Genomic DNA, 72,089 nt, shown 5'->3' with positions numbered 1-72,089 from the left:
TCGTACCCTGTACCAGCTCGGTTGTCTAGGTAATTTTCCTTGTTGCGTGGGGGGGGGTGGGTTCTTCTTTCCTGTTATCCCACTCTCGTCGCCATTGTAAAGTTTTCAATTCCCCCAATAACCACTGGACACTGTCGTTGTAGTAATAGGTGTTTATTTTAACTTAGTACACCCAGAGAGCGCCGAGCCTCCCGTCTCGCGCTCCGGCGTTCGCGCCAATGAATGGAGTATGCGCGCGCATCCTCTAAGATGGCCGCCGCCGCACGTTGCGTGCTCACGCAACGTGCATAAACTAGACTGCAACAATACACTCACATGAGAGACAAGCTGTGGTAATGGGGTCTGGATTATAACTGAAAGTGCCTCTTAAGTCACAGGTGAGATTAGGCACTCAATTACTAATCATACATGTACACTCAGTCATTATTCTTCGCACCCAAGCATCTTTTCATCCACCCCCTCATTTATTCTTACATTCGCACAGTCATCCAATCACAATAACATAGATACACAAACTCAGCAAGCACATGCAAGATAAATAAAAGTAGAACCATCGAAAAATAAATAACTGACTAAATGTGGCAGACACATGATTACAATACAATAAGTAAAAATCACACTGCATAGTCAAGTTCAAGTTCAACGACTTTATTCGGTTACTTGACCATAAAAGCATAATAAAATCACAGTGAAACAAATGAAAACCATCTTATTACTGTACATCCATTATAAATTCACAGTAAAAGAAACTAAAAGCATCTTAAGATGTTGTTATGCATGGTGCATTGTTTTAAACTTCAACCATGGCTGCCACATTTAGAAGCGATGTGCCGATCATCTTGGAATGGTAAGTCAATAGTATTCCAAGATGGCTGCCAGGTTTAGAAGCTGTGGCCATGTGCGATATGGCGCACTGCAAATTTAATTAATTGCAAGAGACGCCTGGTAGCACTCTTTTGAACTGCAGGGGGCTCTAAAAATACAATTTAAAAAAATTTGTAAGAAATGAAAAGGGACCTATAAAAAGAGAACGCGAAAAGCTACTTGCGCCAGCCCAGGTTTTGACGCGCATTTTCTTTCGGCAGATGAGCACATGTGATCTGCTGGAATACCATTGTTCACGGTAGTAGAGCTATTTGGTAAAGTGGGTTGGCCCATGCTACATGATGTCAGAGGTGAAAACAAGTGAATGACACTCAATCGGTTCATTGGTTGAAGAGGCCTGACCCAAATGGTGATTATCTACGTATACATATGTATGCATTTTTAAGATTTGTTTTTAAAAAGTGATTTGAAAACCATCCAAAACTTCAGTCCCAGGCCATACCATGATGAGCTTTTGTAGTGCTGCTCGGAATCTAGCGCCTGATGTATGAACCGACAGGGCTGGAAGTGTAGGCAGGTAAAAAGATACGTTTATTAGGGCATATCTAGGTAATCCACATTTTGCGATTCTCAAATAGTGATTTATAAGGAATCGCTATTTGAGAATTGCAAAATGGAATGTATGTAATAATTCACAATATTTTTGCGAATGTCTAAAATTCCTTAATTGCGATTAGCAAATTGTGAATCGCAATTAAGGAATGAGTGTCCCATTCATTCCTATGGGCCAAGAGGCCCATAGGAATGAATGGGGATACATTCTCAAATTGCGATTTGCTATGATAAAATCGCAATTTGAGAATCGCAATTCCAAGGGTGCCTTGGTGTCCAAAGGACACCTGTTGCACCCCTGGAATGTGCATGTAAGTACATGTGACGCACATACATGCCCTAAGGGCATGTCTGTGCGCCACAAGGCACTTTGATTATTTCAGATAAATGCATTTTAACAGGAAATCGCAAAATATCTTCTACTTGGAGTAGGTGGTATTTTGCGATTCCTTAGTCCAAAATCGCTATTTGTAAGGCACCCCTACATAGCATTTAAGGAATCACAAAATTGTGATTCCTTAAATGCTTGAGCAAAATAAGGAATCACAATTTTAGCGATTCTTTATTTTGCTATGTGGCCCATACATACCAAAACGCCTTTTGTGATACGCAAACAGCTTCCTACATATGCCCCTTAGTTAACAAAAACCATAACCATAAAACAAAGAAAGCAAGCCATATATCAAAGCCTTTGGAAAAGCCTTCATTCAAAATTTAAAAACATCACCCCTGTTCCTTAAGAAGCCATAATTATAGTCCTTGACAGTGCAAGGTGCTAAACAACAGAGTCCTCTTTGAGGGCTTCCCCCCAGCCCACATAATATAACAACAACAATTTGGGAAACCCCCTAATGTATGAGTTAACCATAGGATTTCTAGAACGTAAGCTCCTAATCATACTTTCTACAAAGTGTAATGTTCAAAATAAGGTGTGTAGTGGATAATAAAGTGACAGGCTTAGACAAGCAAAAGAAAAAAAAGGATAGCCATGATCATGTGATACAATATTACTGAAGGGATCAGCCTATTGACACCATCTGGCAGCCAATATACTTAAGGCTATAAACTGCATGGTGCATAACGGACATTACTAGAAAGACCAGTCTATTGACATAAGGCTATAAAGTGCATAATACATGATGTGCATAAAACCACAGACAGTAAACTTAAAAAAAAAGCATGCTACCGGGTGGGGCTGGAAGGCACAGAGCCATTGTGTGGTGCGCCACCTCAACTTGGTGGGATAGGGGATAAAAGCAGTAATGTTCTTGCTACACATCTACTGTGGCCTCTAGCAGTCCACCTATATCTAAGTACTGCCACAGCCTACCATCGGCTCCTTCATAGAGCCCTGTTGAGGGTCAATGGGGAGTGCACATATAATGCCCCCTAGCAACCCACCTTCAAGGCACCATCTGAGCACCCCCTCAACCCACTATATACACTTTCCTAAAATTGGGGGCCAAATCTCTACCTAACGGAGTCTTTAACCTTAACCAGTCTTTTCAAAATGTCAATAAACTGCAACAGCTGTATGTTCACCTTAATGTTTTGCGGATTTAGGGACTCCATGGCAGCTAATCTAGAAGTACTTTTTCCTATGGCTTCAAATTTATTCTGCAAAAGGGCCCTCCGCTGCATGATTAAGGAGTGGCAAAGACAGAGGGTATGCAACAATGTTACCTTCCCCTGTTAGCATAAGCGACGCCTTGTACCCTCATGTTGACTTTCCTCCTGCCACTTTGGCTTGAAATCTAGGGTGGGGAGCACCCCCAGTCTCATAAACAGTAGCTTCATCTTATAGTTCACAGAGTAGGGTGCCTCGAAAGCGGACTGATCCTGTGGCTCCTCATACACGTTCAGCTCCAGCCATCCATGTGCTCGCTTGGTTCAGGTTATTTTTTCTTCCCACCGACTTTTCAGCCTGACGCATTTGTTCACAATTCTCTTAAAGACTTGCTCACTTGTGTCTAGCTGCCATATTTCACTGAGGCCCAGAGTCATAATGCTGTCCCTTAAGTATACTTTTTGAAGCCACATTTCCCTTTTTGTAGGTTGATTTTGATACAAGCATAATGCGCTGGCAAGTCCTTAGCAGCATTTCTCATTTTATGACAGCATTTTACAAAGACCCCTTTCCTGGCTGGAGATTGCCTCACCAGTGAAAACTCTAGTCTGACTTGCAGAAGTTAGGCCAACGTCGGCAGCTAGAAAATTCGCTAATAGGTCTCAATTATGACCTTATCCAGTAAACACTCTGTATGATGGAGTCTAGATCAGTTTCGACTTAATTATTGTGACTATGGGTTTAAGATTGTGACCCCAAAGTGATTTTGCTAAGTTCAAAAAAGCAACGTGTAGGGCCAATACTTTCCCTCTGATAGCATCCTTTTGTGGGGCAAAAGTGCCCCTCAAATCAAGCTTAACCCCCAAATAGACAAAGGTGGTTGTTTCTTATATTGTTGACCCATTGAGAAGCCATTTGCTCTGCCTTGAAATGCTCCAATTTAGTGGCATGACCTTAGTTTTTTTTTAGGTTAATCTCTAACTGGTTTACATCTGAATAGACTGTTAAGCGGTTGAATAATCTTTGTAACCCTACTTAAGTGTTACCGAGAAGGAGCAGGTCGGCAGACCACCGAGGCTCGGGGAATGGGACACCAACCCGTCAAGGCGTGTGGTGGAGTCTGAAATATACAGATTGAATAGAAGTTGGGCAAGCACGCACCCCTGTTTCAGGCCAATTGCTGTACCCACTTCTCTTGACAGATGGGTTACATTGTTAACTTGATATTTCTCTGAGTTAGTGTTTTAATTTTAGACATCAGAGCTCAGAAACAGAAAGAAATAACTGTACTATGAAACAAAAAGTGCTAATTTGGACAAATAGTGCTAAATGAATTCACTTTACACCCTGCAGGTGCAAAAATTAGGAGGACTGTGTAGTGCCAGAGAGCTCATCAGGATGTAGCTCCTGATCATACAAACAGAGCCTAGATACTATGAATGAAACTACAAATATGTACAACACTATACTTGTTGAAACGATATGCAACCCTTTCTAAGAAGGGTCTAGCAAGGTTTCTCAAAGTGTAAATCTTCTACTTCCAGGGTTTGTCTGAAGGGGTACCCAAAATCAAAAGTGTTCTACTACAGTAACCTGTGAAATTCCAAGTCTATCTAAAACCTATCTTTAACATCTGCCATTCACAATAAATAAGTCATCTCTACTGTCCTTGTCAAAACTTTTTATAAGAAACAGATAAGACTTTTAGCCTGTGACATAAAATTTTCCTGTGAACCAATCTGGCCCATAGACGTTATCATTGGCCTGTGCACCTTATTAACATGCTAGAGTTTGGGTTAGCACTAAGGCACTGCGTGTAAGCACTATACTGATTTGAGGCACTTTAATAAGTCTGTATTAAAAGTGATGGCATTGAGGAATGTTATCCATTTATTTTAATACTGTTCATAGCACAGTGAAATGCACTTGGCCACTTTATAGATGTGGAGTTAAGGAAAACGTTTAAGACAATGAGCATGTGCAAGCATGGAGATATCTTATTAGTAAGGCAATGACCATGGAAACTGTGATAATTATAGACAACAGACAAGCCACTTTAAGATGCTTATGTGGTATCAATGTTCTAGTGCGGCGTGTTATCCCTAATATCTATTGAAAATTATGACATGTAAGTGGTGTTTCCTTATTTGATCTATTTATACATTTGAATATAGTTGATCCTTTGTACTACTGTGATTACAGCTGTTAATGCTCCAAATATTGTAACAGTTTTTATTAACCAATCAATAAAGATTTTACTCACTTACTTACATTGGCATGTGACAGTAACCAATGTAGGCCTGTTGTTTGGATCATATGCATTCCCAGAAGGTTAACCATTGGGCATTAAGTCAACAAATTGCAAATATGCAAAAAATTACATTTGGATAATCAATGTATAACCCCTCTTAATACAGCCTCAAAGGATTATCACAATGCATATGATCTACCCAGGGTATGTCAGAGGAGGTAGAGAAACCTCAAAATCCTTGTCTACTACTGTAATTTGTGAGATTCCATGTAAAAAAATACCAATTGAAAGGCTTATCAACAGCGAAATAACAATATTCCCTTAATGGCTCATCAGCTTTAACACAAGCTTTTTAGAATAAACAGGTCAAGCATACTGCCTTCGTCATAAATCTTGAAAATAAACAAGTCAGATTTATGACATCCAAAAAAAAGTTTCTCAATGAACCGATGAGGTCTATAGTCTTTAGCTTGTTATTATAACTAACTCAGGCCTACTCTATGGAGCATAACATGCATTGTTGTTCAGCAAAAGTCCCTTACAACCTCACAGGAAAAAAAAAAACATATATAGGAGTAGCCAAAGAGCCTCTCTTATTAGTGATTTCTAAAGCACCTTTTTTCTGTTGATCACAAATGGTCTAGATGCACTGTCAATCTGCATCTAAAAAAAGAAAGAGACAACAGAGAGGTCATAGATTGTCATTGTTGATTTAAGTTGATTATATAGTTTGCAGTGTGCTTTTGCATTGGTGTGGGGTCTGAAAACCCCCTTTTCTGTGATTGCACTAAAGCTTCCCCAACAAATACTGTCCCAGCAGTGCTTCCAGTGCAACTGCTGTCACAATAGTAGACGCCATGGCTGTTGCAATGGCATTGACAACAATTTCCATCATGACTTAGACAGCAACAGTAACAATGGCTTACAGCACAATACAGCAAACACTGGTGTAACCGCAGCATGCCAGAGCAGCAACAGTGGTTCCACTCTGAAAGGGACAACTGCAGTAACAAGAGCTGCCAGCAAGGCAGGGACAACAACATAGCTGCAACCAAAGCAGATACCACAACTACAGCCAGGGCAGGGACAGCCGTAGCCAAAATAGCAGGGATAACAGAATCAACTACTTCTGCATCCACAGGGGGGACTACAGCAGCAACAATAGCCATCATGACAGCAACCTCAGCGGCCACTAAGGGAATGGACAACAGCAGCTACCCACAAAGTATGGAGAATAGAAGTTACCACTCCTAACAGTTCTAACCACAGCCAAGGACACAGCAGAGACCACAGCTTCCACCAAGGTATGCACAACAGCAATGGCAACAGCTGCCAGCAAGGTCGATACAACTACAGTGACCATAGTTATAACCATAACAGGGACAACAGCAACAGTTGACACAGCAGTAGAGATGAAAGCAGCAATATCTGATAACTGAATAGACACAACATCTGCTATAACAGCAACAATTACTGCAGGCAAAGCGGTGACCATTACTGCCCCCAAAGTAATGGCAACAGAAACAATGTCTGCAGCATATTAGCGACGGCACACAGTAGCAAACTCTGCTGTAACTGTATCAGGGACCAGAGTAGGATCTGCAGATGCCACTCGAAAGGGCCAGCATCTGTAACAAGCTGTCAGCAAAGTAGGGGCAACAGTAATGACCACAGTTGTACCCATGATGGGGACAACAGTTATCACACCAGCAGAAATTACCGCAGTAATAAAAGTTGCCACTGCAGCCGGGACCACAGGTGCAACAACAACTGCCACCACAGTAGCAACATCTGCCACATCAGCAAAAGCAGCTGCAAGCGTAGCAGGGACCATTGCATCAACAAGGGGCATTACAACACTAGCCACACCATTTATGTCTACAGTAGCAGTTGCAGCTAAATTTGCTAATTCAGAAGAAAGCACAGCAGTGGCAACAACACCTACCATAATTGTAATTCCAACTGTAATCACAGTAGTAATCACAGCTGCAACTGGGACAAGGATAGATAACACTGACCGAAGATACAATCAAAGCAAATACCACCCTGCCACCATGAAAGGAACAGCAGCTACAATAGCAGTGGCAACAGCAACAACTACTACTATATAGATATTGTGGACTATAGCAGCAACAATATCTGTCATGACAACTGAAGCCACATCTGCCACCAGGGATATGGAAAACAACAGCTGTAAACATAGCAGGGACAACAGAAGTCACTATTGCTAACTGCCGTGCCCACAGTTAGTTACCATAGTTGCCAACTTGACAGAGGCAACAACAGTAACTACAGCTGTAACCAGAACACGGGCAACAGTAAAAGTTGCCACAAAAGTAGAAATTGCAGGAGCATAAGCTATCATAAGAGCAATCACAACAGCTGCCATAAAAATAGCAACATCTGCAAACACAGTAATGACCACATCTTCAAACAAACAAGAGAAACAAAGCACTCTGTTTGAAGCACTTGCAAAATGAACAATATATATTGATCAAGGCACTTTATTTCATGATCACATTGGTTATTCTTGCTTCATTCAGTCCATGGCAAAAACACTTAAAGTTTTTACACTGCAATATCCATTAGTAACATTATTCAAAGCAAAGCATATATTTGAATAATCTTGGAAAGCGCAAACAAACAACATACTCAATTGTGCTATCCCAACAACACAGTGTGTAAAAAATGTTTAGTTGGAAAAAACTATTCTTAATAACACAAAAGCCCACTGAGTCCAGTTTTGTTAATTTCAGAAACACACCTCTGCAAAATATCCATAGTCTCTATGTTGTGAATTCCTTACTATATCCTTTTTCATCATACCAGAAGCTAAGACAAATTCTTTGTCTGGGAGTACCACTTCTTTAAAGAATTTGCTCCTCTGAAAATCTCTTGATTAGTAACCTAGTACCATTTGTCAACATGTTTCGACCCACTTGGATTTTGAGTCTCCGCAGGACATAGAACTAGATAAACAGTTGGGTAACAACATTAACATTATATTGAAAGAGTTGTGAAAAAGGTGTAAGAGTTGTAAGAACGTTTGCAAAACATGTATGAAAGAAGTTGCCATCCCAGGGAATCAAGCAAAAATTATGATTACCTTCAGTCCACTGCAGTAAAAACACTTTTATCTAAAATTATAAATTATAAATACAGTATTACAAATTCTTGATTGTTGCTGAGCTCATTTTGTAAGTTATGTTCCACATTGTTGAAGATCATAATACCTTAATTTTAATCGAATTGGCTCAAGTTATGGTTTATTTGGCAATAGTTTTGCCCTCGAGGTACAGTCCAAGTTTGTTTTCAAAGGCTGTTCTCCATGTTACAGTTATGGTCAATTATCAGCGGTGTCTGTGGCATCACTTCAGTTGGCTGGAAATAAACATTGCTAGTTAGCATAGTGACATCACAGAAGGGAAAGATGGGAGTTGTGAAACAGGCCACAAATCCAGTTTTTTATTTAAGAAAAATTGATTTGACCAGAAACATGGATTTGGGATTGTCAAAAATGTTTAGGAATTTTCATAAAAGAAAAATATAAAAAACCTGTTCAAAAATCATTGTTCAAAACAATAGGTGGGGGGGGGGGATACTCAGAAATTACGAAGTTCTGACATCCTATTTAATCCAACAACAGTTGCATTCAAACATAGTATTAGGTTTGCCTCTCTTCTGATCAAGCTTTTCTCTAATCATCTCTTCTCAGATGACAATGGATAACTGACACGACTATCTATTTGAAATCATTTTCAGTGTGGCCATGCAAAACAAAATGATTGACGAGTGGGGCTGGTGTAAGTTTTCGTTAATTATATGACATATGTTGAATTCTTTTCTATTGCACTTCTTGGTTTGTCTTTCCACATACAATTTGCCACACAGACATACAATAACATATGCAACATTTTGTGTTCTACAGTTAGAGAACTGGATAAGGTTGCACTTAATGGAATCTAAAAGGAATCCAGTGTCTTCAATGGTTTGCTCACAAGTGGCATATCTGTCAAATATATGGTGTCCATGCAAATTAGGAAGGTTCCAGTGTGCCCATAATGTTGTTTTTAGTTTGGCCAGAGCAGACATGCTCATGCTAACTGTTTTTAAATACTGCAGTTTTTCTACAAAGGACATAAGGGGTGTTCTATGTTGTACTCCATGCGGGATAAAATATAACAGTTTTTATGTATAATTTGCTTAAGCTTGTTAGTCTTTGGACAAAAAAGTAGACACTGTCACCAGCAGAGCCACCAATAACCTGTGTCCCGCCCGATTCCACAGGAACGACAAGGAGTCCTCAAGCTCCCAGAGAACAGTGTCTCGACGAGTTAGAATTAGCACTCGATCAGAAATCACTTTCCTACGGGAGGCATGAGGGAAAATCCAGGAAATGGCCACACCACTCTTCCCCAGGAAGAAGAGACAGGTCACATCAGGAAGAAGGACATAAAGCGTTGGGAACTGCAAAAAGATCCTAACAACATATTAGTATTTTCCCACTACACCTGTTCACATAATATAGTAAGATTGTTTTAGTGCATGCCCTGCATAGGTAAGGGTCCACTTACCAAATTATCAGAGTTGAAATCACGCCTATAAAACGTGTTGGAAAATTTGTGAAGTCGATAGCTGTGCACGTAGATTGGCGTACAAATGGAGTAGCTGTGCTCGTGAAAGCTGGTAGCCGATAATTGGAAAGGCTGCCCCGCCTGAGACCAAGAACACCATTGAGCTTACTGTGGTCCGAGTTCTCCACAGCACAAGTCAACAAAACAAGTGAAGACTGCCAAGATACAAAGTTTCTCCGAAGCAATGGTGACAAGTATCACCAAGGGTAGAGGAGGGGGCGTGGTCACAATTCAGGAAGAGTAAGCCAAGTGAGGGTTTGTTACTGTGATGCGGTTTTTGAACTTTCGTTTTAACCCCTTCGCTGCTCATGACGAGCTCAGCTCGTCATGCAGCACACTGGTCGTTTGCTTATGAGGAGCTGAGCTCGTCATGAACAGTGCAGATCTGGATCTTTCAGCACAGGAGGGGAAAAGCCATAGCAGCCAAGGTGTTAAGGGAGTGCGGATAATTGTTCAACCTTGTTGATTCTGGAAAATACCAGTACAAGGTAAGGGATTGTCTCAAAATAGAGCATACACCTACACAAGACATGCACCAAACGTCTAAGTCTTGTTCCGGGTTACAGAACAGGATGCCTGAGTCCTGACACACACAAATCAATCTCTCCTGAGTTTTCTTTTCTTTCTTCTATAAGAGTGTCTCACATGGAGTGAACCGAGCTCTCTTTATTGAACTTCTCACTGGCTTCAGTGGATAACCTTTTTCTTTCAGCTTTGTGGATAATATTGGTGCATAGTAGAGATAATCTTCTTTATTTGAGCAATTATGACTTATTTTAAGAAATTGGCCATACAGTAAGTTATCCTTTAAGCTACATGGGTGTTAGCTGTCAGAGTGCAGGGCACTGTTTAGTCAGTTGCTTTCATATAAAAGTTAGTGCTCAATCTTTTCTTGGTGGCTCTTACCTCCACATTTAGAAATCTAATTGAATTTGTGTTCTAATTAATATTAAACTTGATATTTGGTGTTTGTTTATTTAACCATTTGCAGAATTGATCCACTTCATTTTCACCTCCTGTCGATATGTAGAAGACGTCAACAATAAATCTCCGCCACATGGTGATTCTTTCACTGAAAGGATTGTTGTTATATACAATTTTTTCTTCAAATAGCACTATGAAGTATCACCATCTCCGGGGCGAAAGAACATCCTATAGCAGTCCCTTTTATCTGAAAGAAGAATTCTTTGTTGAATTTATAGTAATTCTTTTCCAGTGCTATGTGAGCTAGTTCTATGATGAAATCAGCCGGGACCCTGTTTGGACATTGTCTTTGTTCCAAGAATATTTCAATCACACCCAGCCTATCTTCCTGCAGTATTTTGGTATATAGCTAGATGACATCCAGTGTAACTAACCAGTGGTTATCAGAGTCAAATATAGACTTCTCCACCTTTGTTTTGAAGGCGGGTGTGTCACATAAGTATGATCGAACATGATACGTCGCTACTGTAGTCACCAGAATGCTCGCGCTCGCTGCTAATTGCGCTATTTTGCACAAATATTGCCAAAACTGTTTTTAGGAATTGTTTTTAACTTTGATAAAATTGCACTGATTCTCTGATGTTAAATTGTTAAATTTTCAGGCCAGAGACCCCCCGTGCCGTCTGTCAGAGCGAGCCCGCCATCTTGAGGGTCAGCGGTCTAGCTTTTCACCTCCCAAGACTATAAATATCATGCTGGGCCAATGATACGTGGCTACTGTAGTCACCTGAATGCTTGCGCTCGCTGCTAATTGCCCTATTTTGCACAAATATTGCCAAAACAGTTTTTTAGGAATTGTTTTTAACTTTGATAAAATTGCACTGATTCACTGATGTTAAATTGTTAAATTTACCGGCCGGATACCCGTGGTGCCGTCTGTCAGAGCGAGCCCTGGAAAAGGAAAAGAAAACTGTGAAACAAGTACCAGCTCTGTCATGCATACTAAGCAAACATAAATATCAACTAGAATGCCTCCTTCAATTAGATTATCCAGATATCGTTTTTTTAAGTGAGACCTGGAGCGATGCCAGTTCTGATCCGGACTGGAATGTGGCCCTTCCTCTAGGTTATGCGATGGTGCAACAAGATAGGACAGAAGGAAGAGGTGGGGGTATAGCCCTGATCTACAGAGAGAATCTAAAGTTGTGCCATGAGGTTACGATGTTGCTTTCAGCAGAGGCGCTTTTATTTTCACTTAAAATCAATGATTCTTTTACATTTCAAGGGTTACTTGTGTACAGGCCCCCGGGGACCAGAATGGCGTTCTCGCAGGCCTTTTTAAACTTTCTAGTATCAAGCTATCATCTTGAATTAGAGACTAACCCAGACACATTAAGACTTGTGGATGACTTAGCAGCATATGGGCTCTCCCAAATAATACTGGAACCCATACATTCAGCAGGTCACTCCCTGGATGGTATTTTCACAAACCAACCAGACATAATCGTAACAAAGACGGTACCACTACACTGGACTGAGTATAGAGCTATTTATTTTGACGTGACTAACAAAACACCTACCTTATCTCAACCCTTACCCGCCATAAAACAGAGGCAACACACTCCTCAAAGGAACTTTTTAAAACTGTGTACACACTTGCTAAACCCCAACATACAGCAAAGTTTAGACCAGACCAAGCTTTCTGCGATGTGATGCCCAAATTCTTCCAAAGCAAAGTACAAGTTATCTATGATGACCTTCTCAGGGCACTTACTATGGAGGAGGTCCATGACCTCCTGATATCCACAAAATCTGGCTCCCCAAACGATCCGTGCCCCCCAACAGTTATCCACCTGGTACCTAAGACTGTTAGTACCCATCTCACTCCTCTCTTGAACCAAGCTCTTGAAACAGGCAAATATCCCAATGTCTGGATAAAAGCCCTGTAATTCGACAGAAACAGTGTTAGTGTTAGCCACATAGAGGATTCGGAGGATAATGGACGGGGTAGCAGAGCGAACCTGGTTCTACTAGATCTCTCGGCAGCATTTGACACCGTAAGCCACACGGTGTTGGTGCAGCGGCTGAGAGATGTGGGGGTGGAGGATACTGCGTTAACCCTCCTCCTTTCTAGAAAACAGGGAACAAAACATACACTGGGAGAACATACAATCTGGAATCTTTCAACTCCCATGTGGTGTTCCAAAAGGATCTGCTCTGTCACCAACCCTTTTCAACATCTATGTGTCCTCACTGGCTAACTTAGTCAGGAAACATGGCTTTTCCTTGATTATGTATGCCGACGACTCGCAGCTCACCATCTCGGTTTCCAAAGCATTAGAGCCAGTAGCTATCAGCTTTCATGCATGTCTGAAAGATATCATGAGCTGGATGAGCTTAAACTATTTGAAAATAAATACGGACAAAACCGAGGTCTTAGAATTTGGCAAAGGTCCGTCATTATGGAACACTAACTGGTGGCCCATAGAGGCGCGAGTCTGTGCTACCCCGGTTACCAAAGTTAAAAACTTGGGGGTGATCTTTGACGAACAGCTCAATCTGTCGGCCCATGTCAATCAACTAACCTTCTCCTGCTTTTTCCTCTTAAAAACATTGAGGAAAATCTTCCCGTTCATCACATATGAACTCCAAAAGACAGTTGTAGTTGCACTCTTCTTATCTAAATTAGATTACTGCAATGCACCCTTTATGGGAATTGATAAGGCACAGGAGAGGAAGTAACAATCACTGCAAAATGCAGCTGCCAGATTGCTCATGAACATCCCTAAGGGCCGTCCCACATCAGAGTCCATTAGAGCACTACATTGGCTCCCTGTCCATCAAAGAGCCAATTTTAAGTCTCTTTGTTTAGTGCATAAGGCCCTCTATGGAGGAATCTCCGGGGAGGTATGGAAACTTTTCACCAGGTATTCTCCAGCAAGAACTCTTAGATCCTCTACAGAGGGCCTTGTTTGTGTTCCAAAAACACGCAAGGTAAGATGGAGGGGCCGTACACTGTCTTTCTGTGCAGCAAAACTCTGGAATCAGATGTTATCCACCTTGCGCCTTCAACCAAATTGGATGAGGTTTAGGAAAGAACTAAAAACTTGGCTGTTCGCTAGAACCTAAACATCTAGAGTCAGGTCGCTCCAGTCACCTAGGTATCACAGTTAGCGCCAAGACGCCTCGGCATTCCCTGCGCTTTATAAATAACAATTCAAATCAAATCAAACATTGAGAGGGATTGGATGGAAGAGAATTTCAACATATTAAGAAATGGGCTTCAACAGAGAATCACCCCTGAGACTATCAATGAAACCATTCAAAAATGACGTTACATGAACACTGGAACCTGCCTCCTTTACAAGGACATCATAAATACAGCAGATGTGCCACTGGCGACAATATTATTGAAGGCTCTGAATTTCTTTTGGATTCCATCAAATGAACCAATTACCAATTCTCTAACTGTACAACAAAAAATATTGTGATTGAGTTTGTGTGTACGTGTAGCAAATTGTATGTGGGACAGACAAACCAAGAAGTGCGACAGAATATAATTCAACATAAATCAGGTATTCGATGAAAAGGTACATTAGCCGCATTCATCAATCATTTTAATTTGCCTGGCCACACTGAAAATGATTTCAAATGGACAGTCTTCTCATTTATTTATGCTCATCCTGTAAGAGTTGACTTTGAGCGAAGCTTGATTAGAAGAGAGGCATACTTAATTCTAAGTTTCAATACACCTGTTGATGGACTGAATGAGATGTCAGAACTTCTCATTGATGAGTATTCTCCCCCATTTGTTTTGAAAAAGCTTTTTTTTTTAATTGAATTTTGTTTGAACATATTCTTGAATTCTTTCTCTTGTAAAACTAATTTTCACTTATGAAAATTCCTAAAATATTTTCGACAATTCCAACTTCTTTTTTCTGGTAAAATCTACTTTGCTTTGAACAAAAATACTTGCTGCACTACAACTCCCATCATTCCCTTCCAGTGAGTTCACTGTGCAAACCAGCAATGTTTATTTTCAGCCAACGGAAGAGATGTCACAGACGGGTGACCATAACTGTAATATGGAGAATGGTATTTGAGAACAAACTTTGAATGAACTTCTTGGACAAGAGTATTGCCGAATTTCCATACCCTTGTCAGCTTTCTCACTTGATGGCAACCTGACAAATCTATATGTGATTTCTTTTCATTTAGGATACTTCATACTGCAGTCCCCACCAGCCTCGTTCAAATTATAGTGTTCCTGCAATCCTTCTCGTGGAGTATTCTCACTGTAACTTGAGCTAATTGGATTAACATTAATGTATTATGAAATTGAGCAATGTGCAATATAACTTATTAAATGAGCTCAGCAAGATTCAAGAATGTGTAATATTTTATATATAATTTCAAAATTTTAGATGAAAGTGTTTTTTACTAAGATGAACCGAAGGTATTCATCATTTTTGCATGATTCACCAAGGTGACAACTATTTTCACACCTTTGTACAAATTTTCAAACAACTCCTATACCCTTTGCACATCTCTTACAATATAATTACAATTTTCTGTTACCCAACAGTTTTTCCAGTTCTATGTCCTGAGAACACCCCAAATCGAAGTAGGTCAAAACGAGTAGACAAATGTGACTAAGGTACTGAACAAGAGACAAAGTAATGATCGCAGGCACTGGTTTGATAAAAAGGATATAGTATGGACTTCAAATTATCAGGCTTTGGATATGTGGATATTTTACCGTATTTTGTCTGTGCAATGAACAGAACTGGACTCAGTGGCCTTTCATTTATTAAGAATCATTTTTATCTTACACCCTGTGGTTTTGGGATAGTACAATTGAGCATGTTGTTTGTGCTGACTAAGCTTATGCAGATATTTACTTTGCTTTGAATAATGTTACTAAAGCATAATGGGCCATATGTATCAAAAAGTAATTTTGCGATTATCAAATTGCCAATTTTTGCGAATCGCTATTTGAGAATCGCAAAATGCTATGTATGTAGGATTTGCAATAAATGTTGCGAATCCTACATATTCCTTAATTGCGATTTGCAATTAAGGAATACCTCCCCATTCATTCCTATGGGCCTAGAGGCCCATAGGAATGAATAGAAAGACATTCTCAATTTGCGATTAGCAATTAGCGAATCACAAATTGAGAATGCAATTTCAAGGGTGCAAGGGTGTCAAAAGGACACCCTGTTGCACTCCTGAAATGAGCATGGGTGCACATGTGGCGCACATACATGCCCTAAGGGCATGTATGTGCTTCACATTGCACTATGAAAAATGCAAAAAAGTGCATTTTTCACAGAAATCGCAAATTACCACCAACTTGAAGTTGGTGGTAATTTGCGATTTCTTAAGGCTAAATTGCACTTTTTTGGTGCTCTTACATTGCATTTAAGGAATCGCAAAATTAGCGATTCCTTAAATACAATTGCAAAATAAGGAATCTCAAATTTTGTGATTTCTTATTTTGCACGCAGATGTGCCTCATACATACCACAAAGCAAAATTGTGATCGCAAATGCTGCAATTCTGCGAATTTTGGCAATTGCGATCGCAATTTTGCTTGATACATATGGCCCAATGTTGCCTACAAACTTTAAGTTTCTTTCCTTTAAATATTTTGCAATGGACTGAATGAAACAATATTAACCAGTGTGAGGATGAAATTAATGGGTTTATTAACAAGCCCTTTGCACCACTTCACCTATATATAAAGTTACATTTGCAAAAGATTCAGTTGAGGGAGGTGCTTTGGTTTTTTTTTGCTCTTCGTAAGTATTCCAAACTCGCTTGTATATAAGGATCCAACCCCTCTTCTTCAACTTATATCAACAAGTACAGCTGTAAAACAGAAGTGAATTTAGCCTTTATTTTAGCAGGGACAAGAGGGTTGATGAGAGGCACCACCCCATCATCAACAATAGCAGCAAAAGCAACTTCTACCACAGCAAGAACAGCTGTGAGCACAGCCACAATTACAGAAGAAACAACAGCTCAACAATAGTTGTAAGAACAACTGGAACACCAGCAATGATGACAGCTTCACACCATAGTTGTCGCTAATGCAGAGATCATAGTGGCAACCACGGTTGCCTCCCGGATAACGACAAAAGCAAAAATCATAACTGTACCCAAGTCAAAACAGCTACCACCACAGCAGTGACAAAAACAATAAGAGTTCTCGCCACTGCAGGGACCACAGCACTGCAGTACAGAACTGGCCACAGCAGTGACAGTAGCTGTCTTATAAACACAAACCAGAGCAGTACATTCAACAGTAAACACAGCAAAAACCATACTGTTTATCACAGCAGTGACAACAGAAGGGATACCAGCTATCAGAACATTAGGAGACAAGGCTGATTTAAGAGATGGGACCGATCAATACCCATTACTGCTACTACAGCGAAACAAGCTGTAACTACTGAAAGAAAAACCTAAAAATATTGATGAGTGATTTTCTCAAATGATTTACAGCCACAGGGCTGCATTCCAGTCTGTAGATTTGTGCTCTCTGTGCCACAACAGATAGGAACCAACAATATGCAAAAACCTTGGGTCTGTTCCAGTAGGAACAGGTTAGCTTGAACTGATAAGCTGTCCCCCTATCTGGACGTGGACACAGGTAAACATATGCCAGTTTTTGGCTGATGGAATTTACTATTACAGGTTGAGTACTATTGCACAGCGAGCATAAAACCCATATTTAAGTATAGGTGTTGCACTCAGTGAATCTCAGTTAGAATAACAAGCAAGAATTTGTAAGGCAGTGGGTCTTTTGTGAACTTGCTTATGCCCAGCAATGCACAACTGGGAATAGACTATTTAAGCATCTTCTCCATGCAACCTATCACTTACTGTGCCATCCATGTTAATGTGTTCCTTTGTATTTCTTAAGGTTGTGGTACCAGGTAGTCTGTTATACAAAGACATGGCACAAATAGTATGTGCACATTCGTGTATGGCTGTTTTTTCATGGATTAATTTATCAAAGCCAAATTATTTGCCTTTGCAAATGCTTGCTTTTTAACTGGGTCCCATGAATTCATTTTATTGCAAAACAATCCAAATATATTGACTATTATGTTTTACAAGCAGTTATGAATACAGACTCAAGAGGTATTCTAACACCACTGGTGTAATGAAAGTTGAGAGGACCCCCTTGCAAGGTACGTGGAGGAGCCCCTATTCCGGATTGAATCCGGAGCTCTCAGGACTAACTACTGTGCTGAAGGCCCCCTGAAGCTCTGGACTCCCCGCACCATGGGGGATACGGAGGCCGGTGTTACACCATTTTCTAACACATAATGGTGTTGCATGGTACTCAGAAGATTTATTTCTCTGCAGGAAAAATGATGTATGCACCTTTGAAAAAAGTATGTCTCTCCTCCATGAATGCTGTCAGGTTTGAAGGGCTAGCACACTACCTGCGAATCTAGTCTTGAAAACAGAACATAGGGGGTCATCACAATGGCGGATGGCCATCCACCTCCAGCAGTACGGTGGCGGGCCATCCGCCATCGGACAGCAATATTCCTCCCGCCACATCACAATGGCGGGGAAAATGTCATTAAGACCGCATTGGACGCAAAGACCGCCCGCCACGTTTCCACTGCAGGCAATCAAACTAATTGCCTGGCGGAGCGGTCAGCATGCCTAAAATGGTGGCGGTGCCTAGCAGGCACCATCCACCAGATTACGATGCTGGCCGCAGCCAGCCTTTCAGATGCGGATAAACCGTCATTGAAAGGCTGGCGGAGAATGAATTTGGTGGCCCGTTGCAGGCACCCTTGTGTTGGGGGGAGGTGGTGGTGCACTGTAGGGGTACTACATTTCCATGGACTTAGTGGCAGGCACCACGTGGTGCCTGCCAGGTAGTGCAGGGAAACGCACTACATACATTTTTAATGTTGCGGCTGGTGCTTCAGCTGCAATGTTAAAGATGCAAAATGCGACCGCCACAGTGGCGGTCGTATCGTGATTCTACATGCAGGACCGCCGCCATACAGGCGGGTGTCCCAAGCACAACCACAATAGCGGGCCTACTCAAGTCCCCCAGCCATCATAATGTCCCCAAGCCATCAGTGTTTTTTCCAGATGTTCTGTATGATAGGCTCTTGCTTAATTTCTCCTAGAGTATTAATGCATGCTGGCATACAAGGTGTTGGAAATTGCATAGTTTATGCATAGTATTACAGCAAAATGTTTTTTTCAAAAACAAAGCCCAAGTTTTTTCCCCTAGAGCATGGGGGTTATTAATCGTATTTCCTGTTCAGGATCACCTCGCATTCCCTGACAGTCCAGTCCTAGAAAAATTATGTTAAAACATCAGTTTCTATCTTGGAGAACAGTTTTCATTCACCCACAACCCAATGACCCTGATAGAGTGAGGGGACCACACATTTGGCAGACATGATACTCCTCTATGTTTTGGATGTAGTACACTGTCTACCATACTCTAAATAAGGTTGAGCAAACTTTAAAAAAAGAAATACCTCTTTTGGACTTATGGTTTCAACTTAACTTTGATTTTATGTTTTCTCCTTATCTTGGGACTTCTAATTTGGGTGTGTCACTTTTTCTTCACTAGGTTTACCTCTGAAGAATATAAATTCACTTTGACCTCATTCCCTACACTTGTATTTGTTTATTCAACACTCTCCCCCATCATCTAAATGTAGTTTTCTTCCTTGGACTTAGGTATTTTCCTCCTTTATGAACTGTTTTTTTACCTTACCCTACCCGCTATCCTGTCCCATGTCCTTCCATATAATTTTTTTAACATTTATTAGATAGAATAACTTTTAGAGATATACACTGATTTTATTTTTATTGTGTGCACTCTGTTTGAGCATGCCTGTTGACGGATGTGATTGCTTCTCCAACATGGGCGTTCCTTCTGTGTTGGGGGTAGGAAGTGGTAGCTTTAGACTAGATTAAATCCTTTCTTGAGTACAAAGGCCAATCTGTCTGGCTGGTCCCCTTTTTAGTTCTGCTCAAAGTCCCTCGCTGTGGGTGTGTCTCAAGCCTCCTCCCTGTGTCCAACTCTTTTAATGTGTATCTGGCTCCACTTGCCACTTTGATGCACTCTTTTTGGTAATAAGTTAATCTCATATGCTGATAACACTCCACTTCTCTTCTCCTTTAGGGAGGGGTTGGACGTGAACTGTGTCTCTCTTAAGTCTTGTGTTTCTGCTGTCTTTGAACGACTGTGTCTGAATCATCTTATGTTACATGTACAAGACAAAGGTCCTTTCATTTGGGACTTTCCAACCATGACTGGTGGCTCAATTGTTGTCCTGATAGAGCTCTTTTGCTCTCTTCCACTTCGGCAGTAGTTAGAAACCTTGGGAAAACATTTGATACTCAGTTATCTTTTGTGTCCCAGGTGCCTGCAGTGGTTGGAACCTGCTTTGATTTGCTTCGTTCTCTAAACACATTTTTGCTGTCCCCTAGGAAAATGGTTACATCTAGACTACACTAGGCCTGTTTACTCTACCATGGCCTTACATATTATTTGATTAAGAGGCTTGAGATTGCTCAGATTGCTGTCACTCGGCTCATTCTCTAACTTACATATTGGACATATGTTTCCCCTTACCTGAGCTCATTGCACTGGCTACCCATAAAGGTCATTCTCTAAAAACCTCTGGTTCTGGCCCTTTAGGGTCTTTTTTATGACTGTCAGTGGCGTAACAAAGGCTCCCGCAAACTCTGCAGTGCAGGGGGCCCTGAGCTCCATGGGGCGCCCTCAGCAAAGCATGCTAGCCTGGGAGCTCCTGAGCGGGCTTTGCAGGGGGGTCCCCTTGAGTTTTGTTACGCCACTGATGGTCTGGGCCTCAATATTTGGAAGCCAGATTGCAACACTATGTTCCTGCTAGACCTTTGCGCTTTGCTCAGGCTTCCTTTGCTGTGTTTCCGAGGGTGAGGCAGACCAGGAGGGATGGCCGTTCCTTCTCTTTTCTAGATGCTCATGCCTCTCGTTTGAGCTTTGATCAATATATCCGGAGTTTTCTTTCAGAACAAAAGCTGAAGACCTGGCTCTTTGCTCAAGCATAATTCTGCTCTCTCTATCCTATTAGTCTTAAGCACCAGGACAATCCTCAGAGGATCTGCAAGCTTTGTATGACCTTATTCATTCACTCACTCACTCATTCATTCATTCATTCATTCATTTATCTGTGCAATGAACTAAGCGAACATGGCACACAAGCAAGATTGGTAAACACATTTTTACTATGCTTTGATCTTTGCATGCATGAGATAATACACTGCAAAAAAATAAGAAGCAAAGGGTGTTTCTTTTTCAATTGAGTGTAGGAAAGGTATCTGCACCATTTTACAGAGGTGGGATGGATTGACACATGTAAGGTGGCACATTGTGAGGATGGGAAAGTGAGTGATCTGTCCGCTGCCACCACTGCACAACTCCAGCCTGACAAAGAGCCATTGTGTAGAAACTCATGGCCTCCTAGCACACTGCACTTCAGTGACCATCTGAGACCAACGTGGCCAATACAGGTCTGTAGTATATCATCTTCCTCTCAATCTTCTTCAACTGGCATGCGATCATCACTGCTGCTGACACCAAATACTGGATCTTGACCTGATCCTGGAACATCATCACCACCAGTAAGCTGGATAAGGTAGGACCCAGTTGAATTGTGCCGACTGCTTAATTTCTAATGCTGCTTTCACCCCCTTTTTCATTTTATGCGTTCACCCTTTCATCTAACTATCAATCTATCCATGTGCCCATTCACAGTCCCATCCCACCCAGTGCCCCTTCTCCCACACTGACGCTCACTGTGCCAGTCTCACTACCCAATAATTTTTGCCTCCCCCAAACTGCCCTTGCCCCTTTATCCATTTGTGCATTCGCCCATATATCACACAGCCTCACTCTTTCATCTTTGCACTTGTTCTCTCTTTCCTCCACTTATCTATCCAAATATCCCCATCCACACATGCAAATAATCAATAATCTATAAAGAGGCACTTTCACTTATAAGCCAAATCTCAATGCCAGTGCTTGTCTATTTGTATGTCCTGTGTAACACTGGCTACAAGCACAGAAGCCTAAAATCCCTGCTGGGATGGCGCATCAGGAATGTCGTAAGGAGTGCGCAGTGAAAAGTGACGCACCGCTGTTTTCACGCAGCGATGCGTCACTTTTCATAAATGAGGCCAGTGGAATTTATTCTGCTATAAACTTGTAACACATTTTGCGTGTGATGGCTGTGCTGAACAAATGACCCTTCTTCTATCGAGTCACCAGAAAGTGTGTGCTGCAGCTTCTGGTGCTGAAAGATCCTCAGTGAGGCAATGAGCTATTGAACTTATTTTCTAAGCAGCCAACTATTTCAGTAAATCACAGAAAAGGGGGTGGAATAAGCAGATCAGTGCGCTGGATGTATCTGACCTACCATCAGAACACAATGACCTGTGAGCCACCACATCAGATATTTCACTCCATCCCTGTTAGATGCCCAGTCTGCCTAAACTGTGCATATAATAGGAGAGGCTGCTCCCCACGAGGCTGTCACCTTCACATCAAAAGCATTTTTGTAGCGTTTGTAGAGTACAATAAATTAAGCAAAAAAAATGTCAAGAGAACAACTTAGTAGATAAATTGCTTTGCACAATAGGCCGCAATGGAGAAGGAGGGCTAGGCCACCTCTGTAATTTGAAATCATTGTTGCAGGACAAACTACTGGAGCGTTGTTATTATTAATGGGAGGGCTCAAAGGTTTACAGCAGCATATTTTTTAAAGTGAAGATAATAGTGCAAGGGCAGCAAACGACACGCTGCCAAACAGCAATTAGCTTTTAAAACCACGGGAACGGAATATCTTATGTTTTACTCAATAAATATATTGGATAAGTGACAGTTAGCATAATTGATTGCATTCCAGTGTAGTGTTCAAAATCTCTGATCTTTCCCAAATTACAATCTTCTTTGAGTGTTTTATTTTTTGCTGTAAACTTTCACAACCCTTTCAAATAAGGTTATGTGTCCCCCCAGTTGGTCCCAAAAAGTTTTATAAAATTCAGCCGGGATCTGGTCTGGTCCTGTAGCTTTCCCCCCCCGGTAAGTTTCTCACGGCCTCCCTTACCTCCTGTAGTGTTAATGGAAGATCTAATTCCTCCTTCTCTTCGGTGTCTAATATATCATGCTGTATTCCCATCAGATATTCTGTGATTTTTTCATCCACATTTCCTACGTTTGATTCATATAGGTTGCCGTAGAAGCTTCTAAAAACCTCCTGTATCTCCTCTGGTGTACTAACTACATTACCTAGCCTGTCTTTAATTTCTTTTATATCCCCTGCTGATAGGTTTTGTCGAGTGCGTATTGCTAATAGGTGTCCAACCCTTTCGTTAAACTCGTAACACTTTTCCTTCTTTGCTAGGTAATTCCCTGCCGCCTTCTGTGCCAAGCTTGCCCCTGCCTCTGCTTTATTTACTTATATGTCTAACAGTATTTCCTCCAATGGGTCTCGCCTATGGATCGCTATAATTAGTCTTTCTTCTAAGGCCCCCAGTTCCCTCATCCTGTTCTCTATCTTGATCTTCTCTTGCTTAGTTCTTTGTAATGTATAGCTTAATGTTTCTCCCCTAATTCCGGCTTTAAATGCGTCCCAGGTCATATTAGTTGCGGCTGTATTCCTGTTATCTTCCCAGTATTGGGGTATCCATTCCTGCATATGTCTTCTATATCCTGGTTCCCTCAATAGTCCTCTCTCAAATGTCCATATACTGTTTTTACTCGCATTCCTATTGACCACTGGTATATTTAACACTAATGGATTATGATCCGAAACCACTCTAGGCAATTTTGTTAATTTAGAATCGTTTATAATTAATCTAGATATAAAAAAGTAGTCTAATCTGGCTACCATCTTATGTGGGGCTGAATAAAACGTACTCCCTGTCCCTATTGGATTCTTTTCTGCCCAAACGTCTACTAGTGCATTATGCCGCACCATGTATTGTATGGCCTTGCAAGTTTTTTTCTTTCTTCCAGTATATCCTCCTCTATTCAACAAGCTCATCCCATCTAGTCCATTAATGTTAAAATCTCCACAGCATAATATAGGTTCAGGCCATAATGCTAGTTCTCCGTCTAGCATTTCAAAGATTTCTGGTTCATCATCATTTGAGGCATAAACTGACACCATTGTATAACATCCACCTTGTGTTTCCACCTCCGCAATTACCCATCTTCCCTCCTGATCTTCTTTTTTCCTTCTAAGTTTTACAGCCCCTTTTTTAGCTAATATTGCCACCCCTCTTGTTCTCGTTTCTTGCCTTGTACAGGCAATAATGTCAAACCCCATTTGTTCCAGCAAGAATTTTTCTTTTCCTGCAATGTGTGTCTCCTGCAGACATATTAGCTCTAGTCTAAGCGATCTCAACATGGCAGCGACTTTTTGTCTTTTATCTCCATTGCTCAACCCGCATACATTCATGGAGATTATCCTTAAGGCCATTTACATTTTCCTAGGATTTCCCATCTCCAGTGGCATACTCTTTTCGCTCTAATCATCGAAGCGCTTACTGATACATCTTTCTCTCTATTGTGTTCTTTTTTCCCTTTTTCCACTATTTGTGTTCTTATTTTCCATCTTTCAACCTCCCCATTCCCAACCCTCCCTCCCCACATCCCTCCCCAGGACTCCCCCCTCCCCCCCTCCTTTCACAGGCAAATAGGTCACACATGACCTATATGTGACTGCTGTGTGATGTAAAGTCGCGTCCCTCTCCCTCCCCGTTTTTTCCCAATTTCATTGTCCTTCCTTTCTGGTCCTGACACCTTGTGTGCTCCTCTATCCTGGCTTTACCAGTTGATTCATTATCTTTTTCCTCTTCCCTTATTTTTCTGGGGGGAGACATGTTAGAGACTTTTAGACAGGCACAGGCAGGTAGTTCGATACCAAATTCTTGGGCAGGTGCAGACATAATAGTGATCCTGAAAAAAGACAAGCCACCACTAGAGCCAGGGTCCTATAGACCAATTACTCTTTTAAATGCAGATACAAAAATCTTTTCAAAATCATTAGCTCAAAGACTTAGCAAAATTATTGAAGGGTTAGTTAGTACTTCTCAGCATGGTTTCATCCCTGGGAAAGGTACGACCCAACATACTAGACAAATGATAACTATTCTGGATGCCGCGGAGGTGTTGCGAGACCCTGTCGCAGCTATATTTCTCGACGCTGAAAAGGACTTCGACAGGGTCTCGTGGGACTACTTATGGGGGGTTATGAAGTGGTTCAGGATAGGCGAGGGCTACATTAAGGCAATTCAGGCTCTCTATGAAGTACCAACAGCAAGGATAAGAATAAATAGAAGCTACACAAAGGAAGTCCGGATCAAACGAGGGACTAGACAGGGCTGCCCAGCTTCGCCCCTGCTATTTGCCTTATATTTAGATCCATTTCTAAGAAAATTAGATAGCAATAGTAACATCCACCCGGTGACACTGCATGGGAGGGATTACAAGCTATTCGCCTATGCAGATGATGTAGCCATTATAACACCAAAACCAGGGAGAGCGCTAGCCGAAATAGAGCAGGAGGCTTCGAATTTTGGAATGATTGCAGGATATTCAATTAATAAAGGTAAAACCCAGATTGTGCAGAATAAATACACAATACATCAAGATAATAGAATTGTTCCAGAAGCCACATACCTAGGGATAAAAATGACCACCGACTTAGATAAGTTAGTAGAACTCAATATGAATCCACTACTAGATAAAGTAAAAAGAAATACCGAAAGGATTCACAACTTACACCTGACGTTAATGGGGAGGATAAATGTCATTAAGATGATTACTTTCCCAAAATTCTTATATCTTTTTAGAACGATCCCATTGCTCTTTGAACAATCATGGTTCAGGAAACTGGAATTAATACTTAATAGACTAATCTGGGCCCAAGGGAAGACCAGAAGAGCGTATCGATTTATGGTACTTCCGAGGGAGAAGGGGGGATGGGGAGCCCCGGATTTTAGACTTTATTACTGGGCGGCAGTATTACAGTACACACAGGGGTTATTAGGTGGAGGGGGAAACGAGAATCAGGATACGAATGTATATAGAGCACTAGTTGGGGATGAAGCAGAGAATGGCCTGCTGAAAACGGTAGATTACAACTATTTTAAACACACTAAGTTTAAGACTTTTCAAGCAGCATATAAAGTTTGGAGAGTGGTGGCAAAAAAGCTGGGTATCGGCCGATATAATTACTATACACTACTATACAATAATCATTCACTGCCAGGGGATATATTCAGGGATACAATTATGAAGGATTGGGACAATAAGGGGATTAAAAAGATAGGGGACCTAATGGACACGGAGGGGACAATTAGACAATTCCAGGACTTACAAACGAAATATGGTATAAGGGGAAACTATTTTTTTAAATACTTACAGCTAAGAAGTTATCTAGCAGATAAAAGAGGTGGATTAATAGGGTTTGAACATAGTAGGATTATGGAATATTTAGAGAAGACGAATCGTTGTACAATTAGACAGCTTTATGCAGAATTGTATACACTAAAAATCGATGATAGAGATAAGTTTGCCACCAAATGGGTGGAAAAGGTGGGCGCCTCCATGGAGGATCTACAGACATCCTTGGATTTAGGGCACACAGTTCTATGCTCTGCGACACTACAATCGCAACACTACACAACAATATATTCCTTATATCATACGCCAGCTAGAATTGCACAGTGGGGTGGGGTCACTGGAATCACATGCCCACGATGCGAATCATTAGAGGCGGATATTGTTCATATGTTCGCTCAATGTCCCCAACTACATACATTAAAAGGGGCAATTGAGAATTTTTTGGTAAACTCATTGGGAATTAATAGAAAATTGACAGACGATATAATAATTCTAGGAGTCGCGGGAGAAACAGAGGATCACCACATAGAATTTTTGTTTATGGTAACGGCGGTGTATCGTATTGGAATTGCAAGAGCATGGCTCGATAGGGCCCCCCCTACATTTGAACTTTGGATAGCAAGGTTGATCTCTACCTATAATCTGGAGAAAGCTATCTATGAAAGAAAGGGCAGGAGGGCGAGAGCATTGGGTGAAAGAATTTTGCAACCTCTAGCTCATTGGAAGAATAGTAAGAATTAAGGAAGGGTATTCATGACGGGTGTGTAGAAAGTTAGAAAGTAATGTTATTGTTAAAGGTATGATTACATCAAATTTGATAATGGTATGTAGATATTACTAAAGTGTACATGAATATGATTCTTTTTATTTGTTTTTTCTCTCTTTTTTTTGTACTGAATGCTTTATGTGCTATTTTGGAAATTATTGTAAAAATCGGGATAAAAATTTTAATAAAAAAATGTATAAAAAAAGAAAAATCAAATAAGGTGATGTGATTAAACAATAAAGGTATTCCCATTTTAAATAGTGTGCATAATTACAAAATTAATTGAAATTTATGAAAATGCTAAGACTACAAAGAATTAAGGTCAGATTTACAAGCCCATTGCGCCACTTTTGCGTCATGTTTCCCATGTTAGAAATGATGCAAAAGTGGCGCAAGGGGCTTGTAAATCTGCCCCTTAGTCTCTTGGTATCATACCTTGCTTAAATGCACTATTATTGTATTCCGCTATATCCCTCACATTTTAGTAAATCATCCCTACAATTGCGCTTTTTGAAATACATTTCAGGTATATATCCAGAAACCGCGAACACTTTTGTAGGCATGATCCAGCAACTTATAAGTATGTATTTTGCATTTAGGAATTGGCCAGTCCTTGCATGTCACTGAAAGATCTTTTTAAACTTTAATTTCATTTCAAAACCTTTCGATCAATAGGAGCGTTACAAACTAAAAGAAACTGTGTATTACATCAATTATATACCTACACATATTGACCCCTCACAAGAGGCATAAAGATCAAGGATTTTCCTTTTTGGTCTAAAAATGAAACTGATTGGTTGACAAACTGGTGTGTTCCCACATTACCCATTATTTACGTGCCTTACTCACTCAGAGGTTTTTCATTTTGTTACATAAGGGTTGCCAAAAGTCTTTGGGTTTGTTTTCAAGTGCTTGCAGTTTTGCCTATAATTTGCATTTCTCATTACAATAGATCAAGGGCCTCCTTTAGAGTTCGGTTGAAGGTGTATGTACTGTCGGCATGGTGGAGTTCTTTACTACCGCTATGACGAGGGTACTCAACCCACTGGATTTAGAGATGCCAGTTGGCCCAGTGGACATCTCTTGCATTGGCATGAACCACAATCATGGCGTTTTCTGTCAATGCATCAACGTTTCATAGAGGACTCAGGCAACAGGATGGAGCTGGATGGGAAATATTCAATGTTTTTTTATTTTCAAAAACAAAGGGCCATATGTATGAAGGTAGCAATTAGCGACTCTGTAATAGCGATTTTTAAGAAATCGCTATTTCAGAATCGCTAATTGCTATGTATCAAGAAAATCGAAATTTTATAGCGATTTCTTGATATTCCTTAGTTGCGAATTCGCAAAGTGCAAATTTGCAATTAAGGAATACTTTCCCATTCATTTCTATGGGCCAGGAGAATATTTTCAAGGGTGCAGGGGTGTCCAAAGGACACCCTGTTGCACCCCTGAAATATGCATGGGTGCACATGTGGCGCACATACATGCCCTAAGGGCATGTATGTGCGTCACATGGCACTTTGAAAAATGCAAAAATATGCATTTTTCAAGGTATTCGCAACTTACCACCAACTAGAAGTTGGTGGTAATCTGCGATTCCTTAAGGCCAATTTGCGATTTTTTTTGGCTTCTTACATTGCAATTAAGGAATCGCAAAATTTGCAATTCCTTAAATGAAATCGCAAAATAAGGAAACACAAATTTTGCGATTCCTTATTTTGCAAGCAGATTTCCTTGATAGATACGGCCACATGCATCAAAGTTAGCATTTGCGATTTCTTAATTGCGAAAATTAAGGAATCGCAATTAAGAAATTGCAAATTTCTATGCATCAAAAAATCGCATTTTTATTTGCGATTTCTAAAAATTCCTTAATTGCGATTCACAATTTGCGAATCGCAATTAAGGAATCCCTTCCCATTCCTATGGGCCAAGATGCCCATAGGAATGAATGGGAAGGCATTGACAAATTGCGATTGGCATTTTGCGAATCACAATTTGTGAATGCATTTTCAAGGGTGCAGAGGGGGGTCCAAAGGACCCCCCCTGCACCCCTGAAATGTAACTTTAAGTGCAAGTTTCACACACACATGTCCCAAGGACATGTGTGTGTAACATGAAACTTTCAAAAATGCATTTTTGTGCATTTTTGAAAGTTTTCGCAAATTAGCATGAAGGTCAACTTCATGCTAATTTACCCCTTCCTATTTGAGAATTCGCAAATTAAAAATGTTCATGCATTGCATTTAAGAAATCTCAAATTGCGATTTCTTAAATGCAATCGCAATTTTAGAAATCGCAACATGGTTGCGATTCCTAAAATTGCGAAAAGCATGATGTATCCCACATTTGAGAATTGCATTCACAAACGGCTGAAAATTGCGATTCGCACCGTTTGCAAATTCAATTCTCAATGATGCATATGGCAATATTATTAGGCCAAATTGCATTCGCAAACGCTGAAATTCTGCGAATTTCGGCGTTTGCGAAGTCAATTTGGCTTGATACATATGGCCCTATATCCCAAAGAGTATTTTCTTGTAAAAAATAAATAAGGTAATAACCCTGTCCCCATGGGAGACTTCTCCTATGGCGTGGGAGTCCTTTACAAGTTTTCACTGCCCCTTAAATGGCCATTTGACCACCCACCCTAAATCGGCTAGGCAGTCAAATGGCCAAACCTCAGACAGCCCTTACTCCATAGTGACTTCAAAGGTGTAAGTCAGCAACAGATAAACAGAAGTGTCTGCCATTAGCATATTTCACTTCCACCCGGCTCTTAAACGAGCCAGACGGAGTTCCAGTTTGGTGGATAGGGTATTCTGTTGCCTTGACTATGGAGTACACTCTCCACTAAGGCGATGGAGTATCCTCTCCACCAAACTCTAAATCAGGCCCTGAGTCTTTATTCCAGGCAGTCATCGTTCGCAAAATGCCACATTCCCATCTCATTGTACAGTACTGCTCTTTCCATGATTTGTATTTTCTAATGCAGTTACTGTGGGTTTTGAGCTTATTTAAAGTTTCCATTGTACTATAAGCCACCCTTCTCTCCTCTTTTGCCTGTTATTTTCTCCTTTACTATCTTTTCCCCCATGTATTGTTTTTCCTTGACTTGGTACAGGCTTATTAATGTGTGACTTGTTTCACCTTATTCTATGTATAACCTTATTTCATATTCAAAATAAATACTTCTATGTCCGGCTGGACACTGAAGAAGAAAAACACACAGTCCTTATTTCAAGCCTGTGATAATTATTCCTGCAAAGCATCATTAAAGCCTAGGACCTTTGTTAAATAATAATACATTCCCATCTCATGGCAAGTTTCTTTTTGGTCAGGAGTAGCGCCATTGTAGAGAACTTTCAAAATGGTTTAGGCAGGTCCTTAACATTTCCCATAAGAGTATATCAAGGATTAACAATATATCTGTGAACACACTCCCCAGTATTGTGTAATGTGGGGGCAGTCCCAGCCCAGATGTAGAAAATCTGTGCTGGGGTGTCCATACCACCGGCAATCAGCCTCTTCTGAGAGTTTTAAACTCTGGGTTTGCCCAATGTATATTATGCCATATCTAAAATAAAAGTCAAGAATGGCTGTGTCGGCCATTCCTTGAAACTTTTTAGGTTTGATGACAGTAATGTGCCCATTGTTCTTCAGTTATCTGTCTATCTGGGCAGTGTTCCCATTTCCCTTGAACTGTTAACAGCATTGTGGGCTTAGGTCTCACTGACATTTTATTGAAATTTGACACCATTTGCTTAGCCCTAGGAGGTCCTATAAGTTATGGTAATTGTAGCAGTCCAAGCAGTTCTTTCACAAAGCTGCCTAACATTTATTTAATTTAAATCTTAATAAGTGATATGAACATATGTCTAGTGGTGATCCTTTAACAGTCCCCAGTGTCACAAACAACCCGTTTTGAAATAGGGTTACTAACGTGGTGTGCCCTTTACTTTTAAGCTAGTACCCTGTTTTAGGTTTTGCTGTAAAGGGTATTAAAGCGTTATTTATTTAATGCGTTTTCAGTGAATTTGGGCCCAAATTTACTAAGATTTTGTATCTGGGTTAGATTTTGTGTCTGGGTTGCATCTCTTTTGTGGTGCAACCCTGATGTAAAATCCATTTTGGCATTTAATAAGCATGGTTGCATGGTTTAGTGAATACAAAGTAATAGTACACAGCGCTTAACCTTTCCTTGTGTTACTATGATTCGACTGGGCATTACGTGGGTGGAACATGGACGTTCCTGGGCATCAACCCATGTATTTTGATGCAAACCCAGATTTACAAACACTTGTAAACCTGGATTTGCACTAAAATAGTGCACCTACCTGACAGAGGCATAATGAGGTGAAAGATTTTTATTTATCCTCATTACTTCCTCTTTCCTTGTGGCTGCATTTTGGTGCATTAGCACTAGGAAGCACACAGTGCACCAGCACTATCAGAGTGCAGAATTGCACCCTATCTTAGTAGACATGGGATATTTCTACTCTCTCTCTTTCATGCAATGCCGCAAGTTGCCTTGCTGTGCTGGATGGTATGCCATATTAGTAAATCTGTCCCATAGTGTGCACACACCAGTATGTTTACATAGAAGAAGCATGCCTGAGCTGTACTAGTCATGGGATTGATTTCATGTGTTACTTTCTGGCTGGTCACTTTCAGTCCAATGACAGTGTTTAGTGGCATGTTCTTGACTAGATCTGTTTCCACAACCATGGTCTAAGTGGGGAACTTAGGATGGTATGATTAAAAACAAATCGTGCTTGCATACAACTGTAATACAAAATTGGATCCTGTGTGCTAAGGCCAACATGTTTGTATGGAAGTAATAATGTGCTCCATTTTATCTGGGGTTGCTTGCTTGCCCAAATGAGTCAGATCAATACAGTTTGTAATGTCTTAAAAAAAATTGTTGTCAGATGTATGGGAATATTATTAAAAAGGTATAAAAGCTTTGGCATTATGATCATCTTGATTAAGGCTATTTTCCCAATTACAGTTAGGGGAAATGTTATCATTCTTTCCACTTTAGTAAGTTTAATAATAGCTTGCCCGTAATTTTCTCTCGGGACTTCTTCAGCTGTTGACTTTTCATGGATTTCTAGATACTTAACCGATATTAGTTTCCAGTCTATCAGGTACTCTATTGGGCATTTATGTATGACTTCTGTTAAATGAAATATCAAAGACTTTCCCCGGTCAATTTGTAATCCTGAGGTAGAACCAAATTATATGAACTCACTAAAAATGGGTGAAAAGTTTATCACAGTGTTTTTAACAAAGAGGGTGACATCATCTGTATACAATGACACCACAGTAGGAAGTGCTCAGAAGCTTAGGCCCTGGTGCACATGGTGTTGTTGCAGCAAAAAGTAAATGGGCTCCATACGAATAGCAAATAACAATGGAGAGAGCAGACCGCACTGTCTGTTGCCATGCTGAATATTTATGGGGGGGGGGGGGTTCATATTATTAACCCTCAATATCGTTGTGGGTTGGGCATACAGTAAGCTCACTCACTTGACCTAAAGTGAACTAAAGCCCATTCGACTAAGTGTCTGAGAAAAATATTGCTATTCTAATGAATCAAGTGCCTTGGCAACTTTAAGAAACATTGCTGTGGGGTGAATCTCAGGGTTTGATTGGTGTAAGAGAGCGAACGCTGTATGCAGATTATAAGCTGTGGACAGTTCTGGCACAATGCCAGATTGCTTGGGTAACACTGAGTTGAAGTAGCCTTCTGGCCAAAACTTTTGATAGAATGTGGTTATCTCTGTTTATGAAGGACAATGATCATTAAGAGTCACATTTGGTGGGGCCTTTGCCTGGTTTAAGCAAAGTGACCCAAAGGGCTTCTCATATCATAGTATGGAGCTGACCCACATCAGAAACGTCTTGATAGACTCTAATAAGGTGGGAAGCAATGAGTGTGGCATATCCTTTATAAAATTCTGCTCATCCTTAACAGGGGTGTTTCTGTTCTCCAGGCTGCGTGCTGTAGCTATAATTCGTTTCTCAGTTATGGATAGAAAGAGATGTTTTCAGTGTTCATTAGTCAACCAGGCCAAGGTGCTTTCATCTAAATAGTTGGTGATTTCAGATTGTGGGAAAGTGAGGTACAGAATTTGGTAAAAGTCAGCAGGATTTCATATGAGTCTTTCTTTACATGTGTTTCAAAGGGGAAACATCCTTTACAATGCAACTTTTACCACGCACAATGATTTTACATTGCAACTTTTACAACGCAAACCATTATAACGCATTGCGCTGGGGGGCGCTCTAGGATAGGGAATAGATTTAATTTACTATCCAACACCTTCCCTACTATCCACGGGGACTGGAGTTGGAATAGTAAATGAAACTATTCACTATCCAGCACCCCTCAACACTATGCGTGGTAAAGGCATGCGTTGTAAAATTTGCGATGTAAAAGCATGCGATGTAAAAGCATGCGTTGTGATGTCATACATCCGTTTCAAAGTTGTGGACCTCAGTGACACCACCTGTTGCCAAAGGTTTACGAAGCAAAATAGCCAGTATTTTCCCAGGGTACGCTCCCTTTCCATATCTACGAGGGGCATGGTATTTCCCCAGGAAGGGTATTTCCCTATCTTCTTTAGAATGGTATTCCTGTACAGTGTGCAAAAGATAGTGGTGCAATTGTGCATTAGCTCCTTTCCCTATTTTGGACTCCAAACTGTAGATCCTTTCTCTAGCATATTTAGTATAGCCATGGTGGATTTATGAATTTCTGATAATTTGTAAATACAGATCCCTCTTACATAGGCTTCAAAGGCCTCCCAAACGTTTGCAATTTGGACAGTTAGCAAATCTACCCAGAGGCAACTTTATTGCACAGCAATTTCAAGTACCTCAAAATGAAGTTCACAAACATAACTATTATCCTTTATCATTTTTACTTCAGTAAACAGCTGCAAGAACCCTATCTGCAATAAAATCTATTACATTTTCTGTGATGAAAACATATACTTTTTCACTTACTTTCCTAGAGTAATTTTGTCATACCTTCATTCAAAATCGCTTCAGGCCTGTTACATTAGAGGAAAGACTTACAAAATATTGACCTTTAGATGCCTTATTACATTTGCCATTCTTAGATTTGTCCTCTTTGTCAGATATGGCTATGCGAATTAAAAATGTGAATGTTTGAAAACTGTTACATTCATCTAGTCTGTTATCTTAGAATGTGAAATTATTGATCAACTTGCTGCTCTTCCTTCTATAGGCCTTATTACGAGTTTGGCGGTCTGTGGACCGCCGTACCGGTGGTGGCGGTCCAAACATGGTGCGCTTGGCGGTCCAACCATGGTATTACAAGTTGGCTGGACTGCGTTTCTGAAGACCTTGGGTGAACCAGTATACTGACAAACTATCAACACCCAAAATATCCCCACACAAAAATATTGTGTCAAAAATATCTACATCTTATACTTATAATGCTAAGTACAAATATTTTGGGGGAAAAATATCGATGTCCTAAATATGATTGGAAAAAATATTGTTTTGTATATAAATATTTACAATAAATCAATTAATATTTAATATTTCAAAAAATAAAAGTAATTAAAAAATAGATGTAATATATATTTTAACAAATATAACAAATAAACTTAATAAAAAAATGTAAACACACATATATAATAATTAATATATATCTATTTACTTTAAAACAATTATTAAACAAACATTTTTAATGTGCTTTATAATTTTCAAATTATAGATTTTTTTTACAAATATATATATATATATATATATATATATATATATATATATATATATATATATATATATATATATATATATATATAATTGAAACGTGGAGGGAATAGGGAGGCAATGTTACGCATTTTGGAGACCAGATACATATTAGAGCTGGACAGTAAGACCCCAGTAGGTCTTAACATGAGTGAAGATCTTTATACATGTATATAAACCGTCTTTTAGAGTAATAGTAACTGAGTTCTCTCAATGAAAACTTTCCCTGGCCTCACGTCAGGATATGAAATAACGACCTATGTATAAAATCATATTAACACCTAAGAACAAACATATAAATACTAGTACATCAGCCTTTTCCTCCTCACAAGTTCATATTTTTGCACTTATCACTTTATATCTCCAATTTGCACAGCACTAGCACTTTTTGTTCCACATTGAGAGAGGGATTATCCATTTTAGTGATAGAATTGATACATTTTGGTAGAAGTTCTACTTCAATAATTCCCACTTGGGTTTTATCTAAATTCTTATGGACATAGAGAAACTGTTGTTACTCAGATGATTTTTATGAGTATGAAATCATTAGCATTGTGTATTTGCACACATATAGATTAGTTGTATGCAGTCATTGCAGTATGGTTAAGGAACGAATGTTGATTCTAGGCATATTTACCTTTTATTCATTTACATATTTAAGTTCCATTGACAGGATGTTATCAATTTCTGTGAAACAGTTATATATACACATTATGGATTTTATTTATACTTGAAATTCACATGGGGAAAATAGTTAATGTTCATTTGCGTCTCTGATTAATTTGGAGTCAACTTGATTGCATACTTATACAAGATTTTTAACTGCAACACAGTGTTTTTTTTATAATGGTTACATGATGATTTTAAGACATTTTGTCTTTTATTTCTTGAATCAGTTCATGAATGTTCCATTATGTGTATTGCTTCAGTTTCTATGTAATGTCAGGTGGTATAGTAACTCCGCCTTTTTTTAAACTATAAGTACCCTCTTTCATGTCTGTTAACACATCATGTGATCAAGCCACTGGATAGAGGCGAAACGCGTCATGGCGGAAAAGCTGGGCGTTTTTATTACACAATAAACGCACTGAATTCTTGACACCAGAATTGGGTTTTGCTCATCGTCATTTCTTTACCTGCAACGGGTTGAAGCGCTTTCGGCATGTGGCGAGAGTTCGTTTTTATATATATATATATATATATATATATATATATATATATATATATATATATATATATACATACATATACCGATAACATGAGATCTATTTAAAAAAAACATTGTATTATAAATTAAAACATTAAACTATTTAAACATCTTTAAACTTACATTTCCCACTACAGGGAGTGCAACAGTAGGAAATATGTTGGATAGAGGAGGGGTAAAAACTACAATTCCCACTCCAGTGAGTGCAACAGTAAGGAAAGTGTTGGATAGCGGGGGGATAAAATGTACTATTCCCATCCCAGTGAGTTCAACATTAGGGAACGTGTTGGATAGCAGAGGGGTACAAATTACTATTCCCACTCCAGTGAGTGCAACAATAGGGAAAGTGTTGGATAGTAGATGGGTAAAGTTACTATTCCCACTCAAGTGAGTGTAACAGTAGGGAAAGTGTTGAATACCAGAGGGGTAAAAATTACTATTCTCACTCCAGTGAATGCAACAGTAGGGGAAATGTTGGATAGTGGAGGTGTTCAAATTACTATTCCCACTCCAGTGAGTGCAACAGTAGGGAATATGTTGGATAGTGGAGGGCTAAAATTCACTATTCCCACTCCAGTCACTGCATCAAAAGTGAAAGTGCTGGATTGTGACTCAAGTCAGTTCAATATTAAAAAGACACAAAATAAAATATTTGAAAAAAGTAAATACAAACAAATATAAATATGTTAAAAATAAAAATAAAAATATATTTAATATAAAAAATAAAATAATTAAAACATATTATAATGTTAAATACATATCACAAATACCTACAAATATTATATTAAATAAAATAAAAAATAATTTTCAAACAAATACATATTTTTATTTAGAAATTATTTATTAATAAAAGCATGAATTATTACATACATTTAGTATATTTACTTCTTACCCTATAACAACACACAACTCACAACCCACATCGAAAATAAAAAATAATGTATTTGCATAATTAACATAATTAATGATCAAATAAACAAGTATTATTAATTAAAAAACAAATTAAAACACATAACATTCAATAAACTTCCCACCCTTTACACCTATAATCCCCTGAACTCACACCTACAATTAAACTGGCAAAAAATGAATTACACAATTAATTTTTTTTTTAAATTAAGTAGCTAATAGTATTTAACAATTAATTATAAAATAAGTAAATTTAGTTTACTCCCCACTCTTCACCCCTATAAACCCAAAACCCATACACAAAAATATTAAACAATTACACAAATCAATTATCAATTAATTAATTAATAATAATTATCAACTAATCATTAATTAATTAAAAATAAATTACTTCCCACCCTTTACCCCTAAAAACCCCAGCAACACGCACCTAAAGTTAATTACAGAATTACAAACATTAATAGTTAATTAATTCATTAATATTAATTAACAACTAATTATTAATAATTGAAAATAAATTACATCCCACTCTTTACCCCTATAAACCCCACAACCCGCACCTAAAATTAATTGCACAATTGCCATAATTATTTGTCAATTAAAATTAATTAACAACTAACTAATAATTAATTAAAAATAAATTACTTTCCACCCTTTACCCCTATAAACCCCACAACCCGCACCTAACATTTACCCCAAACAATTAAAAACAAAAATCTAAATAAAAAAATATGAATGAATAAATATATTCAATAACTTATCTATATATATAAAAACGAAAGTATGTCTGTTTGTCCTTTATGCATTACTACACCATTCATCTGATCGCCTTGAAACTTTGGGAAGTTGTTGAGTACACTCCCGCAAAGGTTTCTGGCCAAAAGAAAATTAAAAAAAAATTGTTAAAAGTTGTTGAGTACACTCATGCGAAGGTTTCCTGCAAAATAAACAAAAAGAAAAGAAAAATGTGTTAAATATCGGCCCCCCGGCCCCCAGGGCCCTCATAATCTTTCCAATACTGAACGTTTACAGTTTACGGTGCGACTCGCTTTTTCAATGACCATCAACAAAGCACAAGGACAATCACTGCAAGTGTGTGGACTAGATTTGGAGAATCCGTGCTTCTCACATGGACAACTGTATGTGGCCAGCTTACGCATCGGAAAACCTTCTGATTTATTCGTGTGCACACCAGATGGAAAAACAAAAAATACTGTGTATCCACAAGCACTCGAATAAATAAACAGAATTAAAACAACACTTTAAAATGTTTTCCATATTAAAATTAATAAGTTTCAATAAAAATGACACAATATAAATTGAATGTTATCATAACAAGTTTCCTTAAATTTCATTTCTTCTGAGATCGCAGCAACGTGCGACGGGTAAGCGAGTTATAATTAAATTACTTCCCACCCTATTCCCGTATACAACCACAACCCGCTACGGAACTAAACAACGATAAATTGTATTATAATAAAATGAATAACTACTAAAAATGTAACACATATATCAAAAAACATAAACAATACAAAAAATACATCACATACATTTAAAATATATTCTAAAATACATAACACTAATTAAAACATCAATATTTTAAACAACTATATTTTTGCAAACAATATTAATGACGTTTATATTTCTATCAATATTTCTTTTCTTAAAATCGATAGTCTGGACCAGGATATTTAAAACTCGATATTAGAGTAAGTCGACATTTCAAACTCAATATTTTGACTGAATACCGGCTGAACCACCAACACCACCACCCCTCTCCTGTTCTACCGGGCAGAGTTTCACATGGATTCCTTTCTCCACGTCTCCCCTTCACAATAGCATCTTCACCCCAAATAATATGACCCTGTTTTCAATGATCTACAGTTAAGTCCTATTAGTACCATATACCCATTGCATGGATGGGCCACATATGGCCCGACTCTGGCTATGAGTAGGTGGTATTTTACCACATGTATGATGCATATGTGTATATTCAAAACGTGCAGTCAAAATGTACACACAGGCATCGATAGCTACAGAAAACAATTGCACACTGCCACAAGACCGCTGCAGCCCACCATGGGCCCGTGGTCAACTCGTAATACTGTGGACTAAATATAACCACTGCTGTGGGCTACTGGCAGGTACATATGCAGTCTTCAAACTCTTAATAAGGCCCTATGTCTCTACATTGAATGTGCAGAGGAAGATCTTTGTATTGCATAGGCATCTTTATGTAGGCTGATGATTAATTTCCTTAGTAGCCAAAACAGCGCTGTCATCGTTTTTACTTTCTTTTTTTTAAGTTCAAGTTTATTAAAACCAAGCATAGCAAAACAAAAATATGAGAAAACAATGCAGCAAAACAGAATGAAATGATAATAAATCAAATAACAGTAAAATAAAAGGCTCGTACAAATGGAATCAATAAACACTTATAGCTAAATCGTAAAGGGGAAAAAGAGGGGGGAAATAACAAGGGTACATTCGAAAGAGGCATAATAAAAGTCATAATAAAAGTAAAACTCATAATAATAGTAAAACATTGTATGCAATAAAAGATTACCAAAAAGAAAAAAGTGATAAAAATAGAAAATACAAGTCAATAACCACATATGAAAAAGTGAAGTAAAAAGACAACTAAGAGATATTTATGGAGGTTATCGAACATCATCTGAGGGATTGGCATGAGCAGCAATCGTGGAGGAAGGAGGGGAGGAGAGTGTGGATAGGTAGGTAGTAAGAGGAATCCATAATAGGTCTCTTTTTATAGCAAGGGAAACAGGGGTGACGTAATTAGTATCAAGTCTATGATGAAAACAAATACCGTTCCACCAAGCAGAGTACGTGACCTTTGTAAGGTCCTTCCAGTTGGAGGTGATCAAATGAAAGGCGACTGCAAGAAAAAGGTCAAGATGTTTAAAGTGAGAAGGGGATTGAGGTAGGTCTGGGGATAAGGAACCTAGAAAGACATTAGAGGGGGAAAAGGGAAGAGATGTGTTAAACATAATATTAATACGGGACCAGACTGAACCCCAAAAAGCAACAATAGAGGGGCAATGAAATAACATGTGGGGGAGGTCAGCACTCAAGCATGGACAGGACCAGCATTTGGGAGAAAGGGCAGGGGAAAACAAGGCCAATTTTGCTGGAGTATGAACAAACGCTGGTAAAGGAAATAAAGAGTTTGGGTAGTATTGGAAGCTCTTGACGTTTTATGAATTTTTAACCATAATTTGTCCCACAAGGGGATCGGCCAGGATGTTGACAAATCCTGTTCCCAAGCCAACTCAGTTTTCGTTTTGAGCCGTTCTGAAGAAGATATAAGACAGCGGTAGATACAAGAAGCCGGGGGAGAAGTATGTAGAAGAGGAAAGAGAGTAGAGCAGGATGAAGATAACTCAGAAGATGCTGGAAGAGATTGTAAATATTGAAGAAGAGAAGGAAAGAGAAGATCATATTGTTTCCGAAAAGAAATGGGAAGATTAAATTGAGTTTGAAGATCCTGGAAGGAGAGAGGAACATTATTGGACAGAAGCTGAGAAATCCAAAATAAACCTTTGGATTTCCATGATTTCCAAAAGAAAGAACGATTGTTGATGTGAAGTGTTTTATTATGCCAGATAGGTTGTTGAGATAAAGATAAGAGAGAAGGATAGGAAGAAGGTAGAAATGGAGATAAAAGATGATACCAGTGAGCAATAACAGGGAAGTGTAAGAAAGAGGCCTTAGCAGAAAAAGTGAGAGCTTCATGAAAGTCGAAAGGCAAAATGATGGATCTCTCCAAGGACAACCAGACTGGAGGATAGGTGGGAGTATCCGAAGAGAGCCAACAAGATGCCTGTTTAAGGACAAAAGAAGAGTGATAGGACCTAAAGTCAGGAAACGTAAGACCACCGATCGATTTATCCTTTTTTAAAGAGGACAGTGCGATGCGTGGAGGTTTATTCTTCCAGAGAAATTTCTGTAGAAGAAAATCTAAGCGTTTAAAATAATAAATAGGTATGCGGACTGGTATCATAGAGAGTGAATAAAGAACAACAGGGGCAAGCATCATTTTAATCGAATCTAGCCTTCCCCACCATGAAAGATAAAGGGGATGCCATCTAGTGATAGAATCAGTGAGTTTTTTTAGTGATATAGTCAAAATTAGCCTTCAGGGTGTTGGGAATATTAGGGGAGAACCATAATCCTAAATACTTAATTTTTAGAGGTTGCCAGGAAAAACCGGTTTGATGGAAAAAATGAGGAATATTTACAACAAGCTCCCGGGGACCGGTTTCTGGCATTACAGCCGTCTTCGGCCCGGTTTGCTTGAATCCTGATGGTGCAATGAGCAAGGGTCTCACATCTGAGAATACCCTTCCACGCTTAGGGTGGACAAAAATATTTACAACAAGGGGTGGTGAGGGACAGAGTCTCTGAATTAAGCAGAAAGCTCTCACCCAGTCAAGAGATCAGGGCTAGATCCAACACCGTTTTTTAGCTCACTGCACCATCCCAGTTTCAGAACCTGGCTGTATGCAAATTAGTCTGTTCCTGTCCCAGTGCATGATGGGAACAGGGCAAACCAAACTACAAAAGCCAATTCTTACACTGGGAAGGAAACAAGCTCCCGGGGACCGGTTTCTGGCATTACAGCCGTCTTCGGCCCGGTTTGCTTGAATCCTGATGGTGCAATGAGCAAGGGTCTCACATCTGAGAATACCCTTCCACGCTTAGGGTGGACAAAAATATTTACAACAAGGGGTGGTGAGGGACAGAGTCTCTGAATTAAGCAGAAAGCTCTCACCCAGTCAAGAGATCAGGGCTAGATCCAACACCGTTTTTTTAGCTCACTGCACCATCCCAGTTTCAGAACCTGGCTGTATGCAAATTAGTCTGTTCCTGTCCCAGTGCATGATGGGAACAGGGCAAAGCAAACTACAAAAGCCAATTCTTACACTGGGAAGGAAACAAGCTCCCGGGGACCGGTTTCTGGCATTACAGCCGTCTTCGGCCCGGTTTGCTTGAATCCTGATGGTGCAATGAGCAAGGGTCTCACATCTGTGAATACCCTTCCACGCTTAGGGTGGACAAAAATATTTACAACAAGGGGTGGTGAGGGACAGAGTCTCTGAATTAAGCAGAAAGCTCTCACCCAGTCAAGAGATCAGGGCTAGATCCAACACCGTTTTTTAGCTCACTGCACCATCCCAGTTTCAGAACCTGGCTGTATGCAAATTAGTCTGTTCCTGTCCCAATGCATGATGGTAACAGGGCAAACCAAACTACAAAAGCCAATTCTTACACTGGGAAGGAAACAAGCTCCCGGGGACCGGTTTCTGGCATTACAGCCGTCTTCGGCCCGGTTTGCTTGAATCCTGATGGTGCAATGAGCAAGGGTCTCACATCTGAGAATACCCTTCCACGCTTAGGGTGGACAAAAATATTTACAACAAGGGGTGGTGAGGGACAGAGTCTCTGAATTAAGCAGAAAGCTCTCACCCAGTCAAGAGATCAGGGCTAGATCCAACACCGTTTTTTAGCTCACTGCACCATCCCAGTTTCAGAACCTGGCTGTATGCAAATTAGTCTGTTCCTGTCCCAGTGCATGATGGGAACAGGGCAAACCAAACTACAAAAGCCAATTCTTACACTGGGAAGGAAACAAGCTCCCGGGGACCGGTTTCTGGCATTACAGCCGTCTTCGGCCCGGTTTGCTTGAATCCTGATGGTGCAATGAGCAAGGGTCTCACATCTGAGAATACCCTTCCACGCTTAGGGTGGACAAAAATATTTACAACAAGGGGTGGTGAGGGACAGAGTCTCTGAATTAAGCAGAAAGCTCTCACCCAGTCAAGAGATCAGGGCTAGATCCAACACCATTTTTTAGCTCACTGCACCATCCCAGTTTCAGAACCTGGCTGTATGCAAATTAGTCTGTTCCTGTCCCAGTGCATGATGGGAACAGGGCAAACCAAACTACAAAAGCCAATTCTTACACTGGGAAGGAAACAAGCTCCCGGGGACCGGTTTCTGGCATTACAGCCGTCTTCGGCCCGGTTTGCTTGAATCCTGATGGTGCAATGAGCAAGGGTCTCACATCTGAGAATACCCTTCCACGCTTAGGGTGGACAAAAATATTTACAACAAGGGGTGGTGAGGGACAGAGTCTCTGAATTAAGCAGAAAGCTCTCACCCAGTCAAGAGATCAGGGCTAGATCCAACACCGTTTTTTAGCTCACTGCACCATCCCAGTTTCAGAACCTGGCTGTATGCAAATTAGTCTGTTCCTGTCCCAGTGCATGATGGGAACAGGGCAAACCAAACTACAAAAGCCAATTCTTACACTGGGAAGGAAACAAGCTCCCGGGGACCGGTTTCTGGCATTACAGCCGTCTTCGGCCCGGTTTGCTTGAATCCTGATGGTGCAATGAGCAAGGGTCTCACATCTGAGAATACCCTTCCACGCTTAGGGTGGACAAAAATATTTACAACAAGGGGTGGTGAGGGACAGAGTCTCTGAATTAAGCAGAAAGCTCTCACCCAGTCAAGAGATCAGGGCTAGATCCAACACTGTTTTTTAGCTCACTGCACCATCCCAGTTTCAGAACCTGGCTGTATGCAAATTAGTCTGTTCCTGTCCCAGTGCATGATGGGAACAGGGCAAACCAAACTACAAAAGCCAATTCTTACACTGGGAAGGAAACAAGCTCCCGGGGACCGGTTTCTGGCATTACAGCCGTCTTCGGCCCGGTTTGCTTGAATCCTGATGGTGCAATGAGCAAGGGTCTCACATCTGAGAATACCCTTCCACGCTTAGGGTGGACAAAAATATTTACAACAAGGGGTGGTGAGGGACAGAGTCTCTGAATTAAGCAGAAAGCTCTCACCCAGTCAAGAGATCAGGGCTAGATCCAACACCGTTTTTTAGCTCACTGCACCATCCCAGTTTCAGAACCTGGCTGTATGCAAATTAGTCTGTTCCTGTCCCAGTGCATGATGGGAACAGGGCAAACCAAACTACAAAAGCCAATTCTTACACTGGGAAGGAAACAAGCTCCCGGGGACCGGTTTCTGGCATTACAGCCGTCTTCGGCCCGGTTTGCTTGAATCCTGATGGTGCAATGAGCAAGGGTCTCACATCTGAGAATACCCTTCCACGCTTAGGGTGGACAAAAATATTTACAACAAGGGGTGGTGAGGGACAGAGTCTCTGAATTAAGCAGAAAGCTCTCACCCAGTCAAGAGATCAGGGCTAGATCCAACACCGTTTTTTAGCTCACTGCACCATCCCAGTTTCAGAACCTGGCTGTATGCAAATTAGTCTGTTCCTGTCCCAGTGCATGATGGGAACAGGGCAAACCAAACTACAAAAGCCAATTCTTACACTGGGAAGGAAACAAGCTCCCGGGGACCGGTTTCTGGCATTACAGCCGTCTTCGGCCCGGTTTGCTTGAATCCTGATGGTGCAATGAGCAAGGGTCTCACATCTGAGAATACCCTTCCACGCTTAGGGTGGACAAAAATATTTACAACAAGGGGTGGTGAGGGACAGAGTCTCTGAATTAAGCAGAAAGCTCTCACCCAGTCAAGAGATCAGGGCTAGATCCAACACCGTTTTTTAGCTCACTGCACCATCCCAGTTTCAGAACCTGGCTGTATGCAAATTAGTCTGTTCCTGTCCCAGTGCATGATGGGAACAGGGCAAACCAAACTACAAAAGCCAATTCTTACACTGGGAAGGAAACAAGCTCCCGGGGACCGGTTTCTGGCATTACAGCCGTCTTCGGCCCGGTTTGCTTGAATCCTGATGGTGCAATGAGCAAGGGTCTCACATCTGAGAATACCCTTCCACGCTTAGGGTGGACAAAAATATTTACAACAAGGGGTGGTGAGGGACAGAGTCTCTGAATTAAGCAGAAAGCTCTCACCCAGTCAAGAGATCAGGGCTAGATCCAACACCGTTTTTTAGCTCACTGCACCATCCCAGTTTCAGAACCTGGCTGTATGCAAATTAGTCTGTTCCTGTCCCAGTGCATGATGGGAACAGGGCAAACCAAACTACAAAAGCCAATTCTTACACTGGGTAGGAAACAAGCTCCCGGGGACCGGTTTCTGGCATTACAGCCGTCTTCGGCCCGGTTTGCTTGAATCCTGATGGTGCAATGAGCAAGGGTCTCACATCTGAGAATACCCTTCCACGCTTAGGGTGGACAAAAATATTTACAACAAGGGGTGGTGAGGGACAGAGTCTCTGAATTAAGCAGAAAGCTCTCACCCAGTCAAGAGATCAGGGCTAGATCCAACACCGTTTTTTAGCTCACTGCACCATCCCAGTTTCAGAACCTGGCTGTATGCAAATTAGTCTGTTCCTGTCCCAGTGCATGATGGGAACAGGGCAAACCAAACTACAAAAGCCAATTCTTACACTGGGAAGGAAACAAGCTCCCGGGGACCGGTTTCTGGCATTACAGCCGTCTTCGGCCCGGTTTGCTTGAATCCTGATGGTGCAATGAGCAAGGGTCTCACATCTGAGAATACCCTTCCACGCTTAGGGTGGACAAACATATTTACAACAAGGGGTGGTGAGGGACAGAGTCTCTGAATTAAGCAGAAAGCTCTCACCCAGTCAAGAGATCAGGGCTAGATCCAACACCGTTTTTTAGCTCACTGCACCATCCCAGTTTCAGAACCTGGCTGTATGCAAATTAGTCTGTTCCTGTCCCAGTGCATGATGGGAACAGGGCAAACCAAACTACAAAAGCCAATTCTTACACTGGGAAGGAAACAAGCTCCCGGGGACCGGTTTCTGGCATTACAGCCGTCTTCGGCCCGGTTTGCTTGAATCCTGATGGTGCAATGAGCAAGGGTCTCACATCTGAGAATACCCTTCCACGCTTAGGGTGGACAAAAATATTTACAACAAGGGGTGGTGAGGGGCAGAGTCTCTGAATTAAGCAGAAAGCTCTCACCCAGTCAAGAGATCAGGGCTAGATCCAACACCGTTTTTTAGCTCACTGCACCATCCCAGTTTCAGAACCTGGCTGTATGCAAATTAGTCTGTTCCTGTCCCAGTGCATGATGGGAACAGGGCAAACCAAACTACAAAAGCCAATTCTTACACTGGGAAGGAAACAAGCTCCCGGGGACCGGTTTCTGGCATTACAGCCGTCTTCGGCCCGGTTTGCTTGAATCCTGATGGTGCAATGAGCAAGGGTCTCACATCTGAGAATACCCTTCCACTCTTAGGGTGGACAAAAATATTTACAACAAGGGGTGGTGAGGGACAGAGTCTCTGAATTAAGCAGAAAGCTCTCACCCAGTCAAGAGATCAGGGCTAGATCCACCACCGTTTTTTAGCTCACTGCACCATCCCAGTTTCAGAACCTGGCTGTATGCAAATTAGTCTGTTCCTGTCCCAGTGCATGATGTGGCAGGGTATACTCAGACATGAGTCCCTTTTTCACTGCACCATCAGGATTCAAGCAAGCCGGGCCGAAGACGGCTGATATGCCAGAAACCGGTCCCCGGTAGCTTGTCTCCTTTCTGGTGAAGAATTGGCTTGGTAGTTTAGTCTGCCCTGTTCCCATGATGCACTGGGCCAGGGACAGACTGATTTGCATATAGCCAGGTTCTGAGCTGGGATGGTGCAGTGAGATAAATATCGGTGATGGATCAAGCCCTGATCTTTGGACTGGGTAAGAGTGGTCTGCTTAATTCAGACACTCTGTTCATCACCACCCCCTTTTCTGAATCGTTTTTGGCCACTATAGGTGTGGCAGGGTATACTCAGACATGAGTCCCTTTTTCACTGCACCATCAGGATTCAAGCAAGCCGGGCCGAAGACGGCTGAAATGCCAGAAACCGGTCCCCGGTAGCTTGTCTCCTTTCTGGTGAAGAATTGGCTTGGTAGTTTAGTCTGCCCTGTTCCCATGATGCACTGGGCCAGGGACAGACTGATTTGCATATAGCCAGGTTCTGAGCTGGGATGGTGCAGTGAGATAAATATCGGTGATGGATCAAGCCCTGATCTTTGGACTGGGTAAGAGTGGTCTGCTTAATTCAGACACTCTGTTCATCACCACCCCCCTTTTCGGAAAAAATGAGGAAGACATAAGATATTGAGAGGTAAAACTTCGCATTTATCGCGATTGAGGCGATATCCAGAAACTGAGGAGAAGGCGTCAACCTGATGAAGAAAAGCAGGTAAAGAGGATTTCGGATTAGAGCAGTATAAAAGGATATCGTCTGCATATACAGACAATTTAATTTGATTTGGGACCTGGGTTATAGCCAGTGATGTGGGCATCCTGTCGCAATTTTGTCAGGAACGGTTCCCGGGCTCTAGTAAACAAAAGAGGGGATAGTGGGCAACCTTGCCGGACACCTCTAGAGAGGGAAAAATAATCAGAGATTTTCCCGTTAGTGAAGATGGAAGCTCTGGGGCCTGAATATAAAAGGGAGATAAGAGAAATTAATTTAGGGGGGAAGCCAATCCAAGTGAGGGCATGGAACATGAAATCCCAACCGATCCTCTCAAAGGCCTTTTCGGCGTCTAAAGTAATGGCTGCGAGTGGATACTGTAACGTAGAGGCTTTACTCAACACGTTAAAGAAAACTCTAGAGTTGTCGGAAGCTAAACGACCTTTGACAAAGCCAGATTGTTCGGGACCAATAAGTTCAGGGAGGATGGGATCAATACGTAGGGCAAGCAATTTAGCAAAGATCTTATAGTCCGTATTTACAAGGGAGATAGGGCGATAGTTCTTACAGAAAGAGGGGTCTTTGTTATCCTTAGGAATAAGGCAAATCATGGCTTCTTGAAAAGTACCAAGGGAAGAGCCATTCGCAATAAAAGAATTGAAAAGGAGAAGCATGTGTGGAAGAAGAGGTTTGGAAAAATGGGAATAGAACTCGATAGAAAAACCATCGGGACCAGGTGCTTTGCCACGTCTTAGAACAGAGACTGCGTGGGAAAGCTCCACCAGAGTGATATCGGTTTCATGGGAAGCAAAATCAATGTGGGAGGAAGGAGGAGAGGCAAGAGAATGAAAATAGGAGGATATGTCAGAGGGGAGGGGTTGAGACTCAGGTGTGTAGAGTTGTTTATAGAATTTGACGAATTCCTGCAAAATGTCTTCATCTTTAAAATGGGAAATGCCACCAGAGTCAGTGATGGAGGTAATGCGGTACGTTCCTGACGAGTTTTCAGATAAGAGGCTAGCAGTTTCCCCATTTTGTTCTGGCCTCCGTAATAGCGAGCGCTACTTTTCAAAAGATAGGAAGCCGCAGCATCAGGGGACATTTTATTGAAAGCAATTTTAGCAGTGATAAGTTCTTTTAAAGAAGGGTCTGTAGGGGAGCGGTAATAGGAATATTCTAATTGTTTAATTTTTGAAAGAAGTTGGGAAGATTGTACTTCAAAGTTCTTCTTTTTATGAGACACATAATTCATTATAAATCCTCTAGCGGTCGCCTTAAAGGAATCCCAAATGATAGATGGTGAAGAGTCAGAAGTAGTGTTGGTATTGAAAAAGTCTTCAATAAAGGAACTGAATTGGCCTGAAAACGTAGGATCCGCAAGGAGAGAGTTATTAAAACACCATCTGCCTGAGGGAGGGGAAAAGGGGATTAGGTCAAGGTTAACACTGACTGGGGCATGATCAGATATGAGGATAGAACCTATGTCCGAGGAAAGGGTACATTGGGTAAGGGATTTACTAAGAAAAAGATAGTCAATGCGGGATTGAGATTTGTGGGGAGGGGAGAAAAAACTAAATTCTTGGAGGTGAGGGTGGCATAATCTCCAAACGTCAGTAAGAGACTTGCGTCGAATAGCAGTGGTGAATTGATTATGCATTTTAGACTGGACAAATTTAACAGGAGAATTTCTATCAAGGATAGGGTCAAGGACTTGATTGCAATCGCCACCAAAAATAATGTACTCATTATCTAGTGAAACCAATTTGTCAGAAATAAGTGGCCAAAAGGTATTATCAACAGAAACAGGGGCATAAATATTGAAAATAACCAGGGGTATGTTGTCAATTAGCAATTTCGTAAGCACCCAACGTCCATTAGAATCAACATCTTTATGAGTAACAGAAACAGTAAACTTTTTGTGAACTAAAATAACAACCCCATTCTTCTTACCCAAGGCCGGGGAAGAAAAAACATTTCCGACCCAAAGTCTTTTCAATTTAGAGGATTCACTGTCTGAAAGATGAGTCTCTTGCAACATGGCATGTAACAAATTAAGAGTAATTGTGTGAAAACAAACAGCATACAATGCAATATATAATTGTAAAATTATAATCTGATAGTAGGAAGAAAAGACAGAATTGGAAATGCAGAATAAAGAAGAAGAAGAGTATAAAAGAAGAGGAAAAGTTGGAGAGACGGTAACAGTAAAAGAAGAAAGAAGGAAGAAGTACCATGTAGCGGAGGGGAAAGAAAAAATAAGGAAAGGAAAGATAAGCAATTGAAAAAAGAGCAAGTAAGAGAGAAAAGGAGAAAAAACTGGAGAGGGTAAAACGAGAACAATATATATGTACAACCATAGGAAAACAGGAACCAAAAACATACCTACAGAGGGAAGATTCAAGGAGAGATGGGGAGGGAGGGAACCAGACGGGGTGTACAACGGAACCGGGAACTAGCAAAACGGAGGACCAGGAGGCATCATGTCAGAAGAGGGGGGAAACTGTGGGAAGAAAAACAACAACATGAGAAGAGGCAATGGGGAAACGGAAGAATAAGCACAAAAGGATATAAGTCAGCTAGTGAATCGACAAGATAAACAACAATGAGACAGGGGGAACACGCAATCAGCCATTAGTTGAGGACGAGGAATCCATAGCATCCGAATGTTGAGCGTTGATGAAACTCTGAAGGCGGAGGGGATCCTCGTAGGTCGTCGTCTGATTGTTAAAAGTGACCTTGAAGAGGCACGGATGAAAGAGTCCGTACCGAGCGCCCATAGCGCGAAGAGCAGGTCTCATATTAAGGAAGGCCTTCCTTCTGTTTGCAGTGACCTTGGCGTAATCCTGGGCAAGAAATAAGGTGGATCCAGACCAATTGACACGCTGGGATGATTTAGCTGCGGAGAGGACTTTCAGCAAGTCTGTGTATTCCAAGAAATAAAGGATTACCCCTCTTGGCTTCTGTGAGGGGGAGGCAGTAGAGGAAGGACGGCCCAGCCTATGCGCTCTTTGAATATTAAGAGTGGTGCCCTCTGGCATATGGAGGACCTTAGAAATGAAAGATTTGAAGAAAGTAAGGGGGTAAGACCCCTCCTGTCCTTCCTCAACGCCATAGATACGGAGGTTGTTGCGCCTATTACGGTTTTCGAGTTCCTCGACCTGTCTCTGTAATGTGAGAACTTGAGATTGGAGAGGAGAAAGCTTTGCACAGGTATCCGTAAGGGAAGAAACAGATTATTCCACCGCAGTAACTCTGTTGTCGATTTGCGACCAGTTGTCGGTGAGTACTTGGAGTTTTGCGTTCGTTTCCTCCATAAAGGGTCGCAGTGCTCTAATCTCGTCCAATAAAATCTCCATAGGACAGAGGTGGCAGGTTTAGGAGGAAAAAGGAGGATTTTGCTTGAGGCGTTTAGAGAGAGATTTCCCTGATGCCGTTGAAGCAGAATCCGACGCCGCCATATTGCCTGCCTGATGAGGAGAAGTTGGGTCTTGAATACGAGAGAATTCGGTAAAAAGCTTCGAATTCTTGATGAAGATATGCTTTGAAGAAGCTTTCAAAGAAAGAGTGCTCTTCAGTCTGCCTATAATAAAAATTGACAAAAGCGCGGCCAAAGAATGACGTAGAATTTGTAAGGAGTAAACCGCACAAAATGGCCGCTCGGTTCAAAGTCAGTCAGAAAAAAGGGGCATCAAAAGATGAAATTAGAAACATGGGGAGAGGCGAGAGCGCAATTCAGAGGAAGAGTTGAACCAGGAAGGATGTTATCAACATTGAGGAAGAAGCCACAGTCTTTCCGAGGAAGCATAAAAGATCGGCATCTCAGTGCGCCAGAAAAAACAAAATGGCGGTCGCAAAGCAGCGGCGAGAGAAGAGACTCACATCATCAATAAAGTTGTTAACTTGCAGCCGAGAGGAACCGCAAATGTCCCGGAAGGAGGAGTAGATGTTCCGACGTCCTCACATCCAAAAAGTAGCGCTGAGGGAGCACGAGAAGTTAACAGCCTGCACAGGTCTCCGGAGAGCTTGACCCAGGCGCCGCCATCACCATCGGGCGCCAAACCACGCCCCCATCGTTTTTACTTTCTAATCTCACAATTATGATGATGAGTAATTTTGTATGCCTATACCTCTCTCACGTTCATTGTTATGGTAGCTGGAAGATCATCGGGTGATAGGCTATGGTTGCGAGTGGTAGGAACTAACTGGAATGTATGCTTGAATGCAAGCTCTTTTTGAGTATTGCTAATGTGAGCTTCTTCCTGTGAGAATTTGTAATATATTTAATATGCTCACTTTAAATGGAATCTTGTTTTGTTTCTAGATCATAATTGGTTTGAGGTAGTCTAAAATGAGTAGTTATGAAATGTTCCACTAATTAGTGTAATGTGTATTTTGAAAGACAGAATGCCTTCTTTTGAATTTTGAATGTCAATATCAGTGAAATAGTTTACAGTATACTGTTTAACTGGTACACTCTTTTGTCTTTATTGCGGGTTCCCCATTACAAAGGGATTTGAGAAACCTAATTTGAGACTAAATTCAATGTGAAGTAATGATGCCTTTGTATTCAGGCTGTGAAAATGACCACTGTAACAATAGAAATAGTACATGTAATCAGACTGTGCTAAGCACCATACACCAGCATATTGGTAGTCACCTGTACCCTTAATAGAATCAATCATTTCCTTCTCTATTCTAATTCTATAGACACCCTCCTAAACTGATTACATTATTCACTTCATCCATCATCAAGTCCTTCCTTGTTAATGCTTTGACCTTGCTACGCATTTTGCAACCACTTCTGTTACACTGGAGCCTTGCCAAACACCTAGATAATCATCCCTATCTTTTCCCTACTGAAGAAATCCAAATTGGCTTACAGTTCCTGGTAAATAACTGCCCAATTACCCATCTGACATCCGTGGGCACAGTCCTTGAAAAAATGGTAGTTCTGCAAATGAAAAGCCTCTTAGGACAGCACAATCAACTATAAGTCTACCAATCAGGTTCTAGCACTGTCCAACACCCTACCAATCATGGCAGACAGTGCCCCCTTGGTGGCCTTTGGCAAAGTAGATCAGGAAATACTACATAACACTTTTGAAAATATATGGGCATCTTTCTTAAATGGCTAGGCTCATTCCACTGAAGCAGGCAACAGAATGTTCAAATGGACCTCTTCGACCTAGCACCCAGTCAAATAGGAAGATTTAGAGGGATCCAATGATATTTAACCTACAATAGACTCTAGGGGGCTCATTACAATGGCGGAGGGACTCGAGTCAGTCCTCCATCGTCCCAGTAATTGGGACCGTCTGCCTATATGAAGGCGGTCCCGCCCATGGAATCACAATGCGACTGCCACGTTGGCAGTCGCATTGGGCATTTTTACCATTGCGGTGGGTGCTGCAGGCTACAGCACCCGCTGCAATGGTAAAAATGCAGGGTTTGCATTTCACTGCACTACGTGGCAGGCACCATGAGGTGCCTGTCACATAGTGCAGGGAAATGTAGGGGGCACCATAGGTGCCCCCCAAGTGCAGTAGGGAAGTGCCCCTGCAGAAGGGGGCCCGCAACAGGCCTGTGAAGTCAATCTCCGCCAGCCTTTGAATGGCGGTTGAACCGCCATCCAAGGCTTTTGGAGATGAAGCATCCTAATATGGCGGTCGGTGCCTGTTAGGCACCTCCACCATTCTAGGTATGCGTTGCGGGTCTGCCAGGCAATCTAAACGATTGCCTGTGGCGGACTCGTGGCGGACGAACTTCCTGTCCACCAGCAAACCGCCTGCCTTTGGCAGGCGGTGAATAGCCGCAATTTGGTGGTGAATCCACCACCGGCAGGCTGCCGGTGGCGGATTCACCGCAACCGCAATGAGCCCAAACAAATTTTCACCATTCTCCAACATTCCGACAGTGTAAAATTGTAGCTGATGGTGTCCACGGCAACTGACATCCATCTTTTGGAGCAATACCTCAACACCATCCATTTATGGATGTCCACGGCCAACCTTACAGCAACTTGACAACAACAACATTCACATGCCTTAATGGGGGAAGTCTATGACCAAAAAATAAGGACTAGCGAAAGGAGAGCAGTGCAATCCACAGGATTGTACTCTTTTGCTTCTTCCCTCTAGGAAAATAGTTCCTTAAAATTTTAGCTTTCCAATATATCTCTGAATACTTTTTGTATAGTCAACTCCCTGCTCACTGACCATGACCCATATTGGGAAACCAAGGCAAGTGAGTAATATGTAGGAGTGTGTCAAATTTCCTCAATTTGATTTTGGGTAATTAAGCATACTTTCGGAAAACATTATGTAAAATTACATAAAATGCAAAACTGGCACTTGGTGCAGTCTTGTAGTGCACAAAGCATGCTTGCATCCACTTTGGACTTAAGGGTACATTTCAGGCTAAACAAATAATGCAAGAAAACACAAGCAATGTGAACAACTGCCACTTGTGCACTGTCACTGGTGTTGTTCCTGTGCATTAGTGGTAAAGTGTAACTATGAATGTGGCAGTGGAATCTTTACAGCAAATAGTGCACAATTACACAATGTGGCATAAATGTGTGATTTCCGGAATTTGTCGTAACAAAAGTAATGCGAAAATTCTGAAATTACGCAAAATATTTCAATTACACAGGCATTATGTGCATACCTTGGCAGCTGTAAATGTGTCAATCAATCAATCAGAGGACTTGTATAGCACGCTACTTACCCCTGAGGGTCTCAAGGTGCTGGGGGGGGGGGGGGGGGGTGGCGCCGTTACTGCTCGAAAAGCCAGGTCTTGAGGCATTTAGGCGAGTAGGTCTTCAGTCTGACGTAGGTGGGTAGGTAGGGTGTTCCAGGTTTTGGCGGCGAGGTGGGAGAAGGATCTGCCACCGGAGGTAGAACGCTGGATGCGAGAGACGGTGGCGAGGCTGGCAGAGCGGAGCTGGCGGGAGGGTGTGTGGAAGCTGAGGCTGCTGTTTAGGTAGGCTGGTCTGGCGTTGTGGAGTGCTTTGTGTGCATGGGTGAGGAGTTTGAAGGTGATCCTCTTTTCGACGGGGAGCCAGTAAGGGTCTCACAGGTGGGGGGTGATGTGGCAGCGGCGGGGTACGTTGACGATCAGTTCGACTGGGGCATTTTGGATGCGCTGGAGACGACGCAGGTGTTTGGCTGGGATTCCGGTGTAGAGTGCTTTGCCGTAGTCCAGCCTGCTGCTTACGAGGGCCTGTGTTACCGTTCTTCTTGTCTCGGTCGGGATCCATTTGTAGATTCTGCGGAGTGTGCGGAGGGTGTTGTAGCAGGAGGAGGATATGGCGTTGACCTGTTTGGACATGGAGAGGGTGGAGTCGAGGATGAATCCTAGGTTGCATGCGTGGTCGGTTGGCGTTGGTGCTGTTCCCAAGGTGGTCGGCCACCAGGAGGCATCCCAGGCTGAGGGGGTGGGTCCGAGGATGAGGGCCTCCATCTTGTCCGAGTTCAGTTTCAGGCGGCTGCTCCTCATCCAGTAGTCGATGGCCTTCATCCCGTCGTGGATGTTGGATTTGGCGGAATGCGGGTCCTTGGTGAGGGAGAGGATGAGCTGAGTGTTGTTGGCGTAGGAGATGATGGTGAGGTTGTGGTGTCGGGCCACTTGAGGGAGGGGGCCATGTAGATGTTGAACAGCGTCGGGCTGAGGGAGGAGCCCTGGTGTGAACTGCATTGATCTACACTACTTCGGTAACCCTGACTTTCTCATAATTTTCTAGTAATGCAATCTTTCCCGATGTAACCATCTAGGTTTTCTAATGTAACATGCACACAGAGGCAGATATGCTTCATTATGGGTAAAGTGCTCTGCTGGATCCCTGTTATACAATTACCCCAAAACAAACAACAACAAAAAATATATGAAAATTCACATTTTACAGGAAGGCCAAAGTATATGTGATAGTGTATCACAGGACATGCACAATGAGAATAACATCATGAAGCATCAAGTTCTACTAAAATGTGACACATCGACTATCAGAGGACACATTGATTGTTAAACCATGCTGTTTTTTCTGCTTCAGTCATACATGAAAGTGGAGGATTGACTGTATAATGCACTGTTCACTGACATAATATCAATATTACAAATATCCACATACAAAGTTATCGACACATTAATATTGTTTACTAAAATTTCGAGATCCTATATTTAATTTTAAAAAAGTCACTGATGTCAAAACAAAAAATGAACATTAATGATATCTAATTTAACAAATATCAGAAAACAAAATTATTGTAAACAAAAATATTTTCACTTACAAATGACAGTACACTATGGGCCTTAATATGAGTTTGTCAATACTGGTGTTAGCAGTCTGAAAGCGGTGAGGTCAGCGGTCAGAACGCTGTATTACAAGTTGGCCGGATTGCGTTTCCAAAGAAAAGGCTGAACTGCCAACACTGCCACCAAACCGCCGACCGCCGGCTTTGCAGTCAGAAAAAGGCAACTGCCATAGGGCGGTTCTGAGGAGCTCTGCCACCGTCCGTATTACGAGTTGGCTTTCCGACAAACTGACCATGGCGTTCCAACTGCCAGCCTCGAGTCGGCGGCAACAAAGGATTTGGGTGCATACACACACCTCTAAGGTTCTTCCTAGTAAACTATGATGTGGATCCCTTTCTCTAGGGCTCCCCTTCACAGCAGCATCTTCACCCCGAAGAATACTGTTTGCAGCATTTACAAGTAGGTCCTGTTTGTAGATATGCCCATTGCTTGGATAGGCCACATATGGTCCGGACTCGGGCAATGGATAGGGGGTATTTTATGCATAATGCATTATGTATAATGCATATGTGTACATTTAACACATTTGCTGTCAAAATGTAAACACAGACATCAATAGATACAGAAAACCACTGCCCACCGTGGAGAAGTGTGGCTCAATGATTAGAGCGGCAGACCCTGATGCAGAGGTCTAGCCCGGGATCAGGGTTCAATTCCCCGCCTCGGCGGGTCTTGGGCTCAAAAATTCCACGGACCTGATAATTCTCGCCTCGGTGCCTATTCCAATCATAGAGTCCCACTCTGCAACTCTGGGCAATAGCTTGCTTAATCTCCACAACGGCCCCACAACGCTAAAGGATGCCTGGCCTTCACCTTGGGGGTGCCCAGGAGTGGACGCCTCACAGGGAAAGCCAGGATGGGTTCCACAGCGGTATTCGTACAAGCGCCTTGAGACCCTTGCGGGTGAGTAGTGCGCTCTACAAGTATCAATTTACATTTACATTTACACCGTCAAAAGACCTTCACAGCCACACCAATGGCCCCGCGGTAACCTCGTTATATGGGGGTCTTAAGACCACCTGCGCTGTGGGCATCTGGCGGACACACACGCATTCTTTGGGAGGTTGGGCCGCCAAACTTGCAATAAGGCCCTATGTTAAAAATATTGAAATTAACAATATCGACGACATAATTATTGTTTAACCAAATAACACCTACCAATAAAAAAATACCAAAAGCACAAATTTTGAATAAACAAACATTAAAAAATCCCACAATAATTATATTTTATAAACACAATATAATAACTACATTTAACCAATATCAACATAAAACTGCTTTAAATTATGAATTACACATAAGTACATCCCACTAAAATAGATCATATATTTCTACTAACATACAATATTTTTTTAACATAAAATAAATGCATATACTATTTAATAGAATAGGTGATCTTTAAATGCAGCATTAAAAAACATTAATTGGCGTCCAAATAAGGACATAACAGACAAAATAATTAAAAGGACGCTAAAACAACCAGTCCTGTGAAACTATACAACAGTATAACTAGTAAAATTGCCAATTAAATAATCAATATAAAATCCACAGTAATCTCACTTAAAAATTACCTAAAAAATGCCAGCTGCCTTAGAGAACCCTTGTTATTTATAATGTGAAATGTATGTTGTAATTGTAGTTTTTGTGTAGCCTTGTGAGCTTCATTTGTGCATTTTCTGTTGGAGTTTTGTATTTCTTATGAATATAACAAATCATTTTTTTAAACAAATTGTTATGGATACCTCTTTATTATTGATTTCTGTCATTTTCATGTGGAGTGATAGTGTTTGTGTTGCTTATAAACTAAATCTGTGAACAACTGTACCTGGTATAATATACAATTTTCTAAAATAAGCATTTTCAAAATTGTCATTTAAGATCTAACTTCACCATATGTTTGGATTTTTCATTACAATTTCAAACACACCAAGCATGAATTTGTTACCTGTTACTATTTGGAAGTTACAACTTATTAAGGGTAATAGGGTAACTCTGATGTTATCCTACTGGAGGGATAGGCCTTGCAGTGGTAAAACATGGATTTAGTTGTTTATCAATACCAGGACATGTAAAACTTAGAAGGACATGTCCGACTTTTAAAATACATTGCACCCTGCCCTCTGGACTATCTAGTGCCTACCCCAGGAGTGACTTATATGCACTAAAAAGGAGGGTTTGGGGCCAGGCAAAAGGTTTAATTTGCCAAGTGTGAAACTGCACATACAGGCTGCAATGGCAAACCTGATACATATTAAAAGTCCTACTTAAGTATGTGCCACAATCAGTCTGCAGGCCTACTAGCAGTATTTAATTTACAGGCCCTGGGCACAGGTAGTGCCATTTTAGTATGGAATTACAAGTATATTAAGTATGCCAATTACACCATGGTTTAAGGAGAGAGCACAATCACTTTAGCACTGGTTAGCTAAGGCCAGCAAAAATAAAATCAGCAAAACAGGAGGACTGCAGGCAAAAATGTAAAGGGAAAACCACGGCAAGGATGCCAGGTCTAACACAACTGTGCACATGCAAAGGAATAGTGCAATAGTAGTTGTCATGCAAACACATGTCCCACCCTCCTTCATATAACATTTTTGGGTTATTCCACATTCACTGGTGGCCGCAACCAGGGAATGCTTACTAGTAGACATACTCAAGACTTCCCTCTGCTTTCTTAGGATTTTATTCAAAGTGTCCATGGATCCTCAGCACCGTTAGCAGAGAGTCATCTCTGGCCCGAAATGGCTAGTTCCAGTGTTATCCACTCCTGCGGTATAGAAGCCTTCAGTGGTGCAGTGAATGCCCTCTCCATGGGTGCATTAGAGTCCTGATTCTGTTCCGTGAAGATGGGCTTCTCATGGCGTATGCAGCAGCACCACGGTGGCATAGTCTCCTTCTTGTGCACAGCGCTACCGGTTCATTCTAGCAATCAGAGCTGCTCCCGCTTGGCAGACACAAGGTAAGAATCTTCTCCCCTAATCGGGGGGGGGGGTTCAATCCTCAGGCTCCTGGCTTGAGTCCAAGGGAGAGTGTGACATCTTTGGTGCGTTCTTGTGGTCCTCGGAGACTCCGTCAGGTTCACTTTGCAGTTGATGGGCTTGACCCGCCAGTTTCAGCAGTTGACTTCTTGTCCATGCGACAACCCGAACACTTGGCCACATTGGTACCGGCGGTCCCTCCTGGCATACAGGGTTACCGCAGTACTCATGGTGGGGCGTGGAATCGTCTGGTGCTTTTGCCATCATTACGGTGGCCCATCCTGGCCTATGGGGTCGCCTATTTCAATGGACAACTTTTACCACGCAGGATCCTTTACAACACATGCTATTACAACGCATGTCAGTACAACGCAGATGTCATTACAACGCATGCCATTACACCGCATTTTTGGGTAAGTTTGAATTTCTTTAAAAAATTTATTTTTATATATAGTTTTGTAGGTAATGAGTATTTATTTTAATACTAGAGTATTTTTTTGAAGTTAGAAATATTTTATGTATAAAGAAATAGGTATTGTTTTATAATTATTTATTAAGTTATTAGAGTACTAGTTATATATTTTAAAAACATAGTAAAACATTAATACTCGAGTATTAAACACCCATGTTGTAAGAATACTAATTTATACTCTTACAGTATCCTACAGTTAGCGTACTATTACATACCCCTGGAGTAATAAAATTAATACTCTAGTATTAAACCACCATGTTGTAAGAATACTAATTTCAACCCTTACACTATCCTACATTTATCCAACTATTACACCCCCCTTGAGTTTGAATAGTAATTTATACCCCTACACTATCCAGCACTTACCCTACTATAACACCCCCCTAGAGTTAGAATAGTAATTTATACCCCTACACTATCCAACACTTACCCTACTGTTACACCCCCCTGGAGTTAGAATAGTAATTTATACCCCTTCACTATCCAGCACTTACCCTACTATCACACCCCCCTGGAGTTAGAATAGTAATTTATACCCCTACACTATCCAGCACTTACCCTACTATAACACCCCCCTGGAATTAGAATAGTAATTTATACCCCTACACTATCCAGCACTTACCCTACTGTTACACCCCCCTGAAGTTAGAATAGTAATTTATGCCCCTACACTATCCTGCACTTACCCTACTATTACACCCCTCTAGAGTTTGAATAGTAATTTATACCCCTACACTATCCAGCACTTACCCTACTGTTACACCCCCCTGGAGTTAGAATAGTAATTTATAACTCTACACTATCCAGCACTTACCCTACTATCACACCCTCCTTGAGTTAGAATAGTAATTCATACCCCTACACTATCCAGCACTTACCCTACTATCACACCCCCCTGGAGTTTGAATAGTAATTTATACCCCTACACTATCCAGCACTTACCCTACTATTACACCCCCCTGGAGTTAGAATAGTAATTTATACCCCTACACTATCCAGCACTTACCCTACTATTACACCCCCCTGGAGTTAGAATAGTAATTTATACCACTACACTATCCAGCACTTACCCTACTGTAACACCCCTTGGAGTTAGAATAGTAATTTATACCCCTTCACTATCCAGCACTTACCCTACTATCACACCCCCTGGAGTTAGAATAGTAATTTATACCCCTACACTATCCAGCACTTACCCTACTATAACACCCCCCTGGAGTTAGAATAGTAATGTATACCCCTACACTATCCAGCACTTACCCTACTGTTACATCCCCCTGGAGTTAGAATAGTAATTTATACCCCTACACTATACAGCACTTACCCTACTATTACACCCCTCTGGAGTTTGAATACTAATTTATACCCCTACACTATCCAGCACTTACCCTACTATTACACCCTCCTTGAGTTAGAATAGTAATTTATACCCCTACACTATCCATCACTTACCCTACTATCACACCCCCCTGGAGTTAGAATAGTAATTTATGCCCCTACACTATCCAGCACTTACCCTACTATCACACCCTCCTTGAGTTAGAATAATAATTTATACCCCTAGACTATCCAGCACTTACCCTACTATTACACCCCCCTGGAGTTAGAATAGTAATTTATACCCCTACACTATCCAGCATTTACCCTACTATTACACCCCCCTGGAGTTAGAATAGTAATGTATACCCCTACACTATCCAGGACTTACCCTACTGTTACACCCCCCTGGAGTTAGAATAGTAATTCATACCCCTTCACTATCCAGCACTTACCCTACTATCATACCCCCCTGGAGTTAGAATAGTAATTTATACCCTTCACTATTCAGCACTTACCCTACTATCACACCCCCTGGAGTTAGAATAGTACTTTATACCCCTACACTATCCAGCACTTACCCTACTATAACACCTAACCTGGAGTTAGAATAGTAATTTATACCCCTATACTATCCCTCACGTACCCTACTGTTACACCCCCTGGAGTTAGAATAGTAATTTATACCCCTTCACTATTCAGCACTTACCCTACTATCACACCCCCTGGAGTTAGAATAGTAATTTATACCCCTACACTATCCAGCACTTACCCTACTATAACACCCCCCTGGAGTTAGAATAGTAATTTATACCCCTACACTATCCAGCACTTACCCTACTGTTACAGCCCCCTGGAGTTAGAATAGTAATTTATACCCCTACACTATCCAGCAGTTACCCTACTGTCACACCCCCCGGGAGTTAGAATAATAATTTATACCCCTACACAATCCAGCATTTACTCTACTATTACACCCCCCTGGAGTTAGAATAGTAATTTATACCCCTACACTATCCAGCACTTACCCTACTGTCACACCCCCCTGGAGTTAGAATACTAATTTATACCCCTACACTATCCAGCAGTTACCCTACTATTACACCCTCCTGGAGTTAGAATAGTAATTTATACACCTACACTATCCAGCACTTACCCTACTATTACACCCTCCTGGAGTTAGAATAGTAATTTATACTCCTACACTATCCAGCACTTCCTCTACTATTACACCCCCTTGAGTTAGAATAGTAATTTATACATCTACACTATGCAAAACATACTCTTGTATTACACCCACCTGGAGTAACAATAGTAAATATTACTCCTCTATTATCCAAAATATACTCTAGTATTACACTCACCTGGAGTAATAATAGTAAATATTTCTCATCTATCTAAAACATACTCTAGTATTACACCTCCTTTGAAAAAATAAGTAAGTATTAGTATTTGATGTTTAATTTATTATTCAAATTAAAAAAGAGTGTAATTTCAATTTTAAAATAATTTTAGAATTTTTACTTTAACTTTTTGAATTTTATAAAAATGTATTTTTAAAATAAGGTAACTTTTTTGGGGGGAAAAAATTCCCACGCTTTATCATTGATTGCTATGTAAGGAATTGTCCTACATTTATTTCAATAGCTCTCTATGTGAATATCGCGTACCTGAAAAAAGATACTGGCTGGAGACTAACGGGGTTCATTTAACATTCAAAAGGGAGTATGCTTAAGGTTAGAATAATATTAAATATATATAAACATTTATAAGTTTTTAAAATAAACAAGTTTAATAAATAAAATTATGTAAAATAATGTATTACAACACAATTTATTAAAGTAAAAATTTAAATACATTTCTTTATTGACAGAATATATTTTATTACATTTTTGCACATATTTTAACATTTAAAAAAAAGAAATAACATTTTTTAAAATAATTATTAATATAGTTTACTAATAAATACATTTTTAAAAATAAATAGACCTTTTTCTTTTTTTGCAGCTTTTGATGACGTATACGCATGAACTTCAAACGCGTAGGGAGTCATATTGAGGAGCGTCGCTGGACAGACCAGAAGCATAGAGATCTGCGCTCAGGTAGGAAACTTTATAAAGTGTTTTTTTAACTTAAAAAAAGTACATATAGATATTTATTGCAAGGAAAGAATAGGGAGGAGTAGAATACGTAAATTATATGTTTAGTTTACATTCCGCATCTTCACAAACACATTGTTAGAGTATGGCTACGTCGGGTCACGTGAATGTTTAACTTTTTTGCAATGGATGCTTTTATTTATCTAAAAAAGTAGTTAAACAATGGTTTGAGAATGGGTTTTTGAGAAATTGTTTGTTCGGGATTCCGTCGGACATAGGAGAAGATCGATTTACGATCATTGGATTTCCAATGGAGAAAATGGATCGTTGTTCGTGGTGGATTTAGGGAATCGTGGAACACATCTTTGGATTGTTTTTGGGGTTTGAATTTCGATGGATTTACATCTTTGAAAATGGATTTTGAGTGCTGATTTCGAGTACAGCAAGAGGATGGATCTTTATTTGTTTTTTTTGGGGGGACTTCGAATTTGAAGAACAGCAAGATGATGGATACATTTCCAATTTGTTTGGAGTTGGAGATTGTTTTGATTTGGAGAAGAAAATACTTTGGTGGAATTGTTTGTTGTAAACCGATCTTCAAAAAAAGGAATACGTTATTTAGGAAATGCATATTAAAAACAAAAAATATACAACCAGAAGATTTATTTATTTGCTTTTTGGGAATGGTTTTGCAAAAATGGAATACAAAACAAGCAGGGTTTAGGATTATATTGGATTGTATTAAAGAAAAGAAAAAAAGAAAAAATAAGACTTCTAAGGTAAGGTGGCCCGACTTAATTTTCAAAAAATTATTTTAGAAAAAAGCCAATTGAAATGCCAAATCAAATGTGTTGTAATTTAATTTAGGGCAAAACAGGAAAGTAATACTGAAGGGAGTGTTAGTAGTGGAGTATGTGTGCAACATTATCTAGGTAGTCTGAACGAAGCCACACACAACGAAAACTGGTGTAAAGCTGCCAATAGTCGTTCTGACATTTCTTTTGATCTTTTAGAGATGCGTGGGTTCAGACTGCCTGATAATGATTGTGACATTCTCATTTCTTGAAAACTTTGCTCCTTCCTCAAAGTTTCCAAGAAATGATAGAAATTAGGATGAGATTTTCCTATTGTGTGGTTGAAGGAGTTGTGCCATCCCTCTATGGCATTGTTTGTTTTTGCCTCTCCTTCTAAGCAGAACGTGTAGCAGTTCCACCACTGCACATAGAAACGTGGCTTCCTCCTGCGACCCGACCTGATTAGATGACCAATCCATGTGTCTTCGAAATAATTTAGCAGGGGTGCCAATTTTTCTTCATTTGCAGTAAAAAAAACTCTGATTCAGTAATTGCAGTGTAGTAATTGTTTACACTTGTAGGAGGGACAAAGCAAAGTGCAGTTAGTTTTTTTAGTTCGAATTGCAGTTTGCTGTCTGATATGTAATCCACAACTAAGGATGATCTTTGTATTTTACGCCAAAATGCCTGGGAAAAATGGAAAAAACATCCCTGAATTTGGGTATCCGTGTACGTTTTGGAAATAACATTTATCATCGCAAATTCAAAATCAATAATTATTTTCCTAGGACTTTTATTGGATGTTTTTGATTTAACCACTGTTAAAAGTTCAGTGTACATTGTGGATTGTTTATCAGGTAGCAAACTGTATACAAGGGGTACTACTGTATGGTTAATTTTCGCATGTATAGTGTATATTTGGGTGAAAGGATGGGGGTACTTTTAAACGTCCCATCCATCATCCAAATATCACTATTTTCTAACTTGGCAAAGTTACGGGTTGTACTAAAAATAATTATTCGTTTCTGAGGGTTTTGGTTATCATGCAGGATAAAAGATTCATTAAAAATAGAAAGAGAGAGTTCAGGAGGAATTACAATGTCAGTGAATGTTTGGGGTGTAACTCTTTGTGGGTAACTTGCCTGTTTTTTAGGTTGAATTATTCGTCTCAAATTTGTTGCTTGAAATGTATTTTGCTGCTTTATCTTGTGACATTTTCTGAAACGATAAATACAAAAGGAAAAAATGTTGTAAATGTTTGAAAAATGTTTTCATTCATTATCGTGCATTTACATTCTTATTTTGGTTTCTTTTTACGTTCTCTGCTCTTTCAGGCATAGAATTAGTTTTGAAAACATGCTTTCAAGATATTTACCTTGGTCCTGTACTTTGAGTTGACTTTTAGATGGTGGTTGTTTCTGGATTGTTTTTTTGTCTGTAGGTTGTGTAGGTCCTGGTCTTGAACTGGTTTTGCCTGAGATCGTTTGGTAGTTTTTTGTAGAAGGCAATAAAATATATAGGTTGTTTATTTATTGATTAAAATACCCTATTGTTTTGGGATTTAAATGTCATTATTTTTATGGTTAGTATGCATGACTGTTTCTATTATTAAACATTTTTTGAGCCCAGCAAAACATTTTAAATTAATAAATTCTAAGATAAAATTCGACAATTTCAAAAAGGATTGATTCTATGTGCTCACTTACCCTTTCTTTCAAAATAAAATGTATTTCAGCTTGGTCGTGAATTAGATGCTGGTCCTTAGGTGTTGTTTTTGAACATTAAGGATGATTTCTGTTTTTAAATTAAAAAAATATACCGGATGTTTATTTATACATTTGAGAAATCCTATTAGTTTTGAATGTAAAGCAACATGTTAAAAGGGTTAGTTTGCTTGACTGCTTTTTACAAATACATTTTTTACTATAACCACAAATACCTTCATATTTTATAAAAAAAAGCATTTTGAAAAGCAGAGATAGTATTTATTCTATCTGGTGAAATCAGTTCATTTTTTTCGTAAATTCGTTTAAAATGCACTTACCGAATAATTAGGTTTTTCGATGTGTCTGAGTTGTTTGTTTTTATTTGGAAGCTGTTCTTTTGGTGTTGTTTTCAATCTTTAGCTTTCTATCTGTAATTATGAAAAAATATATATTTTAAACCTATTTCTTAAAAATTACTAAATTCTTTTTTAAAGGAATGTAATGATTGTCATATTTAAAATTCACAATATTTTAACTTAAAAATGTTTGCTTGCCTTTTCATAATTCATAAATCTTGAAAAATGTGAATTTTTGCCTGTTACTCCTTCTGCATATTACCGGTTTATTACATATAATAAGTTTTAAAAATATATTTGGCTTACTTGTTTAATTGGTAGTTGTATTTTCGGATTTCTTCTAAATCATTCTTTCATCAATAAATTTGAAACTGAAGAAATAATACCAGTACATTAATATTTTTGTTGGGTATATTTTAGAAAATATTAGTTTAATTATATAATAGGTTACTTACTTTTATTTTGAATGTAAGTTCAATGTGAAAAGCTGTCTTTCAGTCACGTTAGCAGTGGCGTAAAATCAATCTGCTCTCGCTCGTAGTCATTCGACCACTGAGTTCAAAATGGTGGATCACCTGTATTTATAGTTTTTATTGTGTGTAATCAATAATTTTCTAAAAATAATCATTTAATTTGTTTTTTTTATGTTTCATTTGATGTGAGAATGTGTATTTTAATTTATTGAATTAAAAAGTGTGTTTATTCTGTTTTAGTTCAACATCTATCCTCCATTTTGTTTGCTCTCGGTTCCTTTTATTGTCTTTGAAACTGTTGTAGGACTGCGGCATTTGCTACCTTACAAAATGGTGGCTCCTTTTATTTGCATTTCTTTAATCTGAATGAAGTATTTTGGCTTGTTGTTCTTTTAAACACTTTCTTATTGGGAAATTTAGTTTCCATGCATTATGTATTAAAAAATTTTTTTTTATTTAAAATGCGAAAAATCATGAGTATTAATTTTTATACTCGAGTATTAATTTTTATACTCGAGTATTAATTTAGTAAAAATGGGTTAGTTTTCGTTAAACTAAAAGTTCAGTTCATGTTATCTTTCACTTCCCCACCCAAAACACCTATTTTCCCTGCATCCCTTGCCAGGTTGTAGGTTACTAAATAAATATTACATATTTTTTTTAAATATATATGCGTTGTAATGGTACGCGGATTATTGTCATGCGTTGCAATTACATTTTTATAGTATTTAATACACTTGCGTTGTAATGGTATGTGTTGTAAAATCATTCGTTGTAATGGTATTTGCGTTGTAAAAAATGCGTTGTATTGGAATGCGTTGTAAAAGTATGCGTTGTAACGTCATATATTCTCCTGGGTGATTCCCCTCACCCAGCACGGAGACCCGTAGGCCTTGACCCCCACTTCTGGTCACAGATAAAAGTCTTTCAGAGCTTCCCCTACTTACACTGTCCATCTGGCTGCTTGACAGATGGCAAAAATTGGGGTCTCTACCTCCCCCTCTTAAAGATAATTTCTAGACACCATAATGTGAGTTAGGTCTGAGTCTTTGAAGTTTTATGTTAGGTTTTCTGATTTCTCCATGAAAGGATGTCTGTCACAGCAGGCAAGACACTGAAGGTGATTGACCCGCAACACAATTCATACATACGTACACATACATTCAGTACACACTTTAAGTCTGTGTGCACTGTGCATCACAGAAGCTTTTCTAAGCTGCACTAGAGAGCGCTATTTGCACACACAAATACTGCCAGCACAGGGGCACTGCACACTTCATGTATTGTATTTCACGCAAGTGCACATTCACCAAGCACATGCTTTCATTGCACATGAACTGCACAGCATTACATCTTTCATATCATCCATTCCTGACAGGCATAGATACACTCAGCACATGCACTATTCCCAGTTGTACTACACAGGACTGCTAAATCCCTGTACTGTACCCTTTCTAGGCACATATACATCCAACGCAGGGTCGCTACTTTTGCTCTGTGCAGCACTCCACATCTACCTAATGTAGCCCAAGGGTGAGTTAAGCACACAGAAGCAGAATTTTAAAGTTGAGGGAGCCTGCAGGCCTCACTCCACTGACACAGGATAACAAGGACCTGTTCACTACCACTGATCACAACACAGTATGCTGCCACCACCGCGCGTGCGCTGCTCAACTCTTGGTGAAAGCAGCAGCCTTCCACCACTATGAGGGTAGCAATCTAGGACCTTGAGATGCCTTGAGACCCTCACAGATGATTTTGCCGCTCTTTATAAATCCTGATTGATTGATTGGGTGCCCTTCCCAGTCCAACAAGACCGCAATCCATGAGACAGAGCTATGTCATGGCACACTTGCATGATCCATGTTTACCTCTGACAATAAAGTCAGCATTTGAGCTCCAGACAACAGTACAGTTGGGCACGCAGGACAGGGCTACATGTCTTCAACCATGCAGAGGACTTTTCTGTCCCAACAAATATCTAAATAATAACTTGTAAATCATTTTTGGTTAAAGCTGCTTAATCGGCTTAGTAGGTGGTCTCTGCTTATAGGGTCAAAAGTGCTCCAAGTGGATTTTGTCTGATATGTATATTACCAGTGTAAACAAAAAGGAATTCATTATGTTTAGTGACTGATGATGTTTCTGAGAATTAATCAGGAGAACATATGCTTGAATGAGTGAATTTAGAAAGGGTGCTTGAAGAAGAGATTTAGCTGTCAGTATGGCTGTTTTGTGCTTCTTTCGCATGGCCTGGAGAAGAGACTGGGTGACTTGGAACTGTGCCAGACCTCTTCAGACTTACATAAATTACTTTTCAATGTGTAAATGGGGATGTTAAACCATGGTTGACTGGGATTTGGATGGCAGTGTTTACCTTAACAAGAAAGGCTGAGTTGGCGATGACATGCCATTCCTGATCGTATGATAGTCAAGCAAAGACTTGGCTCCACTTTAATGAATCTAGGCCATCCAGCGCTTTTCTGTGGGTTGTCTCCCTCTGTGACGTCATACAACGCTTAACCATTTTTTTGCCTATTCTATCCCTTCTATATCCAACTCCTTGCAAAACATGGACATACTGCACACGGCTGTGTTGCAAAAGAGTACATGGTAAATGTGTCTGTAAATTGTGCACATTTTGTTAAGGGACACATTGCATACTTTTTTCATCACAATTGTGTTTGTGCAGTAAGGACACATCACTTAATTCAGCTTATTCAGAATGGCTCTAATTGGTAGTCCAAGTAGTTAAGCAATATGTTTGAAATATGAAATTAAAACAAAAATCAATTGGCTGACCTATTCCATTTGCAAGTGAAATTACTTCGATTGCTAACCGCCTGCTCTCTGTAACTCAATAACTTATATTTTTGAGTAAGTGACGCTAGTATTAAGATTGACTCTCTATTCATGTTTTGCCCTGCAAGTTCACAGGGTTAGACAGTGCACACTTTAATTGTACTCACAGTAAATACTGTGGAGCTCCCTTTGAATGCCGCATGCATGAGCAACAACTGCTTGTAAATTCTCAAAAAGTACATAAGATACTGTCAGACAGTGCATAGCTCCAGGGGAAACAAAACAAATCCGGGAGATGCTCTGGGAGAGGTATGCGCTGGTGACGACTCTTCAGGTATGTCTCTATGGCCTGGAGTCATGAAGCTTGGAAAAAGCAGACAGACAGAATCCCAGGCGGTTTGTATTCTGAAATGGAAAGAGTTGCTTGCAGCATCTTGCTTTTTTGGATCAAGATTAGTGAATCATCAGCAGTGAAGAAATTGTACATAGAACTTATGCAAAAAAGGGACCGCCTAATTAAACACCATTAATTATGTGCTTTTCAACTTTCTAGTTGGTAGGTCCTGTGTTATTTACAATAAAGGAAAAAAGAAGGGAGTGCTGGTTTTCTTTTTTGCAAATCATACCTCACATTTTGGGAACATCAGGGTTTATTTTTATTTGAGAAACTGCAAATCTTCTATTCTGGCTTTTTTTATAGTCCTGCCCACTTCTATACTGCTAGTGTATCCACGCCAACACAAACAGCTGTGCTGTATAGTCCTGTATAGCAAGTTTAATGGCACCTTTTAGTTAAGAGCAAATTGTGTTAAAAGAGATAACGCCACATTCAAGGGTGTTTTATTTCAGATAATTACCCACACACCAAAGGCGAATGCAATAGCACATAGGCAGGAATTTGTAGTCGTTTAGGTCCAAACGACAGGGCAAACTCAAACAAATATGGAAAGGTGACATTAAAGCAACATTTTTATAGCTTTCTCAATGCCTAATACGAGGTGTGATACATTTTAAGGAAAATAAAAACAATCGAAGATGACATCTTGCATTGCTTTTTTTAATTAATCTAATTCCTTTCATGGGTTGGACAGCAGATACCAGGGGCTGAGTACAAGGGCACGGTAATCTCGATGGAGCCGCTAGTGCAGTAAATCCTCGCGTCAGTGGCAGTAGTGTAACGAAACTTGAGGGGGACCCCCTGCAAGGTACATGGATTGGCCTCCCTCCAGACTTAATAAGGAGATGTCCGTCAGAGTACTCTGCTGGAGGGGCCCCTGGAAGCTTGAGGCCCCCCACACGCCTATGTTATGCCACTAATCAGTGGCATAACACAAAATGATGGAACCCTGCAGAATGTGATGAGGGGCCCCAGAGTCTTGAATATGTTCCATATCTTCATTGACCTTGGACCGCATAGGCCCCCCTTGAATGGTTGGGATCACCCTGGAGGGTTGTGTCCCTCCCCCCTGTGTCTCAGGGGCTTGCGTTACACCCCTTCCTGTCACCTTGTACTTTTCATCATTCAAAATCTCCAGCTCAAATACTGTGGAGTAAAGAAGCAATAACCAGTGCAATTATGGCAGGAATTACTGATTACACTGAGAATTCTTCAATACTGTGTGGACCCTTATGATCTCATGTGTAATCTCCACTAACTCCACACCTGCAGAGTTGCCACTGCTTCTGGAATTGGTAATCACAGGCGTTGCATTTAACACAAGTCATGAGTCCTTTTGTGAGAGATGAGAGATGCAGGACTAAATTGGGGGCCCAGTCAGAAAGTTTTTTGTCAGCTTTACAGGTTTTCAGAGCTGGCTAAATACATGATAGGCAGCAAATTGTATCATGATATCTTGCAACATATAGTCCAGATATCTCAGGGAGATCACACTCACAACTATCACCACCTTGGATTTCCAAGAAGTTTGAAACTCTGAGATGTTCTCAGAGCTTTTCACCATTTTGAGGTTGATCATAGCGACACCTTCTAAATGCAGCGCTTAGAAGTGGCCGCTGTGGCGACTCCACTGATGGCAGCTATCACTGTATTTGATGCACCAGCTTAGAAAAGTTTTTATGTTTTCCAGAAATAAGCTGTGAGCCGAATATACATTTATAGATAGTGTATATTGAGTTCGTCAGTTGAATTTTAGTTTATTCAAAATTACGTTTGAGTATTTAATTCATTTCTCTTGTAGATTGAGAGGACTCCAAATAATTGCAGTAGTCGATTATGCTTAATTACAAAAGAGCCTACGTAATATAAATATGCTACACATCATATACATGTAACTGTGTTTTTTCCTTCCAGTGCTGTTAGATCTTAGTATCCAGTAAGACACTTTCTCTAGTAAGCCTAATGAAAAAATATAATAGCAATTGGGATGGCTAGCACCCTTGTCTCATTTCACCAATGCTTGGAAACTCTCTACTTATTAGACAATATGCACACCTTTGTTTTTGCATACTGCTCTGTTTATTTAATCTACTCACCAATCCTACAGGGGACAGGTGGAAGTCAAATATTTCATTGCAACCCGATCATACACCGTCTTAGTGTATACTCAGGTGCAAGCCATTTTTTATATACTCTATACAATAGGGACTGAGTTAGCGAGGAGTACCGCTAATACATCATGAATCCATATTGGTGAGGGTGGAAAGAATAATTAGAAAGAGTGTATTTGCAAGAATTTTGGCAAAAGCTTCATATCATTGTTTAACAGGCGTGACAGATTGTAGGACCTGTTCCTTTTTGCAGAATTACCCCCAAACTTTTTGCTTTCCACCTTTATTTGTCTGACCTGTTTATGTTGGGTATAGGACTCTGGGCACTTTAGCCTGCTATTCAGTGCTAAAGTGCATATGCTCTCTCCTTTAAACTTGGTATGATTGGCTTTCACCTGTTTGGCATATTTAATTTACCTGTAAGTCCCTTGTACAGTGGTATCCCATATACCCAGGGCCTCTACATCAAATTCTACTAGTGGACCTGCAGTGCTACCTGCACCACCTAAAGAAGTAGCCTTTCAAATCTGTCTCAGGCCTCTGTCGATGCAGGGTCTGTGTGCGCTGTTTATTGCCACATTGACTTGGCATTTAAAGTTGCTTGCCAAGTCAGAAACTACCCTTTTTCTACATATAGGTCACCCCTAAGCGAAGCCCAGGGTAGCCCTATGAGCAGGGCGCTGTGTAGGTAAATGGTAGGACATGTGCTTTGATTTTGTGGCCAATCCTGCTACTGACAAACAGCCTATTTGATTTCACACTGCTATGAGGCCTGCTCCTCTCATATGTTTCCATTGAACGTTCCATGATATGTGTTTCAGTGGTAATTTCTAATCTGAAATGAGTAGCATTGCCATGTTTGGAATGTGGTGATAAATCCTGCTTATTGGTGAAGATGGGCATTTCTATGTGCTTAGGATTCTTTGTGCTTTGCAGCCTGACTCCAATTCATGTCTAGGTTAGAGTGACAGCTGGGCATGTGCATACTTTCTAGACAGCCATTTGTATCAGTTGTGTCTTGCCCTCACACAAATTGCTTGCTTACCCCTTACTGATGTTAGAGTGGGATTGAATGGGGGTGTTATGCACTTCTAAAGTTCTTTTGACATTACCTCTACATCAAAGACATTTTAAGTATAAGT

This window comes from Lissotriton vulgaris, chromosome 9 (genome assembly GCF_964263255.1).
Source record: "Lissotriton vulgaris chromosome 9, aLisVul1.2, whole genome shotgun sequence".
NCBI lineage: Eukaryota > Metazoa > Chordata > Amphibia > Caudata > Salamandridae > Lissotriton > Lissotriton vulgaris.
This window is presented reverse-complemented; position numbering follows the sequence as displayed.